Source organism: Hemiscyllium ocellatum, chromosome 41, assembly GCF_020745735.1.
Source record: "Hemiscyllium ocellatum isolate sHemOce1 chromosome 41, sHemOce1.pat.X.cur, whole genome shotgun sequence".
Lineage (NCBI taxonomy): Eukaryota > Metazoa > Chordata > Chondrichthyes > Orectolobiformes > Hemiscylliidae > Hemiscyllium > Hemiscyllium ocellatum.
Window position 1 is genome coordinate 6,847,672 of NC_083441.1, and position 72,089 is coordinate 6,919,760.

Consider the following 72,089-nt stretch of genomic DNA (forward strand, 5'->3'; position numbering starts at 1 on the left):
ATTTCAAATTTGGGTGGTTTCTGTTTCCTTCCAAACTTTCCAGCAGCAGCTTGTAGAAGTCCATTATAAATTTCTAATCACAGAGAGAAAAAAAATCATCTTTTCAAAGGACCATGCACAGCTTTCCCAATTTTACCAACACAAAATTCGGAATTCTTGTCTATCAATCGAGCCAGCTCTGCAACATTATCCCAAAGATCAAGACAACCTTCCCATTCATTGCAACGTTAGCATAGAATTCTTATAGACTGGAAGCACACCATTCGGCCCATTGTTTCCACACCGATCCTCCCAAACACACACTACATTTACCATGGCTAATCCATCGAGCCTGCCCCTGGGCACGATGGGACAAATTAGCATGGCCAACACACTCAAATCTGCACACCCCTGGACACTGTGAGACAATTTTCCATGGCCAATCCACCCTAACCTTTACACCCCTGGACACCAAGGGGAAATTTCCCAAAGCCAGCACACCTTAACCTGCACATCGCTGGACACCATGGGACAATTTAGCAATGCTAATCCACCCTGACCCTAATCCACCCTGGACAGGTCAGGACAATTTCGCACAGCCAATCCAACCCTAATTTGCATATCCCTGGACACTGTGGGAGAATGTAGCATGGTCAATCTACCCTAAACTGCACATCACTGGACACTATGGAACAATTTAGCATGTCCAATCCACCCTGACCTGCACATCCCTGGACAGTACAGGACAATTTAGCATGGCTAATCCACCCTAACCTGCGCATCTCTGTACGCTACGTGACAATTTAACACGGCCAACCCACCCTAACCTGCAAATCATTCGACACTGCAGGATAGTTTAGCACGTCCAATCCATCCTAACCTGCACATCCCTGGACACTACAGGTCAAATTAACACGGCCAATCCACCCTAAGCTGCACATCCTTGGACATTATGGAAACTTTAGTACAGAGAATTCACCCTATTCTGCTTATCCCTGAACACAACAGGGCAATTTAGCATGGCCAATCTAACATAACCTCCGCATCCCTGGACAATACAGGACGATTGAGCGTGCCTAATCCATGGGAGTTAGCCAGAGCACCTGAAGGAAACCAGTGCAGACATGAGGTTGGCTCAGTGGTTGACATTACTGCCTCACAGCGCCATTACAGGCTCAGTGCGACAATCTGTGGGAGTCTGCACATCCTCCCCGCATCTGCGTGAATTTCCTCCAGGTACTCTGGTTTCCTCCCACTGTCCAAAGTTTTGCATACTCTGTGAATTGGCCATGCTAAATTGCCCATAATGTTCAGGGATGTCTGGGTTAGGTGCATTAGTCAGGGGAAATATAGGGTAATAGGGAATGAGCCGAAGCAGGATACACTTCGGAGGGTCAGAGTAGATGTTTGGGCCAAATGGCCTGTCTCCACACTTTAGGGAGTCTATAATGAATATGCAAAATCCAAACAGCCATTCGGCCAAGGATCAAATCGAATCCGGTCCCTGATGCTTTGAGGCAGCAATTTTGACCACAGTTCCGCCCACTGGACCCAGTCCACTTCTCATTTATTCCCACTGTGCACAGTCGTCACCACCCCCATTCACTCCAACATTATCCAATCCTAATAGACCCACTTTACTCCTGTTGTACACGATCCAAATTGACTCAAACCACTTCCTGTTCACTCCCACGCTACAATATTGCAATGTACGCAAAAACATTCATGTTCAATCCCATTGGACCCAGGCCCTATGCCTCTCGCTCCTTCTGTGCAAAAGCCCAATGGATACAAAGCCTTTGTATTCCCTCCCGCTCTATATAATTTAAATGCAACCAAAGTTCTTCCAATTCACTTGCTCTCCGTACACACTCAATGTTCTCAAAGTGTTTTCTATTCCAACCAACTCTGCATCTTCTCAGAAGCGCTCTTTGCCTGAAACGTTGATTCTCCTGCTCCTCGGATGCTGCCTGACCTGTTGTGGATTCCCAGAACCGCCCTGTCGTCTCTAATCTCCAGCATCTGCAGCCCTTACTCTTGCCAAAAATGTTCCCGTACAATTCACACTCGACACTGTTGCAATGGACTCAAACACCTTCCCATTCACTCCTACTCTATACAACCCAATGGATACAGACTCCTTCCCATTCACTCCCAACTCCACAATCTCAACGGACCCAAACAACATTCCATTTACTCTCACTTTACACAATTCCAATGAACTCAACCTCAATCCCATTTACTCCCACTCCATGCAATGCGAATAGACCCAAGCCCTTTCCCATTCAACCCCACACCACACAATCCAAATGGATTCAGCTGCTTCCTATTAATTCCCACCCTACATTGTCCAAATGGATCCAATCCCCTTGTGATTCCCTTTGGGTCTCAACAATCCCAGTGGACCCAAACCTCTCCCTGCCCATTCTAATCCACACCATCCCAATGAATTCATCTGCTTTCCATTCATCCCGACTGTACAAAATCCCAATCTGCCCAAACCCCTTCCCATTGTCTCCCACGCCACGCAATCACGATGGATCCAAACCCCTTCCCAGTCAATCTCACATCACACAATTCCAATGGTTTCAAACACCTTCCCATTCACTACCACTCTACACAGTCCCAATAGACCCAATATCCCATGCTCATCACTTCCACTCGTTACAATCACATTGTACCTAAACCCCTCCCCAGCCAATTCCACTCTACAGAATCCTCATGAATGCAAAGACCTTCCTGATCACTCCCACTCCACACAATCCTAATGGACCCAAATCCTTACACAGTCACTCCTACTCTACCAATTCCCAATGGCTCCAATCCGCGTCATGTTCATTCCCACTTTACACGACACCACTTGGGCACCAAATCTCCTCCTGTTCTATGTCACTCTCAAAAATTCCAACGATTTCAACCTCCTTCCCGTTCACTCTCACTTGACAGAATCCCAATCCACACCAAACCCCAGTCACTCCCACTCTACACAATCCAAATGTTCCCAACCCTCTTCCCATTCGCTCCAACTCTACACAATCCCAAGGGACACAAACCCTTCCTCATCACTCGCATTCTGCAGAATGCCAATGGACACCAATGCTTTCCCGTTCACTCCCAAACTGCACTATCTCAATGGACACAAAACATTTTCCCATTCATTCCCACTCTATATGATTCGAATGGAACCAAATCTCTTCCAGTTCACTCCCACTCTTCACAATCCAAATGGAATCAATTCCCGCTCCATTCACATCCAATTCTGCCCAATTCCAATGAACAGAAACCCCTTCCTGTTCGCTCCCACTTTGCACAAACGGACCCACCAGACATTTATTTCCCTCCTCAACCCTATCTACATTCCATAGCAAACATTCCCTCTGCGACTCTCTTGTCAGGTCCACGCGCCTCACCAACCCACCCTTCCCTCCTGGCACCTTCCCCTGCCACTGCAAGAATTACATAACCTGTGCGCACACTCCCACCCCCTCCCCTCCGCCCAAGGCACCAATGGAGCCTCGCACATCCATGAGCGATTTAGTTGCAGGTCCACACATGTCATCTGCTGTATCCGTTGCTCCTGATGAGGTCTCCACTACATTGGGGAGACAGGATGCCTACTTGCAGAACGCTTCAGAATGCATCTCTGGGACATGCGCTTCCACAAACCCCCACCACCCCGAGGCCGAACACTTTAACTCCCCCTCCCACTCCACCAAGGACATGCAAGCCCTGAGCCTCATCCATCGCCAAACACTGACCACCCAATACCTGGAGGAAAAAAAGCCTCATCTTCCAACTTGGGACCCTCCAACCACACGGGATTAACGTGGATTTCAACAATTTCCTGTTTTCGCCTCCACACAATTTATCCCAGATCCAATCTACCTCCGTGTCACCGCCCTCATGTTCTGCCTACCTGTCCATCTTCCTTCCCACCTATCCACCCCCCAATCCTATCATCATTTTCCCCCACCTTCATCTACCTATCACATTGTCAGCTACCTTCAGCACAGCCTCGCCCTCCACCCCACCCCCCACCCTCCCATTTTTCTCTCAGCCCCTGGGCAACCAGCTTCATTCCTGATGAAGGGCATTTGCCCGAAACGTCGAATTTTCAGCTCCACAGATGCTGCCTGACCAGCTGTTCTTTTCCAGCAATGAACTCTGGATACAAATCCAATGGACCCTGACCCCCTTTGTTACGAAGGGAAAAATGTCTTGTCCCTCTGATAATTCAACTGACACACCAGCCCCAAACTGTTAAGAAGCAGGTAAAGACTGATAGTTAAACCGGAAATGCACAGAAAAGCTCACCTGACACCTTGTAATCTGTTAAAGGTGTGGTTATACGGAAGGAATCTCTGATTTGTAACAAGTAAAAATGTTTTTATTCATCTCCAACAGGGAACAAATTAACAGAACCAGTAATAACCGTGTAATATCTCTCTAACTGCCCATTCCCGAATAAAACAAGATTCCAATACAATGCTGTTGGAATAAATAAAACCCCCACTTATTAACCAACTCAATATATCAAAACCTAATCTCTCAGTGTTGACACTGGATGGGTCATCTGAAATATTACTCTGACCACTCCAGCCGTTCCCCTTTGTCTCTCCTGCGGTCAGGGATGTTTCTCTGGAATGTCTCCTGTTCTGAACGCCTCTCTCTCTCTGCCGAAGTCTGATATCTGGGATGTTAGCTGAATGTGCTGTGTGTGTGCATATGGATGGGAGGATGGATGGTGCTTTCATCTCAGAGATCGCAGGGATTTCTTGAGAGAGCAAGGTCATTATTTCTCTTCAGATGACAATTGGCTCTTTCTTGTCAAACATCAGTGTTTTGATAATCCAAATGGGTCTGAGTTGTCAAAACAGCCAAACTTAAATTTATTTGGTTTTTTTTTAGTCTCCAAGTGCCATTTTAAACTAACGAACTGAATTTAAACTGTCACATAATCTTTAATTGGGATTTGGCCCAACAAGTTCACTCCAACCCGTCAAAAAGTAACCCATCCAGACCCATTCCCACACCAGTTTCAGCTACATTTATTCCTGACAAATGCACCTAACCTGCAAATTACTGGGTGCAATGGGTCAATTTTCCACGGCCAATCTACCCTAACCTGTACATTCCTGGGCACTACAGGACAATTTCCTACGGCCAATCCACCCTAACCTGCACATCCCTGGACACTACGCGACAATTTTGCACCGACAATCCACCCGATCCTGGATATCCCTGGACACCGCGGGGCAATTTACAACGGCCAATCCGTCAAAACTTGCACATCCTGGGACACTGGGGGACAATTTAGCACCCTCACCTGCACATCCCGGAATACTGCGGGCAATTTAGCACGACCAGTTCCCCTATCTCGCACGATCTTGGATTGTGGGAGGAAACCGGAGCACTCGGAGGAAACCCATTCAGATACGGGGAGAATGTGCAAACTCCACATAGACAGTCTCCCTGAGGCTGGAATCGAACCTGGGTCCCTAACGCTGTGTGTCACCAGGCCGCCCTGTGAAGTTCATGAAGTTGCCGTTTGGCTGTTTGATGCAAAATGTTTTAAATTGGGCAACTGAAACCTGCCACCCACACAGCTTTTAAAAAAAAACTCTCAGCTTAAAAAAAAGCACTTCTTAATGGGACCACGCATTGCTCTTCAATTCATAAGGTTTGTCCACAACTTCGCAACACTTGCCCATTCGCTCCCACTCTACGTCATCCCAATGGAATAAAGCCCCTTTCCAATACACTCCTACTCTGCTCAAACCCAATGGCTACATGCCCTGACCATTCGTTGCAAGTCATCTAAATACCAGACCGGCTGCGCTTTTCCAGCGCCACCCTCTTCCACTCTGATCTCCAGCAGGCCTCATTCTACCCCAGAATTCTGAGGGGGTTCACTTGGCTGCTGCTTGCTGTTAGCACTCACAAGGTCGTAGGGTCAAGCCGCCATGGCAGAACGTTTTGGAAAGTGCTGAGGTTTGTGTCTTTCTCGAAGTTCTGATGTGGATCAGCCACGATGAGATTGAATGGCTGGAAGGGCTGAGCGGCCTCCTATTCTCCCTGTACAGTGAGGGTATTCTACCCTTGTTTGTGGATGATACTGCCGGGACCCAGCAGCCATGACCACTTTACCCAGCATCCCCCACTCCTTCAGGAGAACAAGGGAGGGACATCAGCTCTGAACTGGGGAGCATGAGATGGAGGTCAGGAAGGAGAACCTCCCTATCTCTGAGAAAGACCTCCAGTGACAATGAGATTAAAACTGTCTACACCTCTGACTTTTTGATAGTGGGACAGTGGAGCGACAGCTTTACTCTGTATCTAACCCCGTGCTGTCCCTGTCCTGGGAGTGTTTGATGGGGGGACAGGGTAGAGGGAGCTTTAATCTGTATCTAACCCCGTGCTGTCCCTGTCCTGGGAGTGTTTGATGGGGGGAAAGGGTAGAGGGAGCTTTACTCTGTATCTAACCCCATGCTGTCCCTGTCCCTGGGAGTGTTTGATGGGGGGACAGTGTAGTGGGAGCTTTACTCTGTATCTAACTCCATGCTCTCCCTGTCCTAGGATGGGGACAGTGTAGAGTGAGCTAGACACTGTATCTAACCCTATGCTGCCCCTGTCCTGGAGGCATTTGATGGGGTGCAGTGATGTCTCTGTCATGGAATGGGAGCACAGTGCAGAGTGGGATTTGTTCTGTATTTAACCCTGTGTGTTTCCTATCCTGAAAGTGTCTGATGGAGGGGACAGTGTAGAGGGAGGTTGAATCCCACGTTCAAAGCTTCTACACCCCATCCCTATCACTGTTCCCCCTCCAGACCCTACACTCCTTCCCTATCTCTAACCCCATCCCGCCCCTACACCGCCCATCTTTATAACCCTCTCCAGCTCCTGCACCACCTCACTATCTCTGTAACCACCACCAGCCCCGACATCCTTCCATATCTCTGCAACCCTCTCTGTCCCCAAAACCCCCTCCCTATCTCTATAAACCCCTCCATCCCCAAAACCACCTTCCTAGCTCTGAAACCTCTTCGGCCCATGCACCCCGCTCTATATCTGTAACACACTCCAGCGCCTACACCCCCTCCCTATTTCTGTAATCTCCATGGTGAGGGGGTGAGGTTTCTCACTGTGACTGAGACAGCAGCCAGAATAGAAACAAGCCAGTGACAGCTCTGAGTGTGTGTGAGAGAAATGTGAACTGACAGTTGAAATTGACACCTCTCGTTGGAAACTTTTCAACGCAATGCTATCAGCAACAACATTAACTGGAGTGTTAAAGAACATTTCAGAGAAAGAAACATGGTCACAGTACACACACTCTCTCTCTCAGTGAGATATCTGTACACTGACTGGTGTCTCTCTTTCCTCTCTCTCTCTCTCTCTCTCTCTCTCTCTCGGAGATAACTGTTCACTGACTGGTGCCATTCAGTTCTCTCTCTCTTTCGCTTTCTGTTCCTCTCTCTCTTTCACTTTCTCTTCCTCGCTCTCTCTCGCTCTCTTTCTCTCTTACTGAGATATATGCACACTGTCTCGTGTTACACAGTCTGTCTTTCTCTTTCTCTCTCCAGGAGATATCTGTACACTGGCTGGTGTCACTCAGTCCCCTCTCTCTCTCAGGGAGATATCTGTACACTGACTGGTGTCTCTCAGTCCCCTCTCTCTCTCTCTCAGGGCGATATCTGTACACTGACTGGTGTCTCTCAGTTGCCTCTCTCTATCCCTCTGGGAAATATTTGTGCACAGATTGCTGTCTCTTATTCCCCTTTATCGACATCTCTCAAACAGAGGTCCGTGCATTGACTGGTGTAACTCAGTCACCTCTGTCTCAATCTCGGGAGATTTCTGCATACTGACGGGTGTCTCCCAGCTCCTCCATCCACCCTCAACCCCCGCCTCTCTCTGGGAGATATCTGTACACTGAATGGTGTCTCTCAGTCCCCTCTCTCTCTCTCTCAGGGAGGTATCTGTACACTGACTGGTGTCTCTCAGTCCCCTCTCTCTCTCTCTCAGGGCGATATCTGTACACTGACTGGTGTCTCTCAGTCCCCTCTCTCTATCCCTCTGGGAAATATTTGTGCACAGATTGCTGTCTCTTATTCCCCTTTATCGACATCTCTCAAACAGAGGTCCGTGCATTGACTGGTGTAACTCAGTCACCTCTGTCTCAATCTCGGGAGATTTCTGCATACTGACGGGTGTCTCCCAGCTCCTCCATCCACCCTCAACCCCCGCCTCTCTCTGGGAGATATCTGTACACTGAATGGTGTCTCTCAGTCCCCTCTCTCTCTCTCTCAGGGAGGTATCTGTACACTGACTGGTGTCTCTCAGTCCCCTCTCACTCTCTCTCAGGGAGTTATCTGTACAATGACTGGTGTCTCTCCGCCCCGTCTCTCTCTCTTACCCTGTCAGATAACACGACACAGAATCCTGTCTCTCATTCAACACTTACCTCTCTCCTTTTCTGTTCCCAATTCCCTCAAAAATCCCTTGATCCCTGATCAATCGATCGATCTGTATGGAATATTCCCAGTGTCCTTCATACCCCAACCATCTGTGGGAGTGAATTCTCAGACCGACCACCCTCTGAGTGAAGAAATGTCTCCTTATTTCAGTCCAACCTCATCTCCGGAGAGTACGTCCACCCCAGGGTCTTGGCTCGCATTAAAACAGGGGAAACGTTCTCCCTGCGTCCAATCTGGCCCATCCATTACAATCATGTCCATTTGAATCAGGTCCCCCCCTCTCATCCTGCTGAACAGCCCCAGGTGAACCAACCCCTCCCCATGGGACCAACTTGTCCTGGCACCAGCCTGGTGAATCCCTGCTGGACGCTGTCTGTGGGAATGAGATCCTGTCTCAGGTAGGGATATCAAAATCTCACACACTACTCCAGGAATAGTCTCACCAAGGCCCTGCGTTGCGACAATTAGATATCCTTGCTTCTGAACTCAAGTTTGCTTCCAATGAGGAAACACCAGTCAGGTTATTGATATTTTCCAGAGAGAGAGAGAGAGAGAGAGAGAAAGAGAGAGAGGGACAGAGAGAGAGGATTGAGACACATCAGTCACTGTATAGATATATCCTCGAACGAGAGAGGGTCGAGGGGAATCTGCCTGACCTTCTCAGAGTGTGGGGACAGAACATTTGACACAGGCAATTCATGCTGACACCAGATTCCCAACGTAACTCTGTCGCAACATTCCCGACTTGGCACATATCCCCCCAACCTTGCATATTCAAGCACTTATATTTAGGTGCTCTAAAAATAACACTGAGCTCACACACGAACCTAAAGCTATACAAACAAAACGCCTTATCTTATTTTGAAATCTTTATCCTCTCAACTCTAAACCATACCCCCAAGGGGATAATCTCCCCCCATGCAGGGGAAAGAAAACAAGTCAATGTACAGGTATCTCCCTGACAGAGGGGGGTGGGGTGGATTGAGAGACACCAGTCAGTGTACAGATATCTCCCTGAGAGAGGGGGGGGACTGAGAGACACCAGTCAGTGTACAGATATCTCCCTGAGAGAGTGAGAGAGGGGACTGAGAGACACCAGTCAGTGTACAGATATCTCACTGAGAGAGACAGGGGATTGAGAGACACCAGTCAGTGTACAGATATCTCCCTGAGGGGGGTTTGGGGGGACTGAGAGACACCAGTCAGTGTACAGATATCTCCCTGACAGAGTGAGAGAGGGGACTGAGAGACACCAGTCATTGTACAGGTATCTCCCTGAGAGAGAGAGGGGGGCCTGAGAGACCCCAGTCAGTGTACAGATATCTCCCTGAGAGGGAGAGAGGGGACTGAGAGACACCAGTCAGTGCACAGATATCGCCCTGAGACAGAGAGAGGGGACTGAGAGACACCAGTCAGTGTAGAGATGTTTCCCTGAGAGAGGGGGAGGGGGGTCTGAGAGACACCAGTCAGTGCACAGATATCTCCCTGAGAGTGAGAGGGGACTGAGAGACACCAGTCAGTGTACAGATATCTCCCTGAGGCGGGGGGGTGGGGGGGGGTGGGGTGGTCTGAGAGACACTAGTCAGTGTACAGATATCTCCCTGAGAGAGAGGGGTCCCTGAGAGACACCAGTCAGTGTACAGATATCTCCCTGACAGAGTGAGAGAGGGGACTGAGAGACACCAGTCATTGTACAGATATCACCCTGAGAGAGAGAGGGGGGCCTGAGAGACACCAGTCAGTGCACAGATATCGCCCTGAGGGAGGGTTGGGGGGGGGGGGCACTGAGAGATACCAGTCAGTGTACAGATATCTCCATGAGAGAGAGAGAGAGAGAGAGGGAGGGGGGGGAACTGAGAGACACCAGTCAGTGTACAGATATCGCCCTGAGACAGAGAGAGGGAACTGAGAGAAACCAGCCAGTGTAGAGATATTTCCCTGAGAGAGAGAGAGGGGACTGAGAGACACCAGTCAGTGCACAGATATCTCGCAGAGAGTGAGAGGGGACTGAGAGACACCAGTCAGTGCACAAATATCTCCCTGAGGGGGAAATGGGGGGGGTACTGAGAGTCACCAGTCAGTGTACAGATATCTCCCTGAGATAAAGAGAGGGGACTGAGAGACACCAGTCAGTGTACAGATATCTCCCTGAGAGGGAGAGAGGGGACTGAGAGACACCAGTCAGTGCAGAGATGTTTCCCTGAGAGTGAGGGCGGGGGGGTGACTGAGAGACACCAGTCAGTGCACAGATATCTCCCTTAGGTGGGGGAATGGGGGGGGGACACTGAGAGACACCAGTCAGTGTACAGATATCTCCCTGAGATAGAGGAAGGGGACTGAGAGACACCAGTCAGTGTACAGATATCTCCCTGAGTGAGAGAGGGGACTGAGAGACACCAGTCATTGTACAGATATCTCCCTGAGACAGAGAGGGGGGCCTGAGAGACCCCAGTCAGTGTACAGATATCTCCCTGAGAGGGAGAGAGGGGACTGAGAGACACCAGTCAGTGCAGAGATGTTTCCCTGAGAGTGAGGGCGGGGGGGTGACTGAGAGACACCAGTCAGTGCACAGATATCTCCCTTAGGTGGGGGAATGGGGGGGGGGACACTGAGAGACACCAGTCAGTGTACAGATATCTCCCTGAGATAGAGGAAGGGGACTGAGAGACACCAGTCAGTGTACAGATATCTCCCTGAGTGAGACAGGGGATTGTGAGACACCAGTCAGTGTACAGATATCTCCCTGAGAGAGAGGGGGGGGATTGTGAGACACCAGTCAGTGTACAGATATCTCCCTGACAGAGTGAGAGAGGGGACTGAGAGACACCAGTCAGTGTGCAGATATCTCCCTGAGAGGGAGAGAGGGGACTGAGAGACACCAGTCAGTGTACAGATATTTGCCTGAGAGAGAGAGGGGGGACTGAGAGACAACAAACAGTGTACAGATGTCTCCCTGAGGGAGAGAGAGGGTACTGAGAGACACCAATCAGTGTACAGATATCTCCCTGAGAGAGAGAGGACTGAGAGATCCCAGTCAGTGTACAGATATCGCCCTGAGGGAGAGAGAGGGGACTGAGAAACACCTGTCAGTGTACAGATATCTCCCTGAGGGAGAGAGAGCGGACTGAGAGACATCAGCCAGTTTATACATATATCTCAGTGAGACGGGGTATTTTAAGAATCTTCTTCAGTGTTCCGTGGGCATTTTTTTTTAAATTTTGAGATGTGCAGCAGCTTATCTTGTGGTTGGTGTTTTGTTTCAGCGAATTCGAGACCTCTGTGCGATGCTTCAGTGCAGCTCTGATGTTTCTTTGTACTTCAATTTATCAGTGCTTTATGAATTTGACGTGCAACACTCCCACAGTCAGAGCCCTGTGGTGTATACCTTCTTGCTATCCAGAGCTAATGGCAATTTTCAAATTGTGTGGCATCACATCCCATTCCTCCTCCCCCCCCCCCACCCCAACTCAGCAGCAGCTGGGTGTACCGTCTGCAAGACTCACTGCGAAAACTCAATAGAGATCCATAGACAACACCTTCCAAACTCCACGGCTACTTCCGTCTGGAAGGACAAGGGGCATCAGATACATGCGAATTCCAGCACCCCTGCAAATTCCACCTCCCAGCCCCTCACCGTCCCCCACTCAGAAATATATCGGCCGTTCCCTCAGTGTCGCTGGGTCAGAATCCTGGGATTCCCCTCCCTCAGGGGCATTGTGGGTCTTCCCCACAACACGAAGCCTGTTGCAATTCAAGATGGTGGCTCAAGTGGGGCAACTAGGGATGGCGCAATAAATGCTGGACTCAGACAGCGACACCCACACAACAACACAATTAAACTCCACCTGTATGTCTTGATTGGTAGTTGGGGTTTGAGTCCATTGGATCAGCATAGAGAGGGAGTGAATGGGAAGGGCTTTGAGTCCATTGGGATGGTGCAGAATGGGAGTGAATGGGAGGGGGCTAGGGTTCATGAGGATGGTGAAGATTGGAGGTGAATTGGAAGGTGTTAGGAATCCATTGGGATCGAGTAGATCAGCAGTGAATGGACAGCAGTTTCGATCAATTGGGATATGTAAAACGGGAGTGAATGAGAAGGGGCTCTGTTCCATTGGGATGGTGTAGAGTGGGTGTGAATGGGAAGGGTTTTGGGTCCATTGGGGCAAAGTAGAGTGGGAATGAACAGGAAGGGGTTTGGTGTCCATTGGGACCGTGTAGAGCATGAAACAATGGGAAGGAGATTTGGTCCGTTGCAATTGCACAGAGTGGGAGTGGGAAAGGGGGATTTGGGTGCATTGGGATGGTGTAACGTGGGAGTGATTGGGAACTGGCCCATTTTGGAATCAATCGTGTGGTAGTGAATGGGAATGACTTTGGGTTCATTTGGATAGTGTAGAGAGGAATTAACTGAGAAGGCATTGGGATGACATAGAGCGGGAGTGAACAGGAAGGGTTTTGTATCCATTGGGATGGTGTAGAGTGGGAATGAACGGGAAGGGGTCAGTGTCCATTGGGACAGTGTAGAGCGTGAGTCAACGGGAAGGAGTTTATGTCCATTGCAATTGCATAGAGTGGGAGTGGGAAAGGAGGGGTTTGGGTGCATTGGGATGGTGTAAAGTGGGAGTGATTTGGAACTGACCCATTTTGGAATCTGTCATGTGGTAGTGAATGGGAAGGAGTCTGGGTTCATTTGGACAGTGTAGAGCCGAAGTAAATGAGAAGGGTTTTGGGGAACATTGGGATGACGGAGCGTAGGAGTGAATGGGAAGTCTTTTGGATCCATTGGGATCATTTTTTTTTCCAACTGAGACAACAATCCTTCCCATCCTCACAATTCTAGTGAGCTCTTCCTTGTCTCCCCACACACCTCTGCCCCCTATTGTTAGCAGACGGCAGTACAAGCCAGTGGGCACAGTTTGGGAGATGAAAGGCGCGAGGCAGCTAGATTAAATATCGCAGGAGGGTTGCACAAGCCTTGTGCTGGACAGTGTGCTGGGAGTCAGTGACACTCTGTCGTCTGGCAGACCTCGTTCTGTTGAGAAATGACACTTACTGTCACACCAGGCCAAAGTGAAAGCACTCCGGCATATGGTTTAGGCTGGGGCCCAGTGGGCCGTGTCAGAAAATATAAAACACAGTCCTCCCTGTCCTTTGCAGTCTCTCAGACACGGCTGGTGTGAGTTCGGAGGGTATCAACAGAAAACACTGCACTGAGGTACGTGCAAACAAAGCACTGAACAAAGGGATACAAAACTGAGGGCAAAAGTACCCGCAGCTCAGGACAGGTTTCAAGTTACAGAGAGAGAAAGCTGAGTATTTGGGATGGTTCTAAACAGGAGCACAGATACCCAGTACTGAGTTACAGACTGGAATCGATTTTAACGGTTTGCAATAGTTTATGCATATGAAACAACAAAAACATCGGAGTGGGTTACAGATTGGTATCTAATCAAAATGTTCAGGATGATTTATATACAGAATAACAGAAACCCGAGAGGGATGTACAGACTGGACTCTAATCGAGGGATTCAGGGACGTTTCTGTACAGAATAATGTACCCGGGAGGCAGTTACAGACTGGAATCTAATCGAGGGGTTCAGGATGGCATATATAAAGAATAATATACCCAGGAGGGAGTTACAGACTGGAATCTAATCGAGGGGTTCAGGGTGCTTTATATACAGAACAACAGATACCTGGGAGGGAGTTACAGACTGGAATCTAATCGAGGGTTTCAGGTTGGTTTATAGACAGAATAGCAGATACCCGGGAGGGAGTTACAGACTGGAATCTAATCGAGGGGTTCAGGGTAGTTTATATACAGAATAACAGATATCCGGCAGTGAGTTACAGATTGGAATCTAATCGAGGGGTTCCGGGTGGTTTATATACAGAATAACAGATACCTGGGAGGGAGTTACAGACTGGAATCTAATCATGGGGTTCGGGGTGGTTTATATACAGAATAACAGATACCCCAGGAGGGAGTTACAGACTGGAATCTAATCGAGGGGCTCAGGGTAGTTTATATACAGAATAACAGATACCTGGGAGGGAGTTACAAACTGGAACCTAATCGACGGCTGCAAGGGTTTTTTTTTCAAATGCAGATGAACACATACACAGGTTGGGTTACAGACTATAATCTAATCGAAGTGTTTAGTGCGGTTAATGGAAAGATTAACAGACAGCTGGGAATTACTTACAGCCTGGAATCTATTCGAAGGATTCAGGGTGGTTTTCCTGTAGAACAATATATACCCGGGTGTGAGTTACAAACTGGAATGTAATTCAGGGGTCCAAGGTGTTAGAATAAGAGATACCCAGTTATGAGTTACAGACTGAAATCCATTCGAGGGGTTCAGGGTGGATTGCATACAGAATAATGCATATCTGGGAATGAATTACTGACTGGAATCAAGTCCCGAATTTCCAGGGGGACTTATAGAATAATATGGAACCAGTACTGAGCTACAGACCAGACCATAATTGAGTGTTCGGGGTTTTGGATTCCTGGGAGTGAAGTACAGGCTGGAAGCAAATCGAGAGTTTAAATTGGTTTGTATAAAGTATATGAGATACCTAGGCGTGAGGTACAGGCTGGAAGCTAATAGAGGATTTCGATGGTTTATATAAAGTATATGAGATGGCTGGGAGTGATGTGCAGACCCAGAATATAGTCAAAGGTATTGTGGTGGTTTCTACGTATAATAAGAGATACCTGGGAGTGAGTTACAGATGGGATTTAATTGAGGCTTTCAGGTAGATTAAACATGGAATGACAGATACCCAGAAGTGATTTACAGACTGGCAGCTAATCCAGGGATTTGTGGTGTTTTATATATGGAATAACAGATACCCAAGTGTGAGTTACAGACTGGAATCTAATTGAGGAATTTGGTTTGGTATATATACAGAAAAATAGATAACCAGTAGTAATTCAGGAAATGCAATCTCATCGAGGATTCCAGGGTAGTTTTAACATGGAATAACAGGTATATGGGAATACTCCACAGACTGCAAATCAAACCAAGGATTTGAGCTCTGTTATATCTTGAATAACAGATACCCGAGAGTGGGTGACAGATTGGAATCCAGATGAAGGGTTCATGGTGGCTTATATTAAAAAAAAGTAGATACCCAGGAGGGAGTAACAGCCTGGAATCTAATCGAGAGCTTCAGAGTGGTTTTTATATACAATACAATTACCCAGGATTGAGATGCAGACTTCAATCCGTTTCAAGTTTTCTGGATGGTTTTTGGAAAGAAGGAGAGGGATCCAGGAGGGAGTTACAGACTGGAATTTAATCGAGGGGCTCAGGTTAGTTTATGTACAGAATAACACATATGTGAGAGTGAGTTAACCACTGGAATCGAGTCAAGAGTTTCTGGGCGGTTAAAATATCGTAAGAAGAGGGGTCTGTGAGTGAGTTACAGACTTGAAACCAGTCGAGGGGTTCAGGGTGGTTTATGTGGAGAATTACAGGTACCCGGGAGGGAGTTACAGATTGGAATCTATTCGAAGGGTTTAATGTGGTTTATAGAAAGAATAGCGGACAGCCAGGATTTAGTTGCAGCCAGGACTCGAATCGAAGGACGCAGGGTGTTTATGTATAGAACAACCTATTCCCGGGCGTGGGTTACAGACGGGAATGTAATCAAGGGAACCAAGATGGCTCCGAAATCGCATAAGAGATCTCCAGAACTGAGGTACAGGCTGAAATCCTTTCGAGGTGTTCAGGGCGGTTTATGTACAGAATAACACATGTCTGGGAATGAATTACTGACTGGAATCGAGTCACAGGCTGCCGGTGACTTTACACATAAAAATTAAGAGAGTAACGGGAGCGAACTGCCGACTAGAATCGAATTAAGGGTTCAGGGTGGGAGTGTGGTAGAGCCTGGAATCTAATCGAGGGTTTCAGATGGTTTATATAAAGCATATGAGACACCTGGGAGTGCTGTGCAAACCCAGAACACAATTGAAGTTTTGTGGTGGTTTATATGTAAAGTAAGAGAGTGAGTTACAGACTGAAATATACAATCGAGGTGTTCAGAGTCGTTTATTTATCGAGTAAAAGATTGTTGAGAGTTAGTTACAGACTGGAATCTAATCAAGGGGGTCAGGGTAGCTTGTAGAGAGAATAAGATCTCCACGGGAATGAGTTACAGGCTGAAATTTAAATGAGGCTTTCAGGGTAGTTTTAACATGAAATAACAGATACCTGGCAGTGAGCTACAGATTGGAATCTAGTTGAGGAGTTTGGTTTGGTTTATACACAGAATAACAAATAACCGGTAGTGATCTTGAACCATGAATGTAATCGAGGGATTGAAGGTAGCATACATATATAAAATTACACACACCCAGAAGTGCCTTACAGACTGGAATCCAAGTGAGGGGTTCCAGGGTAATGTTAACTTGGAATAACAGATATCTGGGAATGCTTCACAGACTGGAAGTCAATCCAGGGATTTGTGTTGTATTACATATAGAATAACAAATACCTGGGAGGGAGTTACAAATTGAAATCTAATTGAGGGCTTCGGGTGGTTTATATATAGAATAACAAATGTCCAGGAGTGATTTACAGATGTAAATCCAATTCCGGTTTTCAGGATGTTTTTTTGAATGGAAGAGCAGATTTCCAGGAGTGAGGTACAGACTGGAATTTAATCCAGTGGTTCAGGTTGGTTTAAACATAAAATCACGCATACCTGGGAGGGATTTACAGACTAACGTTATTGAGGGATTCAGTGCAGTTTAAAAATGGAATAACACATATCTGGGAGTGATTTACAGACTGGAATCTAATCGAGGGTAGTTTAGGAATGGAATAACAGGTTCCTGGTACTGAGTTACAGCCTGGAATCGAATCGAAGGTTTTAGTGTGGCTTATGGAAAGTATAACAGACAGACAGGACTTAGTTACAGCCTGGACTCGAATCGAAGGATTCAGGGTGGTTTATCTATTGAACAACATATACCCGGATGTGTATTTCAGACTGAAATGTAATCACGGGGTCAAATGTAGCTTTGGTATCTAATAAGATATGTCCAGAATTTAGTTACAGATTGAAGTCCATTCGAGAATTTCAGGATGTGTTAGGTACAGAATAACACATATGTGGGTATGACGTACTGACTGGAATTGAGTTCGGTGCTTCCGGAGCAGTTTATATGTAGAGAATAAAAGGGAACTGGGAGTGAGCTACAGACTGGAATGTAATTGAGGGTTCGAGGTGGTATTTCCTGAGTGTGTGGTGCAGACTGGAGTCTAATCGAGAGTTTCAGATGATTTATCTCAAGACTATGAGATACCTGGGAGTGAAGTGCAGACCCGGAATACAATCGATGGTGTTATGGTGGTTTATATGCAGAATGAGAGATACCCATGAGTGAGTTACAGACTGGAATCCAGTCAAGATGTTCAAGGTCTTTATTCACAGAATAATAGCTGAGAGTTAGTTACTGCCTGGATTCTCATTAAGGGGTTCAGGGTGGTTGAGAGAGAAAATAACAGATACCCAGTATTGATTTGCAGACTGAAATTTAATCCAGGGATTTGAGGTGTTTTGTTTATAGAATTTCAGATACCCGGGAGTGAGTTTTAGACTAGTACCGAATTGAAGGGTTTGGTTGGCACATTATACATAGATATAAAATTACACACAACCAGGAATGCCTTCTATACTGGAATCTAATAGAGGGGTTTAGGACAGTTTTGACATGAAATAACAGGCATCGAGGATTGCTTCACAGCCTAGAAATCAGTCCAGGGATTTGTGCAGTATTATACCTCTAAAAAAAGATACCTAGGATTGAGTTACAGACTGAAATCTAATCGAGGGAATTGGGGTGGTTTATATATAGAATAACAGTTGCCCAGGAGTGAGTTACAGACGTCAATCCAATTCAAGTTTTCAGGATTTTGTTTTTGGAGGGAAGAACAGGTATCGAGTTACAGACTGGAATTTAATCGAGGGGTTCAAGTTGGTGTTTGTACAGAATAACATAAATGTAGGAGTGTGTTACCCAGTGGAATGGATCAAGAGTTTCAGGGTGGTTTATGTGTCGAACAATAAGGGTCTGGGAGTGGGTTACAGACTGGAATCAAATCGTGGGTTTCAGTGTGGTTGTAACATAAAATCACACGTACCTGGGAGTGATTTACAGACTAATCCAATCGAGGAATTCAGGACAGTTAAAAAAAAAACTAATAACAGATATATGGGAATGATTTACAGAGCGGAATCTAATCCAGGGGTTTGTGGTGTTTATATATAGTATAACAGACACCTTGGAGTGAGTTACAGACTGAAATCTAATTCAAAGTATTAGTGTGATCTATGTACAGAATAGCAGTTAGCCAGGATTTAGCTACAATCTGGAAATTAATCGAGGGGTTCAGGAGGGTTTATGTATAGAATAACAGGTACCTGGGAGTGAGTTTCCAACTAGAATTTAATCGAGGGGTTCAGTTGTGTTTATGTATTGGATAACAGATACCCGGGAGTGAGTTACAAATTGGAAACTCATCGACAGGTTCAGGGTGGTTCATGCACAGAATAACAGATACCCGGGAGTGAGTTACAGACTGGAATCTAATCGAAAGTGTTAGTGTGATTTATGTCCAGAATAGCAGAGAGCCAAGATTAAGTTGCAGCCTGGAATTGAATCGAGGTGTGCAGAAGGGTTTATGTACCTGGGAGTGAGTTACAAACTGGAATCTAATTGAGGGTTTCAGGGTGGTTCATGTCCAGAATAACAGAACACCAGGATTTAGTTACAACCAGGAATCAAACCGAAGAATTCAGGGTGGATTATATATGGAATAAAAGATGCCCGGGAGACAGTTCCAGACTTAACTCTAGTCGAGGTGTACAGCGTGGTTTATATGTAGAACAACAGGTGAAAGGACGTGAGTTACAGACAGGAATTTAATCTAGACTTTCGTCGTGTTTGATATATAGAGAAAACACATACCTGGGAGTAAATTACAAACTGGAATCTAATTCAGGGATTCAAAATGATTTATACAAAGAATAACAGGAACCCAGCAATGAGTTACAGAATGGAATTTAATTGAAACATTCAGGACTGTACAGAAATGGAATAACAGATATCTGGGAGTGATTTACAGACTGGAGTCTAATCCAGGGATTTATGATGATTTCTGTATTCAACAAAGGATACCTCGGAATGAGTTACCGACTGGAATACAATGAAGGTTATGGGATAAATTATATATCGGATAAGAGAGAAATGCTATTGAGTTACAGTTTGGAATCTAATGGGGGATTTCAGAGTAATTTTATACAGAGAGTAATGCATAACCAGGAGGGAGTTACAGACTGGAATTTAGTTTAGCGTTTCAGGATGATTTGAATATAGAATAACAGATCCCCAGGAATGATGGAGAGACTGGATTTAAGTCAAGTGGTTCAGGGTGTATTATATACAGAATAACAGATACCTGGGAGTGAGTTATAGACTGGAATCTTATCGAGGTGTTCAGGGTGGTTTATATACAGAATAACTGATACCCGGGAGGGAGTTACAGTCTGGAATCTAATCGACGGGTTCAGGGTGGTTTATATACAAAATAACTGATACCCGGGAGGGAGTTACAGTCTGGAATCTAATCGACGGGTTCGGGGTGGGTTTATATACAGAATAACAGATACACGGGAGGGAGTTACAGACTGGAATCAAATCGAGGGGTTCGGGGTGTTTATATACAGAATAACAGATACACGGCAGGGATTTACAGACTGGAATCTAATCGAGGAGTTCAGGGTGGTTCATATACAGAATAACAGCTCCCCGGAGGGAGTTACAGACTGGAATCTAATCGAGGAGTTCAGGATGGTTCATATACAGAATAACAGATACATGGGAGGGAGTTACAGCCTGGAATCTAATCGAGGGGTTCAGGATGGTTTATATACAGAATAACAGCTCCCCGGGAGGGAGTTACAGACTGGAATCTAATCGAGGGGTTCAAGGTATTTTCTCTGGAGAATAACAGATATCCAGGAGGGAGTTACAGACTGGAATCTGATCGGTGGGTTCAGGGTGGTTTATATACAGAATAACAGATACACGGGAGGGAGTTACAGACTGGAATCTAATCGAGGTTTCGGGGTGGTTTATATACAGATTAACAGATACCTGGGAGTGAGTCACTGACTGGAATCTAATCGAGGGGTTCAGGTTGTTTTATATGGAGAATAACAGATACCCAGGAGGGAGTTACAGACTGGAATGTATTCGAGGGGTTCAGGGTGGTTTATATACAGAATAACAGATATCTGGGAGGGAGTTACAGTCTGGAATCTAATCGAGGGGTTCAGGGTGGTTTATATACAAAATAATAGATACCCGGTAGGGAGTTACAGACTGGAATCTAATGGAGGGGTTCGGGGTGGTTTATATACAGAATAACAGATACACGGGAGGGAATTACAGACTGGAATCTAATCGAGGGGTTCAAGGTATTTTCTCTGGAGAATAACAGATATCCAGGAGAGAGTTACAGACTGGAATCTAATCGGTGGGTTCAGGGTGGTTTATATACTGAATAACAGATACACGGGAGGGAGTTACAGACTGGAATCTAATCGAGGTTTCGGGGTGGTATACATACAGAATAACAGATACCTGGGAGTGAGTCACTGACTGGAATCTAATCGAGGGGTTCAGGTTGTTTTATATGGAGAATAACAGATACCCAGGAGGGAGTTACAGACTGGAATGTATTCGAGGGGTTCAGGGTGGTTTATATACAGAATAACAGATATCTGGGAGGGAGTTACAGTCTGGAATCTAATCGAGGGGTTCAGGGTGGTTTATATACAGAATATTAGCTCCCCGGTAGGGATTTACAGACTGGAATCTAATCGAGGATTTCAGGGTGGTTTATATACTGAATAACAGATACCTGGGAGTGAGTCACTGACTGGAATCTAATCGAGGGGTTCAGGTTGTTTTATATGGAGAATAACAGATACCTGGGAGGGATTTACAGACTGGAATCTAATTGAGGAGTTCAGGGTGGTTTATATACAGAATAATAGCTCCCCGGGTGGGCGTTACAGACAGGAATCTATTCGAGGGGTTCAGGGTGGTTTATATACAGAATAACAGATACCCAGGAGGGAGTTACAGACTGGAATCTGATCGGTGGGTTCAGGGTGGTTTATATACTGAATAACAGATATCTGGGAGGGAGTTACAGTCTGGAATCTAATCGAGGGGTTCAGGGTGGTTTATATACAGAATAACCGATACCCGGGAGGGAGTTACAGACTGGAATCTAATCGAGGGGTTCAGGGTGGTTTATATACAGAATAACAGATACCCAGGAGGGAGTTACAAACTGGAATCTAATCGAGGGGTTCAGGATGGTTTATATACAGAATAACAGATACCCAGGAGGGAGTTACAAACTGGAATCTCATCGAGGGGTTCAGGTTGTTTTCTATGGAGAATAACAGATACCCGGGAGGGAGTTACAGATTGGAATCTAATCGAGGGGTTCAGGTTGTTTTCTATGGAGAATAACAGATACCCGGGATTGGTAACATATTGAGCCTCCAATTGACTGGTTCAGGTTTGTTTATGCACAGAATAACTGAGACCAAGGAATGAGTTTCAAAACTTGGATCCAATCGAAGTGATCAGGTTTGCTCATATATAGAATAAACAATACCTGGGTGGGAGTTAAAGACTGAAGTCCAATCGAGCGGTTCGGGGTATTTCATATATAAATTAACACATACATGGGAGTGAGTTACGAACTGGAATCTAACTGAGGCTATCAAGATGATATCTTACAAAATAACAGATACCCAAGAATGTGTTACAGACTAGAAACTAATTGACGTATTCACAAGAGGTTAAAATGGGATAACAGATGCCTGGGAGATTGTATTTTAATGATTGGAATCTAATGCTGGGATATATGGTGATTTCCTTATTGAATAATAGATACCTGGGAGTGAGCTACAGACTGGGATTACAACCGAGGGTTCTTGCGGTGGTTTCGAATCGGAATAACAGCTCCCTAGGAGTGATGTACAGACTGGAATCTCATTTGGGGATTTGGTATGGTTTATATATAGAATAACATGTACCTGGGAGTGAGTTACAGACTGGAATCTAATCGAGGGATTTGGCAGGATTTTCTGCAGAGTAAGAGGTGCCTAGGAGTGAGTTACAGACTGGAATCTAATTGAGGTGTTCGGTGTAGTTCCAGTGTATCATGAGATAATGGAGGCCTGGGAACGACTTCCAGACTGGAATCTGACCCAGGGGTTTGTGGTGTTTTAGCTATAGAATGACAGATATCCGGGACTAAGTCACAGATTGAAAGCTATTCGAGGGTTTAAGTGCGGTTTATATACTGAATAGCAGTTACATAGTTTTTAGTTATAGCTTGGAATCTTATCGGGTGAGTCAGGGTCGTTTCCACATGGAATAACAGATAGGCGGGACTGAGTGAAGTAACTAGAATATGTTCGTGCTGTTCAGGGTGGTTGATATACAGAATAACAGATGTCTGAGAGAGAGTCGGAGACTGGAATCTAATCGAGGGGTAGAAGGTGTTTGATATATAAAATAACAGACTGATTTACAGACTGGAGTCTAATTTTGAGGGGTTTGGAGCGGTTTGTAAACACAATAGCGGATACCCGGGTTGGGGAGAGGGGGAGTGTTGAGTTACAGACTGTTATCTAGTCAAGGTTTTCAAGGTGGTTTATGTACTGAAAAACAGATTCTTGGGAATGAGGTACAGACTGGAATCAAATGAAGGGTTGCAGGATCGTTTATAAAGAGAATGCCTGATACCCTGAAGTGGATTACATAACAGAGTTATTGGAGGCGTTCAGGGTGTTTTCTAAGCAGAGTAACAGGTAACCCACAGTAGGTTACAGACTCGAATCCAATTGAGGTGTTTAAGATGGTTTGTGTGTCGAATAACAGATACTCAGGAGTAAGTTACTTTCTGGAAACTATTCGAGGTGCTCAGCGTGGTTTATATGTAGAATACCAGATACATCGGAGTGAGATACAAATTGGAAATTAATCCTGTGAAGTGTAATAATTTATATATCTAACAACATACTTGGGACTGAGTTGCAGACTGGAATATAAACAATAGCTTTGTAGTGGTTTATATAGAGAATACTAAATATCTGGGAGTGGTTGCAGAATGAAATCAAATCGAGGTGTTCAAGGTGGTTTATACATAGAATAACAGGGACCTAGGAGTGAGTTAGGGACTGGAATCTAGACGAGGGGCTCAATTTGTTTTTATGAATAGAATAACAGATACCTGAAATGAGTTACAAAGTGGAATTTAATTTACACTCTCGGGGTCGTTTAAACTTGGAATAACAAATACATGGGAATACGCTACAGGGTGGAATCTAATCCAGGAGTCTGTAGTGTTCTATATATGGGTACCAAGGAGTGATTCATAGACTGGAATCGAATTGAGGGATTCTGTGTGCCTTATACTGAGGAGAACAGATACCGGGGAGTGAGTTATAGCCTGGCATCAATTGCAGGGTTTCACATATTTATATGTACATAATAACAGATGACCAGCAATGAGTTGCAGGCTGGAAGCTAATCGAGATGTATAGGCCTGGTGTTTAAGTCGAGAATCACTGGTGTCCAGAAGTGAATTACAGACTGGAATCTGATTGTGGTTTGCAGGGTGGTTTATGTACAGAATAACAGATGTCTGGGAGTGAGTTACCCAATGGAATCTTGTCAAGAGGTTCAGGGTGGTTTGTACACAGAATAACAGGTACCCAGGACTGTGTTGCAGACTCGAATCTAATCAAGTGGTTTGCGATGATTTGAGTGTGGAATAACAGATACCTCGAATTGGTTTACAGGCTGGAATTTAATTGAGGCGCTCAGGCGTTTTTACCCATGGAATAACAGATACCTGGGAATGATGTACAGATTAGAAACTGATCCAAGGGTTTGTGGTGTTTTATATGTACAGAATAACAGATATCTTCTAATTTGTTATAGGCTAGAATCTAATCGAGGAGATCAGGGTGATTTATGTACAACATATAAAGATAACTTTGAGTAAGTTACAGACTGTAATTATTTCGGCAGTTCAGTGTGATTTACAAACAGAATAACATATCCTGAGGATTTAGTTATGGCCTTGAATCTGATTGAAAGGTGCAAGGGTGCTTGTACATCTAATAACAGGGACCTGTGAGTGAGTTGCAGACTGGAATCTACTCGAGGGCTTTGGGATGGTTTAAAAGTTTTAACAACAGATTCCTGAGATTTGCTTACAGATTGGAATCTAATCATGGGATTTATGATGATTCTTAGATAGAATAACAGTTGGCTGGGAGTGAGTTACCGATGGGAATGTAATTGAGCGGTTCAACGTGATGTCAGAGTCACAGATAAGTCCTGAAAGAGTTATAGACTGCAACCCATTTGAGGTGTTGAGGGTGATTAATATATCGAATAAAAGATACACAATAGTGAGTTATGGAGACGAACGTAATCGAGGAATTCAAATCAAATTAAATGAATTGTCCATCAACACTAAATTAAAGTTAACATTCTGTCCATAATAGTATGAGATTTAGCAAACAGGTCTTCAAGTGACACTTAAAATTTCATAAAGCTTTGAACAGCTCATAAATCTGTCAAATTAAGCAATTTGGCTTTCAACACCAAGTATGGCTCATGGAGCCATAGACATCTACAGCACAGAAACAGACCCTCTGCCCAACTTGCCCGCGCTGACCAGATATCCTAAATTAATCTAGTCTGAATTCCCAATGTTTGGTCCCTCCAAACCCTTGCTATTCGAATAGCCATCCAGATGCATTTTACATGTTGTAATTATACCAGCCCCCACCACTTCCTCATTCCAGGCACGCAGGTATCCACTGCGTGTAAAAAGTTGTGCCTCAGGTACCTTTTAATTCTCCCTTTCTCACCTTAAACGTATGCTCCTCTAGTTCTGGACTCCCACACCTCAGGGAAAAGAACTTGTCTACTTATTCTATTCATGCCCCTCATGACTTTATCAACCTTTGAGGTCGCCTCTCAGCCATCTGATGCTCCACGAGAAGTAACGCTGGCCTATTCACCCTCTCCCTCTCGTTTAAGGACTACACTCCCCTGCAAAGCTCATACATCTGTTATGGTTCGCACAAACATCATTAACACTCACTCAGGTTCGGGTAATGCTCTTAAAAGAGTCGAGTGAATCATTCCTGAGGAAGGGTTTCTGCCCGTAACGTCGATTCGCCTGCTCCTCAGATCCTGCCTGACCTGCTGTGTTTTTCCAGCACCACACCCTCAGCTCTGATCTCCAGCAGCTGCAGTCCTCACTTTCTCCTAATGCTCTTAACAGCCGATTAATTTGTCATATTAAGCAAACGTATCTGCTCCGCCCATTTAAAATGCCACACTGACATTGAACGTCCACGCTCGAGATGGTCAATAATGAGTGACCAGCCAGTGCTGCTGACATCCCATGAGTGAATTGACTAATTTTGGATGGCACTTTCTGGTGACCCCGTGTGGGCGGCACGGCGGCACAGTGGTTAGCAATTCCCGCCTCGGGCAACTCTCTGTGGAGTTTGCACGTTCTCCCCGTGTCAGCTTTGGTTTCCTCTGGGTGCTCCGGTTTCCTCCCACTGTCCAAAGATGTGCAGGTTAGGTGAATTGGCCATGCTACATTGTCCGTAGTGTTAGGTGAAGGGATAAATGCAGGAGAATGGGTCTGGGTGGGTTATGCTTCGGCGGTTCGGTGTGGACTTGTTGGGCCGAAGGGCCTGTTTCCACACTGTAAGTAATCTAATCTAATCTAAAAAACTTTCAGATCTAGTGCGCAGGTCTTCACCAACAATTCAAAAGAATATTCTGCTGTGAAGTCTTACAAATTCGTCCAATTAAGCAAATTAAAAACCTATTTAAGAAGCTCACTATCATTCGTTATGGATAGCACACACACATCTTCAATCCCCATTTCGAGTCGGAGAATGCACTTTCACAGCTCATAAAATGGCATAATAAGCAATAATAATAAGCAAATGTCATAATTACTAGTTACCTAAAATAGCAAAGAAGACTTTCAATCACACAGAACATGGCATAATACCTATCTTGGCTCATAAATATGTGAAATTAAGTGAACAGATGGTGAATCTATCAAATTAAAAAGACAGATGCCCATCACCCACTTAAGAGATCAAACTTCTTGAACAGTTCATAAATCTGTCAAGCTGAGCAAGGGGAAAGTCAAAACTCACTCGAGATTGGAGACTGATTTCAAGTTCTTGTAAATCTGTTGAATTTCACAAGCAGAAATTTACTGCCCACTAAAATTAGCACACAGATCTTGAAATCTCAAAAATTGTCAAATTAAGCAACCAGAATTTCAACAGCCGTTTATGATTCCACCCCGCTTTCAATAGCTCTAACATATGTGAAATGAAGTGGCCAGTCTATCAATACGCTTGTAAGATGGTTTTCTCATCATATCAATTTACCCACGTTTCAGATTTAGCAACAAAAAAGGCTGACTCACTTAAAATACCATTTTTTTGACAGCTCATACGTCTGTCACATTAAGTAAATATGAACATCAAATTCCACTTAAGAAGCATACAATTACTCAGCTCACGCAACCATCATGTTTAGCGCTCATCTATGCTCAAACTCCATTCAAGACAGAATAATGCACTTATCAGGTCATCAATCAGTAGTTCATCATACACTTAATAGAAAACAAAAATCTCTTAACAGCTCATAAATATGCTGAAAATGTGCATAAGCCCTTCATCTGTTCACTTAATTTATGCCCCGAAACGTCGAATTTCCTGTTCCTTGCATGCTGCCTGACCTGCTGTGCTTTTCCAGCAACACATTTTCAGCTCTGATCTCCAGCATCTGCAGACTTCACTTTCTCCTCCAGCTCATACATATGCCAAATTAAGCCAGCAGAACTTCGACACCCATACAAAATATCACACCTGTCTCAATAGTCACTTAAATATGTCAAATAAAGAAAACAGATTTTCAAAATTTACATACTGCAGCATATTACAACACTTAATATTGTTCACAAATGTGTCACGTTAACAAACAGATCTTCAACAACCACTGAAGGAATCGTGCTGCTCATAAATCTGTCAAATTAAGACGTTCACTGTTTCTCTTGTAGATTTGCTGTTGGACCCACCAGTGGAGCAAAATGCGACATTGGAATTCACAACTGGGCACTCTTCTCTTTCTCTGTCTGTTCTTCCGGGGTGCGCTGAGCGCCTGCACCATAAGTATCACCAAGGAGTGCCGCAATGCTGGTTTTGTGCCGGGGGCGCAGGTGGCGGGGCAGGGCTACGACGTGGTGACCCTGCAGCCCAAGGGGGCCTTCGTCATCGACGTGAACACGTGGCGCACGGCCAACGGGAGCTGCACCCTCTGTGACAATGACCTGCTCAGCGACGTGCGCCAGCGGCTGCCCGTCTCTCTGGTGGACTGGCGCACTCTGAGTTCCTGCCGGCGCTCGGTCTCCAGCCGGCTTTACCGATCGGCCGCCAAGCTGGCAGAGTCCGCCACCTCCTCCATCACCAACAACTGGCACGCGGACCTTTCTGTGCGAACGCCCGATGTCAGTGCCAACGTGGTGCTGGCTGGATCCCATTCCAAGATGGTGGAATTTGGCACCAGCCGCTCCCCGAGTGATCACTACAGTTTCGCCAGTCACCAGTTCCAATGCCTCTACTACCAGTATCGGGTGAAGGAAAAACCGCTCCTGTCTCCCGATTTCCAACACTCTCTCTCCAAACTCTCAATCAGCTCTGTTGGTCACTACAAGGCCCCCTATCAGAATCTGGTGGCTACCTACGGTACCCACTACCTCAAGTCAGTGGAGCTGGGCGGGCGCTACAAGGACGTGACGGCTATTCGGACGTGTGAGGCAGCATCTGAGGGCTATACCATCGAGGAGGTGGAGGACTGCCTGTCGGTGGAGGCCAGTGTCACGGTGGGCCTGACCACCACAGTTTCACCGGGCTACAAGCGATGCCAGGAGAAGGCACGTTCCATGAAACACCATGACAACTTCCACGAGGCATTCAGCGACCGGGAGACGGAGGTGATGGGAGGCCGGGCCCGGCAAGGGGCCGACCTCTTGTTCTCCGGGGACGGCATGGCCTTCGCCCGCTGGATTGACAGCTTGCTCGCCTCCCCGGGCCTTGTGCGCTACGCCCTGGCGCCGCTCCACCACCTGCTGCCTGCTGGCGACCTCAGGCAGAAGAAACTCCGGCGCTACATCAGCGAATACATCATGGACAACGCCCTCTCCCAGAAATGCGGGGCGGGCCACCGGTGCCCTCACGGGTCCTACCGTGATCCGCACCAACTCTGCTCCTGCCTGTGTCACGAGGACAGCCATGTGGACCGGAACTGCTGCTCCAAGATGAAGGGACTGGGCCACCTAGTGGTCACTGTCTGGGAGGGCCGGGATCTCTGGGGGGACATCTTCTCAGCCACCGATGGCTACGTGGTGGTCAAGTACGGCCAGGCAGAGGCCAGGACCACAGAGATCTCAGACAACAACAACCCCACATGGAACGCCAAGCTGGACCTTGGCCAGGTCAAGGAAGAGAGCGGGCACAACCTGACGATCGAAGTCTGGGACCAGGACAACATCAGCAACAATGACCTCCTGGGAGAGTGCCAGGTCAGACTGACTTCCAGCAACCACTCCGAGGTCTGCTACCTCAAGTACGGCAAGGTGACCTACGCCTACGCTTTCACCTGCGGCCCCCACCTGGGCGGTGCCACCTGCCAGGATTACACGCCCGGTCCTGGCAGTATGCCCTTCACCTCTGCCCTGGGTGGAACCAACCGTACCCTCCTTCTCAAAACACACGTCCGCAACACCCGCTCCAAATCGCCATTCCCCGTGATCTAATTCCCCTTACCTTTACCTCTGACAGTTTCTTTCCTGAACTGTATTCCCGCTATTACCCTTGCAGCATTGTAAGCCCTGTACAACATGGGAAGCTCTATGCTATTACTTCGAAACGCTTTGAAGGCGTTTTCCAACCGTGCACGCAGCTCAGTGCACAAGAAGATGCATTTGTATAATCTTACACTTTCTCAATAAATCTAACTCTGTGCATTTAGCCTGTTCCATGTGATCTGTCTGCACGGGCACACTCGGTCAGCGAGCTTGTGGAGTGTTGTGGGGCTGTACCATAACGGGCATGGGGGGGTGGGGGGAGGGTAGGGTCAAAGAAAAGGTGTCCTGGCACAATTACACTTAAAAGAAAAGGCAACTGCAAGACATTGGTTACAACGGAGGAATTTGAGCACAGGACAAATTAAGCTGTGATATATTGGTGCAGCGGCTGGTCAAGGATCAGCTTAACTTCCTCACGAACATAATAATATCCAGGAAAAAGATACATTGGGGAAAATGGGCAGATACTTGCATGCATAGTGATTGCATAGAGTGGGAGTGAAAGGGAAGGTGTTTCAGTGCATCACATTAACAAAGAGAAGGAGCAAGCCGGGAGGGGATTTGCTCCCTTGGCTTTGTGTGGGATGGGGGTGAACATGAACGGATATGGGTCCATTTGGAATTGGTAGACTGGGGTTGGTAGGGGAGTGGCTTCAGACCATGAGGTTTCAGAAGTGTGGGAGTACAATGGCAGCTGTTGGAATCCTTTAGGATTAGTGCAGCGTAGGCGTGAATGGGAAGGGGTTTGAATTCGTTGGGATTGCGTAGACCAACAGCAAAGAGGAAGGGGATTGGGTCTATTGGGATTGTGTAGAATAAGAATGCACAGGAAGGAGTTTGGGTTAATTGCGATGATGTAGAATTGGAGTGAGCAGGAAGTGGTTTGGGTCCATTGGAATTACGTAGAATTGGAATGATCAGGAATGGATTTGGGTCGATTGGAATTGTGCAGAGTGAATGAGAACGGGAACGGAACAACAGCCAAGGTTGCTGGAATAGCTCAGCAGATCTGGCAGCATATGTAAGAAGACATCAGAGTTAACATTTTGGGTCTCACGATCCTTCCTCAGAACTGGAAGTCGTTTGTGTCCATTGGGTAGGAGTGAACGGGAAGGAGTTTTGGTCAGATGGGATTGTATAAAGTGGGTGTGAGTGGGAAGTGCTTCGGGTCCTTGGTGATTATGTAGACTGGGTGTGAATTGAAAGGGGATTGGGTGCATCGGTGTTGAGCATGATGGGAGAGAATTTGAGCGTAACCTCCACTACTTTGGCTTGTGGGACGAAACTGGAGCGCCCGGAGGAAACCCACACCGACACGGAGAGAGTGTGCGATCTCCATACAGACAGTCGCCCAAGACTGGAACCGAACCTGGGTTCCTGTTGCTGTGAGGCAGCCGTGCTAACCACTGAGTCTACGTCGTGTAGAAAGGCCCCATTTCGCTGTACTTGGTCCATACCCTTCTCAACCTTTCCTGGCCTTTTATTTGTCCAAATGCCTTTTAAGTAGTATTGATGAACCCATCTCAACCACTTCCGCTGGCAGCACCTGTGTTAAACAAAAATGCCCCTCGGGCTCCCTTTTACTCCTCCCTCTCTAACTTTAAACTGATGCCCACACGTCCTCGAATCCCCAACCCCCCGGGGGAAAAGACGGAGTACATTCACCCTACCCATACCTCTCATGATACTATATACTTAGATCAGATTCTCGCTTAGTGTCTTGTGCTCGAAAGAACAAATAAAGTCCTAGGTGTCCCATCCTCTCTCGATAAAAGTCCTGGCAACATCCTTGTAAATTTCTTCGGCATTCTTTCCAGTTTAATAAGACCCCTCCTACAGCAAGGTGAACAAACCTGAACACAATATTCCAAGAGCTGCCTCACCAACCTCCCATACAATTGGAAGATAACTTCCCAACTCGGCACTGAATGTCCTGACTGAAAACGGCCAATGTGCCAAAAGCCTTATTCAATGCCCTGTCTATCAATGAATCCACCTTCAGAAAACCGTGCACCTGAACTTAAACGTCCCTCTGTTCCACGACACTACGCAAGGCCCTGCCATGCACCACGAAGCTCCGAGCTTGATTTGACTTTCCAAAATGCAAGACCTCACAACTTATCGAAATTAAATTACATTTGCCATTGCTCGGCCCACTTCCCCAGCTGATCGGGATCCTGATGGAATTTCTGATAACATTCCTCACTGCCCATGTGACCGCCTATTTTCATGTCATCTGCAAAGTTCCTAATCATACCTCGTACATTCTCCTGCCAATAACTGACAGCGATAACAAAACAGCAATGGGCCCCAGCACTGACCCCTGAGGCAATCCACTGGTCGCAGGGCTCCAATGTGACAAGCATCCATCCACTATTCCCATCTGCTTCCTACCATCAAGCCAATTATGTGTCCAATTTGCCAACTCCACCTGGCTTCTCTGCAATCTAACCTTCCAGAGCAGCCTACCATGTGGAGACTTTTCAGAGCTATTACTGAAATCCGGATGGGCTACTTCTACTTGTTTCTACTATTTAAATTGTCAAGAACACTTAAAGTGCCTGTAACAAGCTAAGCTAACACCAAGAGGCGTCATTACCAACTTTTCACCACAGTCAATTTGAGTGCCCGTGACAATTAAGGCTATTCTGAATGACTGTTTCAAATATCTTGTATCAGCATTTTGTTTTAAAACCTGCAGGAAAGCATCTGTGAGACAATTTTTGTGACCCGCACCTTGTGCAATTTAGAACATAGAACATTACAGCACAGTTCAGGCCCTTCATCCCTCGATGTCCTGTCGATCTGGCAGACCAGTCTGAAGCCCATCTCACTTCCACTGTCCCATTTTCATCCGAATGTCGATCGAATGCTGTTAATGTTGACGACTTGACTATTGTTGCAGGCAGACCGTTCCAGGTCACTACTATTGTCTGAGTAAATTAACTACCTTTGACATCTGTCCTATATCTATCACCCCTCAATTTAAAGCTATGTCCCCTCGTACAAGCCGTCACCATCTGAGGGAAAACGCTCTCACTTTACACGCTATCTAATCCTTTGATTATCTCATACGTCTCAATGGTCACCTCTCAACCTTCTTCTCTCGAATGAAAGCAACCTCAAGTCCCTCAGCCTTTGCTCTTAAGACCTTCACTCCATACCAGACAACATCCCAATAAATCTCCTCTGGACCCTTTCCAAAACTTCCACATATTTCCCAAAATGCAGTGACCAGGAGTGCATGCAATACTCCAACTGTGGCCGCACCAGAGTTTTGTACAACTGCAGCATAACATTATGGCTCCGAAACATTATCCCTCTACTCATAAAAACTAACCCACTGTATGTCGTTTTCACAACCCTGTCCACCAGGGTGGCAAATTGCAGGGATTCATGCACACAGACACCGAGATCTCTCTGCTCACCCAAACCACCAAGGATCTTACCACGAGCCCAGTCTTCTGCATTCGTGTTACTCCATCCCGTTTGTAATTTAAACTTCTTGTTTGAGAAGCAAGTTTGCTCTCTGAATGGAAAGTTACATTTTCAGACGGTTCATCACCATACTAGGTAACCTCATCAGTGAGCCTCCGGTGAGGTATCACGAGTATCCTGACGTACAGATGAGGAAGGACACCACGTCGATTGGGACAACACATCGATCCTCGGACAAGCCAAACAGAGACAAGTGTGAGAATTCCTAGAAGCATGGCATTCCAACCGGAACTCTATCAGCAAACACATCGACTCGGACCCTGTTTACCACAGCACTGGGAAACAGAGCAGGAAATGACTTCGCTACAGGAACCGTGATCACCATAGGAAATTACATCACCAACCGAAGGATATCTAAACACGTAAATAGGAAGTGGATCATAAAACCAGTGCTTCATCTGATGAACGTTATCTCGTATGGTGACAGAATGTTGGAAAATGAACCTTGCAGCTCAACGAGCAAACGTACATCCAGATCTTCAGATCTTTCAGCGTCCCCAGCACCTCCTCCTCAGTGAACACCACGACATTCACCTCAGCCCCTCCCCCCGTTTCTCTGGAAATTCTGGTGGGCTGCTACCACTCTGAAGATTGGTGCAAAGTACCTGTGCACTTCCTCTGCTATTTCTTTGTTCCCTATTGCTACTTCTACAGCCTCATCTTTCAGTGGTCCAATTTTGACCTTTCAGTGTCGAGTTAAAACCCTTGCATTCTTCTGAAATCTTCCGAGCTAGCTTATCCTCTGAGTTAATTTGCTCTCCCCTTATTTCCTTCTTCAGTTATCCAATGCCAATCTCTGAAGTCTTCCCAACCTCCGGCCCCCTCCTAATCTTTATCACAGTGTATGCTTTTGCCTTTTGTTTTTGATGATGTCCCTGACTTCCCCTGGCAGCGATGGTTGCCTCATCCTTCCCTTTGTATGCTTCATCTTCCTCGGGATGAATTTTTCTTGTGCCTCCTGGCATACTACCAGGATTCCCTGCCATTTGACCTTCACCATCTTCAAGTCCATTTTCGCCAGAACCTCTCTCACTTGGTTCCAGGCTCTCCCTCTCAAGCTTCAGGGTGAATTCTATCATCTTATGGTCACTGCTTCCTACATTTGGAAAGCTCCAGGACCATAAGACCATAAGGCAGCATCCCTGCTCCTCCCTGCAACAATGATTGACTCTTGCCAACTTAATGTGCATTTGATGGTCATTGGATAGTTATATGGTTATATGATAGTAAAATGAAAGTGTGTGGATTAGATGGGTTTCCATCAGTCAATGCAACAACGAGGGCCAAAGGGCCTATGTCGCACTGTAATGTTCTATGTTCTTTGTTCTAACCTCGTTCAGTGCCGTAAGGGAGAGAGTTCCAGGATGTTGACCCCGGAAAGCCTGTATGATGTCATACCAAGTCAGAATGGTCTTGTTGAGGAATGGGATGGAGCATGGTTCTCCGGGAAGATCTTGCAGGGAGTGGTGCTCCCTCTCTTGTATCTGCTTTCCCTCGTCCTCCTAAGGTGTAAGAAGACTCGCGTTTCGAAGGTGTTGACATTTGAAGGAGCCATGGCGTGTTGTGTAGATGGTACTTACTGCAGCCACTGTACATTTGGTGCTGGGCAGAGCAAGTGTTGAAAGTGGGGCTCAACGTGTCAATCGAGTGGAGGGTATGGTGCCGGCTTTGTTCTGGTGACACAGAGGTTCTCGAGTGTGTAGAAGCTGATTGAAGAGGTTATCACCTCTTCAAGATATTGCTCCTTCATCTTCAGTCGTGACACATTCATTGCTAATGCAATGAAAAACATTCCGGGCATTTCATTGAGAGAGTATCTCGCCATCGCACACATGACGGTCATTGGTATTCCCAACACAGACTCTGCCACTATCAACATCCTGGGGGTTATCATTGGGAGAGAATCCAAACATCACCACTTAATGTTGAATGGTATCACCATCTCTGAACCACACCACTATTAAAAACCTGAATGCGACCATACATGACTCCATGGGTACTGTCACATAGGCATGCATATGCAACTGGGCCTTGACACGATATACATGCTTTGGCTCACAATTGACAAATGTTCTGGGGAGTGTTGCTGCCCAAGGAGACATGGAGTGTGCTTCATTATTCTTTGACAGTGGCATCGAAAGGCCAGGATAGTGAAGAAGGGTTTGCCATGATTTCCTTTATTGATTGGAGCATTGATCATAAGAGTTGGGAGGTCATGCTGCAGCTGTACATAACAATGGTTAGGCCGCATTTAGATTATTGAATGCAGCTCTGATTTTCCCCCTATAGGAAGGATGTTGTGAATGTTGAAATGGTCGGAAAAGGTTTCAAACGATGTTGGTAGGATTTGAGAGGTTGAGCTATATGGGGTGAATGAATATGCTGCAGCTGTATTCCCCGGTGCGCCGTTGACTGAGGGGTGACCTCCGAAAGGTTGATAAAATAATGAGGGGAATGGATAAGTTAAGTAGATAAGCTCTGTTCACTGGGGTAGGGGAGTCCAGTACGAGAGGGCGAAGGTTTCGGTTGAAAGGGGAAAGATTTAAATGGGATAAAAGGGGTAACATTTTGATTGAAAGTATAGTGCGTGCATGGAATGAGCTGCCACAGGAAGTGGTGGAGGCTGGTGCAGGGCATCTCTTTGGGCATATGAAGAGAAGGGTTTAGAGGGATATCGGCCAAGTGCTGGCAAGCGGGACCCATTCACACAACAGAGAAACAAATAAACAAATACATTTGATGACGGCGAATTTTGTTAAAATCTCACCATTTGTAAAATATTCTTGACGAGAATTTATTGAGTGTGTAGACGAGCTGATACATTATTCAATGAGGCGAAGAAGAGGTTATACCTGGTCGGTACGAATTCTCTACCAAGTCTGGAATCGTTCTGTAGAATGGAGAGAGAAAGGAGATTGGACCACTGTCAAAGTCTCTGTCTCAGTCTCTGTGCCTCAGTCTGTCTCTGTCTCCATCCGTCTTTGATTTTCTCTTTCCTTTCTCGATCTCCCCATCTCTACTTTTTTCTCCCTGACTTAATGACACTGTCTCGCATCTCTCTCTCTCTCTCTAGCTTGCTCACGCACTCTGTCTCTCTCTCTCACACACACACACACACACACTCTCACTCACTCTCTGTCTTTATCTCTCTCTTTCTCTCTCTCACTCACATACACACGCACTCACTGTCTCTCTGTCTTTATCTGTCTCTCTCTCACACACACACACTCACTCTCTCTCTGTCTTATCTCTCTCCTCTCTCTCTCATACACACACACTCACACTCTCTCTGTCTTTATCTCTCTCTCCCACACACACACATACACACTCGTACTCTATCTCTCTGTCTCTTTCTCTCTCACACACACACTCACACACTCTCTGTCTCTCTCTCTCTCTCACACACACACACATACACACAAACACACTGGCTCTACCTCTGTCTTTATCTCTCTCTTTCACTCCCTCTCTCTTTCAGCTCCTCCCGCCCCCGCTCTTCCCTCTGCCACTCTCATTCTGCTTCTCTATCTCTGTCTCTCTCCATGTCTCCCGTTCTGTCTCTGTCCCACCTGCCTGCATCTCTCCCATTCTTTCTTCATGCCTCTGTCTTCTTCTGAATCCTTTCCTCTCTCTCTTCCGCATTTCTGTCTCTCTCTCCCCATATCACCTTCGGACTATCTTTCTCTGCATGCCTCTCTGTCTCTCTTTGCCTCTCTCGCTCTCTCCTGGTCACAATCCCAGGCCCCACCATGTCTCTTCCTTTGGCTATCTCTCGCTCTCTGACGATCTGTCTGCCTTCCTCACTGTACCTGTCATTCTGTGTCCCTCTCGTTTCCTGCAGGCCCACACACTTTCACCAAGGAACAGTCTGTAATGAGTGTCGATCATTCATCCGGGGGTGGTGTATTGATTTACTGAGAAAGATTGACTCCTGTTTCATTGCTAATCTTCGGTTGTATTAATCGATGAATTATTTCACGGTGCATACCTATGGGATATCTCATTGCAGTTATAAACCTCTTTCACAACCTTAAGAGCCATTTCCCTCACTTTTGATCTAACCAATCATGAGTAACCACAATTAATCAAACTACAGTTCATTTAAAGATCCAGGACACTAATTGACAAGTGCTTAGTACCCCAAATCTATTCAAATCGCAGATTGAATCTGTTCAACGTTTCCAAATCACGGACCTGAGACTCCAGAGTGTTACAACATGGGGGTGAACTCTCTGTTAATTATGCCAAACACCCAGAAAAAGCTCACATCACCTCGTAATCTGTTAAAGTATGAGGGACAGATAATTCCGAAATTCCACTGTTGAAAGTAAATACCATCAATTTATTCTTTAACTCTCAAAGTGAACATTAAACAACAACTATTCACAACTCTAAGCCCCCCTTTCTCTGAATAGCTTACTATCTGCTGACAACTCTACAACAATATACTGTCCCAATAAAAGCATTCATTTAAATTGCATCAGCTTGACTTCAAAACCATCCAGCAGATGTTGTCTCGATGTCTTTCTGGGGAGAGCGTATAGCAGTTGGAAGAGGTTCCGGGGGTGGTTGTAGGGGCTAGATGGGGTTATGGAGATAGGGAGGGGTTGTAGGGGCAAGAGTAGAATTCAGAGATAGGGAGGGGGTGTAGGGGCTGGAGGGGATTACAGAGATAAGGAGAGGTGCAAGGGCTAGAGGGGGTTATGGAGAAAGGGAGGGGTGCAGGGGCTAGAGGAGTGTATGGAGATAGGGAGGGACTGTAGGGGCTGGAGGGGTTACAGAGATAGGGAGAGGATGTAGGGGCTGGAGAAGGTTACAGAGATAGAGAGGAGGTGTAGGAGCGAGAAGGGATTGCAGAGATAGGGAAGGGGTGTCGGGGAATACAATGATAGGGATGGGGTGTAGGGGCCGGAGGGGGATGCAGAGATAGGGAGAGGGTGTAGGGACTGGAGAAGGTTACAGAGCTAGGGAGGGTGTTTAGGGGCTGCAGTGGATTACAGAGCCATGGATGGGATGGAGTCTGGAGGAGTTTATCGGGGCAGGTAGGAGTTGTAGTGACTGGAGGACATTACAGAGATAGAGGAGGGTGGAGTGATTGGAGGAGGTTACAGGGTGGTTGTAGGGGCTGGGGAGGGGTACAGAGATAGGGAGGGGCGCAGGGGCCAGAGTGGGATATAGAGATAGGGAGGGGGTGCAGGGGCTGCAGAAGGTAACAGAGATAGGGAGGGGGGTGTCGGGGCTGGAAGGGATTACAGAGCCATGGAGGGGGTGGAGTCTGGAGGAGTTTATAGTGATAGGGAGGGGTTGTAGTGGCTGGAGGACATTACAGAGATAGAGAGGGCTGGGGATTGGAGGAAGCTACATAGATCAGGAGAGGTGTGATTACTGAAGGAGGCAACAGAATTAGGGAAGGTGTGTAGGAGCTGGAGGGGATTGAGTGATAGGGAAAGTGTAGGGAGTTCCAGAGTCAGGGAGGGTGTAAGGGCCAGAGGGGTAACACTGATAGGGAGTGGGTGTAGGGGCTCGAGGAGGTGTCTGAGTTGGGGGAAGGTGCTGTTGGGGGTTTCAAAGATAGGGAGGGCGTGTGGGGGCTGGAGGGGTTTATGAGATAGTGAATGTATGTAACATCAGGTGGAAGTGACAGTAACAGTGACAGGGTGGGATTGTTGGGGCTGGAGGAGGCGGCCAAGTTAGGCAATATGTGTCAGGCTGGTGGAGGCTACAGAGATAGGGAGGGGTTGTCGTGTCTGGAAGGGGTTACCATGTTAGGGAGAGAATATAGGTGTGGAGGAGATTACAGAGATAGAGCAGGGTTATAGGGGCTTGTGGATGTGAAGGGATAGGGAGGGGATGTAGGGGCTGGAGGATGTGACAGAGATAGGGAGGGGATGTAGGGGCTGGAGGAGGTAATAGAGATAAGGAGGGGGTGTTGAAGCTGGAGGGAGTTACAGAGATAAGGAGGAGTTGTAGTGGCTGGTGGATGACAGAGATAGGGAGGGAATGTCAGTGGCAGAGGATGTTTCCGGGATAGGGGATGGATGTAGCGTTTGCCAGAGGTGACAGTGATAGGGAGGGACTGTAGGGGCTGGAGGGACTTTTCTCCTGGAGGTCGGGCCTTTAGGAGTGTGGTGGAACAGAGAGATCTTGGAGTTCACGTTGACAATTTCCTGAAAGCGGAGTCACAGGTAGACAGGGCAGTGAAGAAGGCGTTTGGCATATTGTCCTTCATCAGTCAGGACATTAAGTATAGAGGTTGGGAAGCAGTCTAGCAATTATACTGACATTGATGAGTATGCACTTAGCAGTATTGTGCTCTGTTTTTGTCACCTTGCTATAGGAAGGATATTACTAAACCTTTTATATCTTACTATTCAAGACAGACTATCTCCCACATCTCTCAATATTTTACCTTTGCTTCCTACTTCCTCTATTCTACCCGAGTAAACCTAAGCCACACAGGTGAGGTCTTTGGAACGGTCAGACGCTATCTCACTCTCCCGCTCCTGAAGAGGCAGTGCACTCTCCTGCAGCTCCTCCAGTTACTCTGAGATTTATTTCACTACCGTAACTAATCCCCTGATGAAGGACTTGTGCCCGAAACGTCGAATTTCCTGTTCCTTGGATGCTGCCTGACCTGCTGCGCTTTAACCAGCAACACATTTTCAATTCTTCTGGTTAGCCAATTTCTCCAAGGAAATGAGAAATGCTTCCACATCGTTTTCACTGAATTTTTGTAAATGTGTGGACATATTTGTAAATATCCCACCAGGCCTTTGGCTATGACGTGTTGACTCATCATCACTATCCTTCTCACTAAACCTGCCTTATTTCTTCCTCTCCATCCTGTCGTATCAACTTTCCTGTCTAATTGCCAACTTCTGGAGTTCAAACTCTCTCTCTCATTCTCCCATTCTTCACTTTTTGATTTGATTCCTCTGCTAAGAATCTTCGTTTCATTTCCTTTTTTCTGTTGCTTTTAACAATAATTCAAAGCTTTTCAGTCTCGTTTCTATTCTCTTCCTTTCCCTTTCAGGTTCACTTTCTAACTCTGAATGTCTTATTCAGAATGTAATTTCTATTCTAACTCCACCACACTCGACTGTTTCTCTAGTATACCTAATTGATGGGTTAACTCCATTACCATTAGAAATTTCTTGTCATCCCTCGTCAAACCCAATTTTAACCTGTGTGCCAATTCGACAAGTGTCACATTTTTCTGCCTTTCTGAACTTTCTTGGCAAATTTGGGAAGCATCTTCATGCCCAGACCCTCTTCAGCAATGTGAAGAAACATTTCCCCAACTCTTAATTTATCCAACAATACCCAACCGAAATTGAACAGATTTCCTATGCGATTTTTATTAATGACTTCAATGAGGAGGTGGAAGAGTGGGGTTGGTAAGCTTGCCAATGACGCAAAGGTTGGTGGAGTTGTGGACAGTGTGGAGGGCTGTTGCAGGTTGCAACTGGATGCAGAACTGGGCTGATAATTGGCAGATGGAGTTCAACCTGGAAAAGTGTGGATAGTGGAATTTGACTACAAATGAAAGGGTTAAAGTCAGGATTTTTGGTTGTGTGGAGGAATAGAGGGATCTTGGGGTCTATGTCCGTAGATCTCTCCCAAGCTGATCGGGTTGTTCAGAAGGTGTATGGTGTGTTGGCTTCCATTAGCAGGAAGATTGAGTTTATGCTGCGACTCGATAAAACCCAGGTTGGAGTACACTTGGAATGGTGTGTTCGGCTCTGGTTGCCTCACTATAGGAAGGATGAGAGGATGATGGAAGCTTTAGAGAGGATGCAGAGGAGATTTGTAAGGATGCTGCCTAGACTGGAGGGGATGTCTATTGAAGAAACGTTGAGGGAGATAAGACCTGTCTCATTGGAGTGAAGGATGAGAGTTGACTTGATAGAAGTATACAAGATTTTGAGAGGCATCAGTAGAGTGGATAGCCAGAGACGTTTCCCAATGGTGGGAATGTTTATCACAAGGGGGCAAAATTGGAGGAAATTTTAGAGGAGATGTCAGAGATAGGTTCTTTACTCAGAGAGAGGTGGGTGTGTGGAACTTACTGCTTCCAGTGGTAGTAGAGAAAGATACAATAGGGACATTTAACTGACTTTGAGGTAGGCATATGAAAGATAGTACAGTGAAGGGTATGTAGGTTAGTCTGACCTTAGAGTAGGATAGAAGGCTAGTACAACATCAGGGGCCGAAGGGGAACATTTGCTTAATGTTCCACTTCTTGCTTCAGTTTTACTTTAAGGTCTAGGACATTACTCTCCAAGTCTGTTTTCATCTGCTGGGACCTTTTGTACCCTACATTTCTTCAAATCTATCCAAACCCCAGTCCAAACTCTTGGAGCCCAGCCTCCAATCTGTTATTTAGCGGAGGTTGACTCCTCATCTCCACTCCCTCTGAGAATTAAAACCGAGACACCCAAGGAGGCAGACCTCTCCCTAGAACCTGTAAAAAGAGTCCATCAAGTCTTATGACCTGCTTTCAGTGACATCTAGTGGTTAAATAAAATAAATGCCTGACGAGATTTTATCATCAACACGTATAAATTTATTAGTCTAACTTAACTCAACTATCAACAAACCGAATAAACCATTCTCTCTACTAACGTTTTCACGAATAAAGCAAGATTCCCATGCTATGCTGTTGTAATAAATACAAGTCCCTGGCGTGCCCATTTGCCACCAGGCAGTGGGGATCCCCAGTGGAGGGCTCTCAACACGGGAGTCCTCCCCCTTTCTCTCGGGGATCTGGAGTGAAGGGTACTGCACGCAGCGGTCCCCTGCAACCGCAGATTGCGGTGGTTCACGGACTTCCAGCCTAACTGCTTAGTCTGTGGCGCTGTGGAGTCTGTGGACCATGTGTGTATTGGGTGTGGGCGTTTGCACTCCTTCTTTGATCTTCTTAAAAATCCTCCTCCTCTGCTTTAGGTTACACTTCAGTCCCACGCTCCTGATCTTCAGGCACCCGGTGCGGAGGAGGGAGTGCAGGTCTGAAGACCTCCTCGTGGGTCTGCTACTGGGCCTGGCCAAACTGGCCATAAACAGGTCCAGGCAGCGGGCTGTGGAGGGGGTCGTGAGAGCCGACTGCCTACCCCTCTTCCGCGGTTACGTTAAATCCCGGGTGTCCTTGGAGAAGGAGCACGCGGTGTCCACCAACGCCCTGGAGTTGTTCAGGGAGAGGTGGGCGCCGCAGGGAGTGGAGTGCATTATTTCCCCCTCCAACGCTATTTTGATTTAATCCCTGCCCTCCCCTTCACTGTTTGATCACTTTGCCTTTTGTGAAGGGCACTGCTTGTTACTGGCCACTCGGTGTTTTCCTTTCTTCCTGGTGGTGGAAATTGAATAAAGAATCGTACACTATTAAAAAAAATACAAGTCCAACTCAGATAAAGCAACGCATTTATTCTCTTGAAATAACAGTCAGGTTACACGTCTTCTGGAATGTTCTGTGCTTTCTCTGTGAGGAGTCTTCACCAGCTGTCTCATTGGCACCACTATTATTGAAACGATGTTTTCTATTCGACAGAGAGGAGTCTGTGAAAGCCAGCGATTCTCTCTGCAGAGCTGAGGGCCGTTGTCTCCAGGGGACGGCAACTAGGTATTCGGTCTCTGCACAACTGACCCCTTCTTTGTACATCCTTGATAATACCTCAATTTTTCTTACAATATGAATGGGCCCATGTTGTCAAAAAAACATCAGATTCAAATTTAGTAGATTTTGGGTATCGAAGGGCCCGGTTCAAACTGATTGGTTAAATCCAAAGGTCTGTTATCTTGGTAAAAATGGCGGCTTGTACCTGCTAGGCCTTTTGATGCAAACATTTCAATTTGAGTGGTTTCTGTTTCCTTGCAAGCTGCAGTTAGCAGAAGTCCATTGTAAATTTCTAAGGACAGAAAATAGCACCAGCTTTTAAAAGAACCACGCAGTCCTTTCACCATTTTCGGCCTCCTAATCTAGCCAGCTCTGCAGCGATATCCCATAGGGCAAGACGCCCTTCCCATTCATTGCAACGTTGTCATAGAATCCTTACAGTGTTGAAGCAGGCTATTCCGCCCACTGTCTCCACACTGATCCTCCCAGACCCACACCGTCCCTGTCACGCTTCATTTGTCACGGCTAATCCACCTGGCCTGCCCCTGGACACTGTGGGCAATTTAGCACGGCAAATCGACCCTAACCTGCACATCCATGGACACTACGGGACAATTTCCCATGGCCAATCCATCCTAACCTGCACATCCCTGGGCACTACGGGACAATTTCCCCACGGCCAATCCACCCTAACCTGCACATCCCTGGGCACTACGGGACAATTTCCCCACGGCCAATCCACCCTAACCTGCACATCCCTGGACACTACGTGACAGTTCCCCATGGCCAATCCAACCTAACCTGCACATCCCTGAACACCATGGGACAATTTTACATGGCTAATTCACCCTAACCTGCACACCACTGGGCACTACAGGACCATTTCGCTTGGCTAATCCATGCGAAACTGCACCTCACTGGACTCTAGGGGACAATTTAGCACGGCTAATTCTTCCTAACCAGCGCATCCCTGGGCACTACAGCACAATTTCCGACGGCCAATCTACCATAACCTGCACATCCCTGGACACGATTGGACAATTTAACATGTCTAATTCGCCCTAATATGCACACTCCTGGGCACTGCGGGACAATTTAGCACCGCTGATCCACGCTAAGCTGCACATGTCTGGGCACTACGAGACAATTTAGCGTGGCAAATCATCCTAACCATCACATCCCTGTGCAATACAAGACAGTTTAGCACGGCTAATCCACCCTAACCAGCACATCTTTGGACTGTGGGAGGTAGCCAGAGCACCCGGAAGAAACCCGTGCAGACGCGAAGGCAACACGGTAGATAGCGCTGCTGCCTCACTGCACCAGGAACCCGGGTTCAATTCCAGACTGTGACGGCTGTCTGTGTGGAGAGTGTTCATTTTCTCCGTGTCTGCGTGTGCTTCCTCTGGTTGCTCCGGATTCCTCCCACAGTCCGAAGGTGTATGTGCTTGGAGAATTGGCCATACGAAATTGCCCTGTCTGGGAATGGAGCATCACTCAGGGGAAGTATAGGGTAATAGGATAGGGGATTAAGCCTGAGTTGGATACTCTTCGGTGGGTCAGTGGCCTGTTTCCACTCTGTCGTTATTCTGTGTGAATGTGCAAGCTCTACACAGCCAGTCAGCCAATGGTGAAATCGTATCCAGGTCCCTGCCTTTGAGGCAACAGTGTTAGCAATGATAGCGCCCAATGCGCCCAATCCTCTTCTCATTGACTCCCACTGTACACAGTCCCAGTGGAAACGGAGCCTCTCCCATTCATTCCAACATTGTCCAATCCAAATGGACGCAATCCAGATCCAGTTCACTCCTGGTGCACCGGATCCGAATGAACTCAAACCACTTCCTGTTCACTCCCACACCACATTATCGAAATGGACGCAAAAGCCTTCGTGCTCACTCCTTCTGTCAACAAGCTCAATGGACACAAGCTATTTGTGCTCACTCCCACTGTATACGCCCAAATGCCTCCCTACACTCCATAAATCAATATGGATTAATATACATCCCTTTCGAACTCTCTCGACACAGTCGTAGTCGATCCTAGCACCTTCCTCTACATTGCTAGTCACCTCAGTTGCAATGGACACAGAGTTCCTCCCGTCTGCACAATTACAATGGATTCAGACCTCTTCCTGTTCAATCCAACTCTACGCAATCTTAATGGATCCAAATCACTTTCCATTCACTCCCACACTGCGCAATTTCAAACCGCCTTCACATATGCACTGACTCTATATGATCCCAATGAACTCCAAACCATTTCCCGTTCACTTCCACTCGATTCATTCCCAATGAACGCAAACCCCTTCCCGTTCACTCCCACTCTCTGCAATCCCTTTGGGCCCAAACCTCTTCCTGTTCACTCCCACTCTACAAACTCCTAACGGACCCAAACCTCCTCCCATTCACTCCAACTCTACACCTCCCTAATGGACCTCAAAGCCTTTCCAATTTACACAACCCATTTGCCACAGTCTCCGACTCACTCAATCCAATGGACCAAGACCATTTCCCATTTCCCCCACTATGTATTCCAAAAGGACACACGTCCCTTCCCTTTAGCTCTACACGATCCCTAATGGACGATTTCTTGGTCCCATATGCTGCCAGTCTACCAACACCCAATTGACCCAAACCACTTTCGACACACTTCGAATCTGCAGAATTCCTACAGAACCAGGTTTCTTTCTGTTCACTCCAACTCTACACAATCTCAATGGACCCAATCCCTTCCCATTCACTCCAACCCTACACATTCCCAATGGAATCGAATCCCTTCCCATTCACTCCCACTCTACACAATCCCAATGGAATCAAACCCCTTCCCATTCATTTCAATTCCACACAATCCCAATGGACCCAAACCCCTTCCCTTTCACTCCAACCCTACACAATCCCAATGGACCCAAGCCCCTTCCCATTCACTCCAACTCTACACAACCCCAATGGAATCAAACCCCTTCCCATTCACTCCAACCGTACACAATCCAAATGGACCGAAACCCCTTCCCATTCACTCCAACCCTACACAATCCCAATGGACCCAAACCCCTTCCCATTCACTCCAGCTCTACACAACTCCAATAGAATCAAACCCCTACCCATTCACTCCAACCCTACACAATCCCAAAGGAAGCAAACCCCTTCCCATTCACTCCAACCTTACACAATCCCAATGGTCCAAAACCCTTCCCATCACTCCAACCCTACACAATCCCAATGAACCCAAACCCTTCCCATTCACTCTAACTCTACACAATCCCAAAGGACCCAAACCACTTCCCATTCGCATTCACTCACATACTACATAATCCCAATTTACCCAAACCTAGATTAGATTACTTACAGTGTGAAAACAGGCCCTTCGGCCCAACAAGAACACACCGACCTGCCGAAGCGCAACCCACCCATGCCCCTACATATACCCCTTACCTAACACTACGGGCAATTTAGCACGGCCAATGCACCTGGCCCACACATCTTTGGACTGTGGGAGGAAACCCACGCAGACACGGGGAGAACGTGCAAACTCCACACAGTCAGTCGCCTGAGTCGGGAATTGAACCCAGGTCCCTGGCGCTGTGACGCAGCAGTGCTAACCACTGTGCCACCGTGCCGCCCTTCTCTCGTTATCTCCAACTATCCACAATCTTAGTTGAGCTGAACAGCTCCACCTTCACTCCCGTTCTAGACAGTCCCAATGGGCCACAGCCCCTTCCCATATTCGACTAATATATCATTTTCATGGATAATATTATCCTGCTCCTGAGCGGGCTCAGCTGCCCCCTGGGTACCTAGTATTCAGAACCTTGTTCTGGTGTACCATTATAACACTGCTGAATCTTTCCTGGGCTCAAATGCCCTCGCTGTGAGGCCTTTCTGACATTTGCCTCCAGTCCCGTTCATAATGGAATGATGATTCTGTCTTTCACCCTCTCCCCCACCCCACAGCACTCCTCACATACTGCCCCCCAACACTGCACAAGCCCACTCACTAAGTGTGCCCATGTAGACTGGTCACATGACGTAGGCTAAAAGCCATTGAGTTGGATTTATTACAAGTATATGAGATTATACAAATGTACATAGAAATCAGCTTAGTTGCACTTCTTGATGGGCTGCACTGCTAGCGTGGTTGGAAAAAGCTTTGGAATGGAGGGAGATGAATTGGGTCTAATGGGATTTTTTAGGGTAGCAGTGAACTGGAAAGGGTTTGGGTCTATTGTGATTGTGTAGAGTGGGAAAGAAGGATATGGAGTTATGTCGAGTCGAAGTGAAAGGGATTGGGTCCATTGGGATTGTTTAGTGTTGGAGTGAATGGAGAGTAGCTTGGGGGTCCATTGCGATTGTGTGGAGTAGGAATGAATGGAAAGATTTAACGGTGCACCCACACCGAAATGACAGCTACAATACTGCTGTAATGTAGCCTTGATACAGTCCGACAAAGGGGCTCCTAGGGAAAGGGTCAGGTGAAGTAGTCCGCTGGTGGTTCGGAGAGGGCGGGCCAAGAGCAGAGAAATGGCGTGAGCTTGGTTGGACATCGGAGTGAAGGTGGAGGTGTTCAGCTCGACTGAGATTGTGGATGGTTGCAGAGAATGAGGGCGGCACGGTGGCACCGTGGTTAGCACTGCTGCTTCACAGCACCAGAGACCTGGGTTCAATTCCCGCCTCAGGCGACTGACTGTGTGGAGTTTGCACGTTCTCCCCATGTCTGCGTGGGTTTCCTCCGGGTGCTCCGGTTTCCTCCCACAGCCCAAAGATGTGCGGGTCAGGTGAATTGGCCATGCTAAATTGCCCGTAGTGTTAGGTAAGGGGTAAATGTAGGGGTCTGGGTGGGTTGCGCTTCGGCGGGTCGGTGTGGACTTGTTGGGCCGAAGGGCCTGTTTCCACACTGTAAGTAATCTAATCTAATCAGTTTGGCATATTGGGCCAAAGGAGATGTCTCTGTGCTGAAGGACTCTCCGACTCTCTGCCTCTATGACACGGTGCGAGCAAGATGCTGCTGGGAAAGGGCGATGGAAAGGAGGTCACGGGAAATGGTAGCTCAGACAGGGTGGGCAGGAGTGTGCGTTTGGCAAGACCCTGTTAGGGGTGAAGTGTCACTCAGCAGGGCTGGGCATGTAATCCTGGCAGGTGGCGCCACCCAGGTGGGGACCACAGGTGAAGGTGTAGCCATAGGTCACCCTGCCGTACTTGAGGAAGCAGGTTTCACCGTGGGTGCCAGAGGTGAGTCGGACCTGACAGGTGCCAAGGAGGTCGTCGTGTTTGGCATCCTGGTCCCAGACCTCGATGGTCAGCTTGTGCCCACTCTCAGCCTTGACCTCGCCCAGGTACAACTCGGCGTTCCACTGGGGGTGCTTGTTGTTTGAGATCATGGAAGTCCTGGCCGTCGCCTCTCTGTACTTGACCACCACGTAGCCATCGGTTTTGGAGAAAGCGTCCCCCCTGAGGTCCCGGCCCTCCCAGACGGTGACCACCAGGCGACCCAGCCCCTTCCCCTTGGAGCAGCAGTTCCGGTCCACGTGACTCTCTCCGCGGCACAAGCACGAGCAGGGATGGCGTGGATCGTGGTAGGAGCCGTGGGGGCACCGAGTGCACTGCAGGGAGAGGGCACCGCCCGCGATGTAGTCGCTGATGTAGCGCCGCAGGATCGCACGCCTGGGGTCACTGTTGGGAAGCAGGTGGTGGAGAGGTTCCAGGGCATAGCGCCCTATGCCCGGGTGAGTGGACAGGCTCTCCATCCAGCTGGTGAAGGCCGAGGTATCCCCGGAGAGGAAGAGGTCTGTCCGCTGCCGGACCCTTCCCCCCCTCAACTCTGTCTCCCGGTCACCGAAGGCCTGGTAGACTTTGTTGTGCTTCATGGCACGTGCTATCTCCTTGCACCTCTGGTAACCCACTGAGGACTTTGTGGTCAACTGCAGCGTGACATGGGCATCTAAAGACAGGCAGTCCTTCACCTCCTCGGCGCTGTAGCCCTCGGACGCTGCCTCACATGTCCGAATAGCTGTCACGGACTTGTAGCGTCCACCCAGCTCCACCGACTTGAGGTAGTGGGTACCGTAGGTGGCCACCAGCTTCTTGTATTGGTATTTGGCGTCGTCATTCATGACGGTGGGGAGGCGGGAAAGGGAGCGGGTGAACTCGGGTGCCAGGAGCGGCTGGGCCTTCACCCGAAACTGGTAATAGATGCACTGGAACTGGTGACTGGCGAAACTGTAGCGGTCGCTCTTGGAGCGGGTGGTTCCGAACTCCACCAGCTTGGACTTGGAGCCAGCCAGCACCAGGTTGGCGCCGGTGCCCGGTTTGGGTGGAAGGAGCAGGTCCGCCCACCAGTCGTTGGTGACGTCCGAGGTGGCAGACTGCGACAGCTCAGCGGCCGAGTGGTCGAGCCCACTGGAGAGGGAGCGGTGGCAGGAACTCAGGGTGCGCCAGTCCACCAGCGAGGTGGGCAGCCGCTGGCGCACGTTACCGAGATGCTCATTGCGGCAGAGGGTGCAGCTCCCGTTGGCCGAGTGCCAGGTGCTCACGTCGATCACAGAGGCCCCCTTGGGCTGCAGGGTCACCACGTCATAGCCCAACCCTGCCAATCTGGCCCCTGGCACAACGTTAGTATCACGGCACTCGCTGGCACTTCCGATGGTGCAGATGCTCAGGGCATCCTGGAAGAGTAGGTACAGGAAGAGGAAACAGCCTGGTTTCAAATGCGCAGCTGACATCTCGGCACCGGCGGTCTGCAGATCTGCAAGGCAAAAACATGCTCATTTATTTGACAGATTTATGAGTTTTTGACAGCAATTTGCTTCTTTGAGTGTGCTTTCTTTAAGTTCCCTTTGCCTATTTTGACATATTTGTGAGTTGTTCAGATGTGCAAGCTGCTTTGAATGGGTGAAAGTGAGGAGGACAGATGCTGGGGATCAGAGTCGAGAGTGTGGTGCTGGCAAAGCACAGCCGGTCAGGCAGCATCCGAGGAGCAGGGGAATCAACATTTCGAGCATAAGCCCTTCTTCAGGAATGCTCCTTGAATGGGCTTTGCAAGACTGTTTGCTCATTTAAGAGCTATTCAGAGCAGTACTTTATGTAAATGTTGAATAACTGCTGACTTAATGTGGCATTATTATAAGCGCCGAAGAGATTTACAATAACCGAGGTGAGTGCTGATGAAGTAAGTTCTAAAGCTGCCAAGTTTATGAGGTATTAGTGCAGTAGGCTTCAGAAGTGGCAGTTGAAGGTTTGTTTGAGATATGAATTCCCTCATCTCAATGATTAGCATTGAGGCCAGGAGAAATATTTTGCACGCGTTGAGTTAACTGATTCGCTTCCAGACTGTAATTGGCTCCTGGATTCTGTTAATCAACCACCCCAAATCGATTCTCTAACACGTTCTGAGGTATTTGATATTCTCCACATAAACCTCCCCAAATCCCTCAATCAGCATTCAGTCTGTAACAGCTCCCGGTTATCTGTTCCTTTATGCTGAAACAATCAGTTAGATTCCAGTCTGTAGCCCAAGTATCTCTTACTCAGCATATAAATCACCCTGATCTGCTCGATTTCATTCAGCTCTGCGCCTCACTCCATTCTTTCATTATTCTAGACATAGATTACATTCACTGCAGTGTGGAAACAGGCCGTAGGGTCCAACAGGTCCATACCGATCCTCCGCAGAGTAGCCCATCCAGACCCGTTTCTCTCTGACCAATGCACCTGATACTATAGACAATTTAGCATGGCCAAATCACCTGACCTGCCCATTTTTGGGCTGTGGGAGGAAACCAGAGCAACCAGAGGAAGCCCACGAAGATTATGTGCAAACTCCACGCAGACAGTCACCCGAGGCTGGGATCAAACTCAAGTCCCTGGCACTGTGAGGCAACAGTGCTAACCACTGCGCCACCATGTAATCGCCTGTGCGCTCACTCAAATAGATTCCAGTCTCTAACACTCCCAGGAATCTGCACGTGGCTGCAGAGCTGGTAAAGGAGGGAGGGCTTCAGATATATGGATCATTATGACACCTCTTGGGGAAGGTGGGACCCGTTCAATGAGGACTGGTTGCATTGGACTGGACTGGAGTGACACCAATATCATGGAAGATTCACTGGAGTTCTTTGGGAAGGTTGAAACTAGATTGGAGGGGGGGGGATGCAGAAACCGGAGCTACAGATCAGACGATGGGGTAGGTGGTGAACAGGCAGATCCAGTGTGTAGAGAGTCTGTGAGATAGGGCAGACACTTGATACGGCGAAGATGCAGTCAGTGTGATGGTTTAAAGTGTGTATTTTAACGCGAAAAGTGTCAGGAATAAGGGTGATGAAAAATTACAGCACAGAAACAGGCCTTTCGGCCCCTCCAAGCCAGCGCTGGTCCAGATGCACCATCTAACCCTGTCATCTATTTTCTAAGAATCTGTATCCCTCTGCTCCCTTCCCATTCCTGCATCTGTCAAGGTACATCTTAAATGGCACGATCATGCCCACCTCTCCCATCTCTGCTGGCAACGTGTTCCAGGCACCCACCACCCTCTCCATAAAGAACTTTCCACACATATCTCCCTTAAACCTTTCCCCTCTCACCTTGAACTCGTGACCCCCAGAAACTGAGTCCCTCAGTTGCTATCCACCCTGTCTACACCTCTCATGGTTTTGTAGGTCTCATTCAGGCCTTCCCTTAACTTGCTTCTTTCCAATGAAAATAATCCTAACCTACTCAATCTCTCTTCCCTAAATACCAGCAAGATCCTTGTGAATCTCCTCTGCACCCTCTCCAAAGCATCCACGCCCTTTTGTTAATGTGGTGACCAGGACTGTACGGAGTGCTCCAATTGTGGCCGAACCAAAGCCCTATACAACTGTAACATGACCTGCCAACTCTTGTGCTCAATATCCATTCCAATGAAGGAAAGCATGCTGTATGCCCCTTTGACCACTCTATCGAGGTAAAATGGACCTGTACACCCAGATCACTCTGGACATCAACTTTCCCCAGTACTTTTCCATTTATTGTATAGTACCCTCTTGAAGTGCACTTGCAAAAATGCATCACCTCGCACTTGCCGGGATTGAACCCCACCTGGTCTTTCTCAGCCCAACTCTCCAAGCTATCTATATTCTTCTGCATTCTCGAACAGTACCCTTCACTATCTACTACTCCATCGATCTTAGTGTCATCTGCAAACTTGCTCATCAGACCATCTATACCTTCTGCCAAATCATTTATGTATATTGCAAACAGCAGTGGTGCCAGCACGGATCCCTGGGCACAACATTGGCCACAGGGAACACCATTGGCCACAGGTCTCCATTCTGAGAAACACCTTTCCATTACTACTCTCTATCTCCTGTTGCCCAGTCAGTTCTCTATCTATCTATCTAGTACAACCTGGAGCCCATGAGACTTCACTTTTTTTTCCATCAGCCTACCATGGGGCACCTTATCAAATACCTTACTGAAATCTAAGTGTACAACATCTACAGCCCTTCCCTCATCAATCAACTTTGTCACCTCCTTAAAGAATTTTATTAAGTTGGTGAGACACGACCTTACCTGAACAAAAGCATGCTGCCTATCATTGATAAGCCATTTTATTCCAAATGGGAATAGATCCTATCTCTTAGCATCTTCCCCAGCAGCTTCCCTATCACTGATGGCATGCTGACCGGTCTGTAATTACCTGGATTATCCCAGCTACCAGTCTTAAACAAGGGGACAACGTTAGCAATTCTCCAGTCCTCCAGGACTTCACCCATGTTCAAGGATGCTGCAAAGATATCTGTTACGGCCCCAGCTATTTCCTCTCTCGCTTCCCTCAGTAACTTGGGATAGATCCCATCTGGGCCTGGGGACTTGTCGACCTCAATGCCTTTTAGAATACCCAACACTTCATCCCTCCTTATGCTGACTTGACCTGGAGTAGTCAAACATTTATCCCTAACCTCTACATCCGCCATGTCCATCGCCTCAGTGAATACCGATGGAAAGTACACATTAAGAATCTTAGCTGTTTTCTCTGACTCCACGCATAACTTGCCCCTTTGTCCTTGAGTGGGTCAACCCTTTCTCTAGATACCCTCTTGCTCCTTATATATGAATAAAAGGATTTGGAATTTTCCTTAACCCTGTTTCGTCTCTTTTCAGTCATCTCAACCTTATGCACGCTTCCTTTTCCTAGTCTCACAATTTCTCCTGTCATCCATCGTTCCCTCATCTTGCCATTTCTATCCCTCGAGTATATGACATCAGCATGGATCAAGACTTGGTTCTGCGATGTTGTGGCCATTACAGAGACTTGGATATCACAGGGGCAGGAATGTCGCGGAGGTTGGAAGGTTCGAAAGGAACAGGGAGAGAGGTAAAAAGAGGTGAGGGAGTGGCATTGTTAGTCAGGGATAATATCAAAGCGGCAGAAATGGAGGCCATTAAGGAAACTTTGCCTTCTAAGAGATTATGAGTTGAAGTCAGAAACAGGAAGGAAGCAGTCACTTCATTAGGAGTTTCCTATAGACCTCCAATAGTAACAGACAAACTGAGAAGCAAATTGGGAGGCAGGTTTCGGAAAGGTGCAGAAGTAACAGGGTTGTTGCCATGGGTGACTTCATCCTCCCGGATATTGATTGGAACCTCCTTAGCACAAATAGTTCGGATGGAGCAGATTTTGTCAGCTGTGTCTGGAAAGGAGTCCTGACTCAATATGTAGATAGGCCGCCTAGAGGGGAGGCCATATTGGATTTGGTGCTTGGCAACCAATCAAGTCAGGTGCCACATCTCTCGGTGGGAGAGCATTTTGGTGATAGTGATCACAACTCTCCAACCTTTAGTATACTTATGGAGAGGGTTAGGAGTAGGCAGTATGAGGAATTATTTAATTTGGAGAGGGGGGAATTACAATGCCATTATGCAGGAACTGTGCAGTATACATTGTGAACAGATATTCTCAGGCAACTGCATAACAGAAATGCGGGGTTGTTTACAGAGAACTTGCTGCGAGTGCTGGATAGGTTTGTCACACTGAGGCAAGGAAAGGCTGGTAGGGTGATAAGAGATGTGGAACATCTAGTCAAGACGAAGAAGGAAGCTTGTTAAAGTTGAGGAAGCAAGGATCAGACAGGCCTCTAGAGGGTTACAAGGTAGCCAGGAAAGAACTGACGAATGGGCTGAGGAGAGCTAGAGAGGGGCACGGAAAAGCCTACAGCGTTCTATATTTATGTGAGGAACAAGAGGGAGGGGATAGTGGAGGGAACTGGGGCCTGGAGTCGGAGGTGGTAGGGAGTAGGTAGCATTCCTTAATGCATACTTTTCTTCAGTATTCCTTCGTGAGAGCTACCTTGTCATTTGTGAGGACGGTGTGAAATAGGCTGATACGTTGGAACAGATTGCTATTAAGAAGGAGGCTGTGCTGGAAATTTTGAAAAACTTGAGGATAGATAAATCCCCTAGGCCAGACTGGAGTGTACCACTGGAAAAAGACCAGCTGGCTGGAGGTTGGCAAATATCATGCCCCTGCTCGCGAAACGGAATAGGGATAATCCTGGGTTGTACAGACCATCAGTGGTGGGCCAATTGTTGGTGAATTTCAGAAAGACAGGCTTTATGATTACTTGGAAAAACGTAGTTTGGTGCGAGATGGTCAGCATGGCCTTGTGACGGGCAGGTCAGGCCTCACAAGCCTTATTGAGTTCTTTGAGGATGTGAAAAAAAAACCCAGTTTCAAACGTAGTGCAGTGGGTACGGTGCACATGGACTTTAGCAAGGCGTTTGGCAAGTTTCCTCATGCTAGGCTCATTGAGAAAGTAAGGAGGCATGGGATACAGCGAAATCTGGCTGTCTGGACACCGAATTGGCTGGCCTATAAAAGACAGTGGCTGGTAGCAGATGAAAAAGTATTCAGCTTGCACCTTGGTGGCCAGTGGTATTCCATAGGGATCTGTTCTGGGAGCTCTGCCTTTCCTGATTTTTTTTTATAAATGGCTTCGATGAGGAAATAGAAGGACGGGTTCATAAGTTTGCCAATGACATGAAGTTTGGTGGAGCTGTCGATAGAGTGGGTGGGCTGTTGTCAATTGCAACGGGACATTGATAGGACGCAGAGCTGGGCTGATAAATGGAAGATGGACTTCAACCTGTAAAACTGCGAAGTGATTAATTTAGAAGGTCGAATTACAATGTAGATTACAGGGTTAAAGGCAGGATTCTTGGCAGTGTGGAGAAACAGAGCGATCTTGGGTCCCACACCCATAGATCCCTCAAAGTTGTCACCAAGTTGATAAGCTTGTTAAGAAGGCACATGGTGGGTTGGCTTTCATGAGCAGGGGGATTGAGTTTAAGAGCGATGAGGTTATGCAGCAACTCTGTGGAGCACTGGTTGGAATATTGTGTTCAGTTCTGGTCGCCTCATTATAGGAAGACTGTGGAAGCTTCAGAGTGCGTGCAGAGGAGATTTACCAGGATGCTGCCTGGACTGGAGGGCATGGCTTATGAAGAAAGGTTGAGGGAGGATGGGTTTATCTCACTGGAGTGCAGAAGGATGAGAGATGACTGGATAGAGGTGGACTAGATGATGAGAATAACAGATAAAGAGGGTAGCCAGAGGCTTTTTTCCCCAAAGCAGAAATGGCTATCATGAGGGGGCATGGTGGTTCAGTGGTTAGCACTGCTGCCTTACAGCATCAGGTTCCCCGGTTCAATTCCAGCCTGGGGCAGACTGTCTGTGTGGAGTTTGCACATACTCCCCGTGTCTGCGTGGGTTTCCTCCAGGTGCTCCGGTTTCCTCCCACAGTCCAAAGATGTCCAGATCAGGTGAATTGGCCATGCCCAATTGCCCATAGTGTTAGGTGCATTAGTCAGAGGGAAATGGGTCTGGATGGGTTACTCTTCAGTATGGACTTGTTAGGCCGAAGGGCCTGTTTCCACACTGTAGGGAATCTAATCTAATCATAATTTTAAGATGACTGGAGGAAGGTTTGGGGGAGATGTCAGAGGTAGGTTCTTTAAACAGAGAGTGGTGGGTTCGTGGAATACACTGTCAGCGGTGATAGTAGAACCAGGTATATTAAAGACATTTAAAGGAGTCTTGGATAGGCGCATGGGTGATAGTGAAATGTTGGGCAGCCAGGTTAAATTAATCTTAGGTTGAGATAAAAGGTCAGCACGACATTGTGCTGTACTGTTCTATGTTCTCTGTTCGATATAGAAACCACCCCAACCCCATCGATAGATTCCAGTCAATAACGCATTCCCCATTTTCTCTGATTCTAAATATAAACCACCCCTGAATTGCTCAATCAGATCCCAGACTGTAATGCACTCCCGATTATCTGCTATTCTCTATTTACAGAATGCTATGAAACTACTCAATTAACTTCCATTCTGTTACTCATTCCCAGGGGTCTGAAATGCTGTATATGAACCATCCCGAACCCTTCAATTAGATTCCAGTCTGTAACTCCCTCCTGGGGATCTGTTATTCTGTATATAAACCACCCGGAACCCCTCGGTTAGATTCCAGTCTGTAACTCCCTCCCGGTATCTGTTATTCTGTATATAAACCACTCCGAACCACTCGATTAGATTCCAGTCTGTAACTCACTGTTGGGTATCTGTTATTCTGTATATACACCACCCCGAACCCCACGATCAGATTCCAGTCTGTAACTCCCTTCCGGGGATCTGTTATTCTGTATATAAACCACCCTAAATCCCTCGATTAGATTCCAGTCTGTAACTCACTCTTGTGTATCTGTTATTCTATACATAAACCTTGAAGAACCCCTCAACCAACTTCCAATGTGTAACACTGTCCCAGGTATCTGAAAACCTGTACAGAATACACACCGAAACCCGCAATAAGATTGTGATCCATGAGTGACTCCTGAGTATGTGTCCTTCTGAATATAAACCACCCCTAACCCTTCGATTAGATTCCAGTCTGTAACTACCTCCTGGGGGAGCTGTTATTCTGCATATAAACCACCCCTAACCCCTTCATTAGATTCCACTCTGTAACTCCCTCCCTGAGGAGCTGTTATTCTGTATATAAATCACCCTGAACCTCTCGATTAGATTCCAGTCTGTAACTCACTCCTGGGTATCTGTTATTTGAGACATGAGTCTTTATACAATTCCTCAACTAACTTCTAGTCTGTAATACTGTCCGAGGTATCTGAAATTCTCTATTGAAAACACACTGAGCCCCTCGATAAGATTCTGATCCATGAGTCACACCTAAATAGTTTTTTTTTGTATATAAACCACCTTGAACCTCTGGATTAGATTCCAGCCTGTAACTCACTCCTGGGTGTATGTTATTCTGTGTATAAACCACCCAGAACTCTACGAATAGATTCCAGTCTGTAACTCCCTCCCGGGGTATCTGTTATTCTACACATAAACAACACTTCACCGTTCGATCAGATGCTTATTTGCAACTGTGGTCACTGTGTGCCCAGCAACAGAGAGAGTTCTGAGCTACAATTGAGCATGATGGGAATTTTCGTCAAGGTAGTTAAAACTCTTACCTCGGTTAAAACTGCAGTCAGGACATGCCAGGCCCTTTCCCTTAAGCTGTGATACTCGGTTTCCTGAGTTGTCCAAGTAAGGAATGTGTCATGGCGGTCTGTTGGTCAGACTGGGCCAAAGCTAATACTTATATGGACATTGGTATGTGGCTGTTTTGACATTTGGGAGTTGGTAACGAGGGAAATTCCTTTGGCTGCCGCCCAATAATGGGATCACGGTTCAGGCTTTTCATTGGCTGAGCACCAGAAGTGTTTCCGGAGACTGCCAGCACGATGGTACAATAGTCATCAGAAAAAGTCTTTGAAGGAGGTGCCCTCAAGGTGAATATTTGAGATGCAGGAGGGAAAGGCTTGAATACTCCTTTCGGTAACCTTCCTGGGTATCTGTTATTCTATTTCTAATCCACTCTAAATCCCTCGGTTAGATTGCATTCCATCACTCACTCCCAGGGACCTGTTGTACAATGCATAATCCACCCTGAAACCCTCGATTAGATTCCAGTCTGTAACTCCCTCCCGGGTATCTGTTATTCTGTATATAAACCACCCCAAAACCCTCGATTAGATTCCAGTCTGTAACTCCCTCCTGGGGAGCTGTTATTCTGTATATAAACCACACTGAACCCCTCGATTAGATTCCAGTCTGTAACTCCCTCCCAGGTATCTGTTATTCTGTATATAAACCACCCCAAAACCCTCGATTAGATTCCAGTCTGTAACTCCCTCCTGGGGAGCTGTTATTCTGTATATAAACCATCCCGAACCCTCGATTAGATTCCAGTCTATAACTCCCTCCCGAGTCTCAGTTATTCTGTATATAAACCACCTCGAACCCCTCGATCAGATTCCAGTCTGTAACTCCCTCCCAGGTATCTGTTATTCTGTATTCAAACCAACGAGTAAAAAGTGAGGTCTGCAGATGCTGGAGATCAGAGCTGAAAATGTGTTGCTGGTTAAAGCACAGCAGGTCAGGCAGCATCCAAGGAACAGGAAATTCGACGTTTCGGGCTAAAGCCCTTCATCAGGAATGAGGAAAGTGTGTCCAGCAGGCTAAGATAAAAGGTAGGGAGGAGGGACTTGGGGGAGGGGCGATGGAGATGTGATAGGTGGAAGGAGGTCAAGGTGAGGGTGATAGGCTGGAGTGGGGATGGGGGCGGAGGTCAGGAAGAAGATTGCAGGTTAGGAAGGTGGTGCTGACTTCGAGGGAATCGACTGAGACAAGGTGGGGGGAGGGGAAATGAGGAAACTGGAGAAATCTGAGTTCATCCCTTGCGGTTGGAGGGTTCCCAGGCGGAAGATGAGGCGCTCTTCCTCCAGCCGTTGTGTTGTTATGTTCTGGCGATGGAGGAGTCCAAGGACCTGCATATCCTTGGTGGAGTGGGAGGGAGAGTTAAAGTGTTGAGCCACGGGGTGGTTGGGTTGGTTGGTCCGGTTGGTCCCAGAGGTGTTCCCCGAAGCGTTCCGCAAGTAGGCGGCCCATCTCCCCAACATAGAGGAGGCCACATCGGGTGCAGCGAATGTAATAGATGATGTGTGTGGAGGTGCAGGTGAATTTGTGGCGGATATGGAAGGATCCCTTGGGGCCTTGGAGAGAGGTAAGGGAGGAGGTGTGGGCGCAAAGTTTTGCATTTCCTGCGGTTGCAGGGGAAGGTGCCGGGAGTGGAGGTTGGGTTGGTGGGGGGTGTGGACCTGACGAGGGAGTCACGAAGGGAGTGGTCTTTGTGGAACGCTGATAGGGGAGGGGAGGGGAGGGAAATATATTCCTGGTGGTGGGGTCCGTTTGGAGGTGGCGGAAATGACGGTGGATGATACGCTGTATATGGAGGTTGCTGGGGTGGTAGGTGAGAACCAGTGGGGTTCTGTCCTGGTGGCGGTTGGAGGGGCGGGGCTCAAGGGCAGAGGAGCGGGAAGTGGAGGAGATGCGGTGGAGGGCATCGTCGATCACGTCTGGGGGGAATCTGCGGTCCTTGAAGAAGGAGGCTATCTGGGCTGTACAGTATTGGAACTGATCCTCCTGGGAGCAGATGCGGCGGAGACGAAGGAATTGGGAATATGGGATGGCGTTTTTACCGGGGCAGGGTGGGAGGAGGTGTAGTCCAGGTAGCTGTGAGAGTCAGTCAGTTTATAGTAGATGTCTGTGTTGATTCGGTCGCCCGAGATAGAAATGGAAAGGTCTAGGAAGGGGAGGGAGGAGTCTGAGACAGTCCAGGTGAATTTGAGGTCGGGATGGAAGGTGTTGGTAAAGTTGATGAACTGTTCAACCTCCTCGTGGGAGCACGAGGCAGCGCCGATATCGTCATCGATGTAGCGGAGGAAAAGGTGGGGGGTGGTGCCAGTGTAGTTGTGGAAGATGGACTGTCCCACATATCCTACGAAGAGGCAGGCATAGCTGGGGCCCATGCGGGTGCCCATGGCAACTCCTTTAGTTTGGAGGAAGTGAGAGGATTGGAAAGAGAAGTTGTTCAGGGTGAGGACCAGTTCAGTCAGTCGAAGGAGGGTGTCAGTGGAAGGGTACTGGTTGGTGCAGCGGGAAAGGAAGAAGCGGAGGGCTTTGAGTCCTTCGTGATGGGAGATGGAGGTGTACAGGGACTGGATGTCCATCGTGAAGATAAGGCATTGGGGATCGGGGAAGCAAAAATCATGGAGGAGGTGGAGAGCGTGGGTGGTGTCCCCAACGTAGGTGGGGAGATCTTGGACTAAGGGGGACAGGACCGTGTTGAGGTACGCGGAGATGAGTTGGGTGGGGCAGGAGCAGGCTGAGACAATGGGTCGGCCGGGGCAGGCAGGTTTGTGGATTTTGGGCAGGAGGTAGAAACGGGCGGTGCGGGGTTGTGGGACTGTGAGGTTGGAGGCGGTGGATGGGAGATCCCCTGAGGTGATGAGGTTATGGATGGTCTGAGAGATGATAGTTTGGGAGGTGGGGTCATGGTCAAGGGGGCAATAGGAGGAGGTGTCCGCGAACTGGCGTTTGGCCTCAGCGGTGGGACGCCTCCTCCTATTGCCCACTTGACCATGACCCCACCTCCCACCACCAAACCTCATCATCCATAGGTTTCTACCTCCTGCCCAAAATCCACAAACCTGACTGCCCCGGCTGACCCATTGTCTCAGCCTGCTCCTGCCCCATCGAACTCATTTCCGCATACCTCGACACGGTTCTGTCCCCCTTAGTCCACCTGTATATCTGGTTATTGTACACCCGTATATCTGGTTATTGTATTTATAAACCACCCCAATTCACTCAATCCTACATATATCCTGGCTCTTAAAACACAGATAGATTGCTAACTTGACCAAACAACAAGGGGTGCTGGGTACAGTGGCCAAGCAACACTCTGACGTCACAAAACCCACCCACCAGACACAGGGCGAACACAGCGGCACGTGAGATTGGCATCATGGAAAAAGGCAGCAGTTATCCTGTTCAGACACGCTCCTAGCCTACATACTTCTAAACAATTTTTATTCATCAACTTATCCAAATGTCTTTCAAACATTGTAACTATCGAACATACAACATAGATCATAGAACACAGTGCAGACCCTTCGACCCTCGATGTTTCACCAACCTGTGGAACCAATCTGAAGTCCATCTAACTTACACTATTTCATTCTCGTCCATATACCTCTCCAATGACCACTTAAATGCCCTTAAAGTTGGCAAATCTAGTACTCTTGCAGGCAGTGCATTCTACGTCCCTACTTCTCTCTGACTGAAGAAACTACCTCTGACATCTGTCCTGTATCTATCACTCCCTGCAATTTAAAGCTACCTGCCCTCGTGCTCGCCATCACCATCCGAGGAAAAGCTTTGCACTGTGCACCCTACCTAACACTCTGATTATCTCGAATATCTCCATAAAGTTGCCTCTCAACCTTCTTTGCTCTAATGAAAACAGCCGCAGGTCTCTGAGCCGTTCCTCGTAAGACCTACCCTCCATAACAGGCAACATCCTAGTAAATTTCCTCTGAACCATTCCCAAAGCTCCCATGACCTTCCTATAACGCGGTGACTAGAACTGTATGCAATACTCCAAATGCGGCTGCACCAGAGTTTTGTGCAGCTGTCGCATGATCTCACAGTTCTGAACTGCAATCCTTCCACAAATAAAAGCTGACAGACCGAAAGTCTTCTTAACAACCATATCAACCGGGGCGGCAACTTTCAAGGGTCTATGTACTTGGACACTGCGATCTCTCTGCTCATCTTCACTACCAAGAATCTTACCATTAGCCTACCATTCTGCATTCCTGTTACTCCTTGCAAAAGGAGTATCTGTATCTATCACTTCCTCTGGAAGTGCATTCCACGCGCGAGCCACCCCTCTTTGTAACACAAATCGCCCCTCATGTCTTTTCAAAATCTCTCTCCTCTCACCTTAAAAACCTTGAAGTCCCACACCTGAGGGAAAAGACATCGACCATTACCCCTTCTTAATCTTGATTCTCTCAAAACCCTTCCACTTTACTCCCAATGTACCCAACTTCCTTCCCATTCATTGCAAATGTCCAAAATCCCAAAGGATCCAAACCCAAGGCTCATTCAACCCCAATCTACACATTCCAAATGGTTTTTAAACCGGCTTCATATGCAATTCTGCTGCACACAACCCAATGGACCCAAACCCCTTCCCATTCATTCTCACACTACTCAATGCTAATTGACCCAATCTTCCTCCCATTTTATCCCACTCTATATGGCTCTAATAAACACACAAGTCTTCCTATTCACTATCACTCTACAGAATCGCAAACAACGCAATGCCTTTTAATTCACTCCAACACTTCATGAATGCGACATCTTCAACACTCCTTCCTGTTCACTCCCACTCTACACAATCCCAATGGGACCCAAACCCCTTCCCGTTCACTCCAAATTGGCACATTCCCAAAGGACACCCAGCCCATTCTGTTCACTCGCACTCAACACAAGCCCAATTGTCCCGGACAAGTTCCTATTCACTCTAACTCTGCACAATCCCATTGGACACCAAACTCATTCTGTTCACTCCCACTCGACAATCCCAGTCTTCCCAAACCCCTTCCTGATCACTCCCATTCTACACTATCCCAAAGAAAACCGAACTCCTTCCTATTCACTCCCACATTGGACTATCCCACTGGACACCAAATCCACTCCTGTTCACTCTCATTCTCAAAAATTACAATGGGCCCAAACCCCTTCCCGTTCACTTCCACTTGGCAGAATCCCAATCGACAGAAAACTCCACCCCATTCATTCCCTGTCCACAAAATCCCAATGGTCGCAAGCACCCTCCCGTTCCATCCTACTCTAGGCAATCCCAGTGGACACCAAACCCCTTGACGTACACTCTCGTTCTATGCAATCCCAAATGGACCCCGACCCTTTCCCATTCACACCTAAACTGCAGTATCTCAATGGACACGAAACCCTTTCCCATTCACTCTGCACAATCCCAATGGACCCAAACCCCTTCTCAATCACTCCCCCACTACACAATCCCAAAGGAGCCAAACCCCTTCTAGATCACTCCCACGCTGCACAATCCAAATGGACACAAACGCCTTCCAGTTCACTCCCACTCTGCACAATCCAACTGGACCCAAACCCTTTCCCGTTCACTCCCACTTTGCACAATCCTAATGGACACAAATGCCTTCCAGTTCACTCCCATTCTGCACAATCCAACTGGACCCAAACCCTTTCCAGTTCACTCCTACTCTGCACAATCCAAATGGACCCAAGTCGCTTCCAGTTCACTCCTACTCTGCACAATCCCAATGGACCCAAATCCCTTCCAGTTCACTCCTACTCTGCACAATCCCAATGGACCCAAAACCCTTCCAGTTCACTCCTACTCTGCACAATCCAACTGGACCCAAACCCCTTCCAGTTCACTCCTACGCTGCACAATCCAAATGGACCCAAGTCGCTTCCAGTTCACTCCTACTCTGCACAATCCCAATGGACCCAAATCCCTTCCAGTTCACTCCTACTCTGCACAATACCAATGGACCTAAAACCCTTCCAGTTCAATCCCACTCTGCACAATTACAATGGACCCAAACCCTTTCCCGTTCACTCCCACTCTGCACAATCCAACTGGACCCAAACCCTTTCCCGTTCACTTCCACTTTGCACAATCCAAATGGACCCAAATCCCTTCCCGTTCACTCCTACTCTGCACAATCCCAATGGATCCAAGTCCCTTCCAGTTCACTCCTACTCTGCACAATCCCAATGGACCCAAACCCCTTTCAGTTCACTCCTACACTGCACAATCCAAATGGACCCAAGTCGCTTCCAGTTCACTCCTACTCTGCACAATCCCAATGAACCCAAATCCCTTCCAGTTCACTCCTACTCTGCAAAATCCCAATGGACCCAAGTCCCTTCCAGTTCACTCCTACTCTGCACAATCCCAATGGACCCAAATCCCTTCCCGTCCACTCCCACGCTGCACAATTCCAATGGACCCAAGTCCCTTCCAGTTCACTCTCACTCTGCACAATCCCAATGGACCCAACTCCCTTCCAGTTCACTCCCATTCATCACATTCCCAATGGACCCAAGTCCCTTCCAGTTCACTCCTACTCTGCACAATCCCAATGGACCCAAATCCCTTCCAGTTCACTCCTAATCTGCACAATCCAAATGGACCCAAACCCCTTCCCATTCACTCCCATTCATCAAAATCCCAATGGACCCAAATCCCTTCCAGTTCACTCCTACTCTGCACAATCCCAATGGACCCAAAACCCTTCCAGTTCACTCCTACTCTGCACAATCCAAATGGACCCAAACCCCTTCCAGTTCACTCCTACGCTGCACAATCCAAATGGACCCAAGTCCCTTCCAGTTCACTCCTACTCTGCACAATCCCAATGGACCCAAATCCCTTCCAGTTCACTCCTACTCTGCACAATACCAATGGACCTAAAACCCTTCCAGTTCAATCCCACTCTGCACAATTCCAATGGACCCAAACCCCTTCCCGTTCACTCCCACTCTGCACAATCCAACAGGACCCAAACCCTTTCCCGTTCACTTCCACTTTGCACAATCCAAATGGACCCAAATCCCTTCCCGTTCACTCCTACTCTGCACAATCCCAATGGATCCAAGTCCCTTCCAGTTCACTCCTACTCTGCACAATCCCAATGGACCCAAACCCCTTTCAGTTCACTCCTACTCTGCACAATCCAAATGGACCCAAGTCGCTTCCAGTTCACTCCTACTCTGCACAATCCCAATGAACCCAAATCCCTTCCAGTTCACTCCTACTCTGCACAATCCCAATGGACCCAACTCCCTTCCAGTTCACTCCCATTCATCACATTCCCAATGGACCCAAGTCCCTTCCAGTTCACTCCTACTCTGCACAATCCCAATGGACCCAAATCCCTTCCAGTTCACTCCTAATCTGCACAATCCAAATGGACCCAAACCCCTTCCCATTCACTCCCATTCATCAAAATCCCAATGGACCCAAATCCCTTCCCGTTCACTCCTACTCTGCACAATCCCAATGGACCCAAAACCCTTCCAGTTCACTCCTACTCTGCACAATCCCAATGGACCCAAATTCCTTCCAGTTCACTCCTACTCTGCACAATCCCAATGGACCCAAACCCCTTCCAGTTTACTCCTACTCTGCATAATCCCAATGGACCCAAATCCCTTCCAGTTCACTCCCACGCTGCGCAATCCCAATGGACCCAACTCCCTTCCCGATCACTCCCATTCATCACATTCCCAATGGACCCAAATCCCTTCCAGTTCACTCCTACTCTGCACAATCCAAATGGACCCAAGTCCCTTCCAGTTCACTCCTACTCTGCACAAACCCATTGGACCCAACCCCCTTCCCATTCACTCCCATTCATCACAATCCCAATGGACCCAAATCCCTTCCAGTTCACTCCTACTCTGCACAATCCCAATGGACCCAAACCCCTTCCAATTCACTCCCATTCATCACAATTCCAATGGACCCAAATCCCTTCCAGTTCACTCCTACTCTGCACAATTCCAATGGACCCAAATCCCTTCCAGTTCACTCCTACTCTGCACAATCCCAATGGACCCAAACCCTTTCCCATTCACTCCCATTCATCACAATCCCAATGGACCCAAATCCTTTCCAGTTCACTCCTACTCTGCACAATCCCAATGGACCCAAGTCCCTTCCAGTTCACTCCTAGTCTGCACAATCCCAATGGACCCAAATCCCTTCCAGTTCACTCCTACTCTGCACTATCCCAATGGACCCAAGTCCCTTCCAGTTCACTCCCACGCTGCACAATCTCAAAGAACACAAACCCTTTCCTATTCACTCCCATTCTGCACAATCCCAATGGACCCAAATCCCATTGTTACGAACGGGTAAAGACTATGTGCCTCTGATAATTAAACAAAAACACAGCCCCAACCTGTTAAATAGGGAGTCGAGGTTTCCTTCTAAAAACTAAACATGAAACACCCAGAAAAGCTCGCCCGACCCATTGTAATCTGTTGTAAGTGACGTTATATGCCAGGAATCCCTGATACTCACTTTATTAATACCAAGTCAAAATTTATTTATCTAACTCCAACAGGGAACACATTTCCTTCCTATCGGAAAGCTGTTGTGAAACTTGAAAGTGTTCAGAAAAGATTTGCAAGGATGTTGCCAGGGTTGGAGGGTTTGAGCTACAGGGAGAGGCTGAATAGGCTGGGGCTGTTTTCCCTGGAGCGTCGTAGGCTGAGGGGGTGACCTTACAGAGGTTTATAACATCATGAGGGGGCATGGATAGGGTAAATGTACAGAGTATTTTCCCTGGGATGGGGGAGTCCAGAACTAGAGGGGCATAGGTTTAGGGTGAGGGGGGAAAGATATAAAAAAAAGACCTAAGGGGCAACTTTTTTTACAGAGGACGGTGCTTATGTGGAATGAGCTGCCAGAGGAAGTGGTGGATACAATTGCAACATTTAAAGGCATCTGGATGGGTATATGATTGGAAAGGTTTAGGGGATATGGGCCGGGTGCTGGCATGCAGGACTAGATTGGGTTGGGATATCTGGCCGGCATGGACGGGTTGGACCAAAGGGTCTGCTTCCGTGCTGTACATCTCTATGACTCTATTTATACACCTGTTGTCTTTCACTGTGTCTCACACCTGCATGCACACATCAATGGTGCTGGGTGGGGAGGGGGGGGGAGGTGGTGGAGGTGGAATAAGCACTACCGCAGTTAGGCAGTAGTGCAGGGGAGACTCCTCAGTTTAGGGGACTGACTCTGCGCTGGCTGGGCCACAGTCAGTGTGTTACTGCTGCTGTTGGGTTTTGCTAACAAAAGCAAAAAAAAAAGATCTTAATAGAATGCTTTTCGAAGAAACACAACTCCCACTTGTAAAACAACACAATACATCAAAACGTAACCTCTCAATGGTGACATTGTAAGTGTCTTCTGAAATGTTCTTCTGACCCCTCCAGCCTTTCCCCTCTGTCTCTCCTGCTGTCAGTGATGTTTCTCGGGAATTTTTCCTGTTGTGAACGCCTCTCTCTGCCGAGTGCTGGAATGTTAGCTGAACGTGCTGTGGTCGTGTTTATGGGTGGGTAGGTGGATGGTGCTTTCATCTCTGAGATCGTAGAGATTTCTTGTGAGAGCAACATGATTATTTCTCTTCAGATGGCAATTGGCGCTCCCCCCGATAATTTTTTTAAAAAGTTCCCTTGGGTATTTAACCCCTGTCACGCCTTAATGTTAGCGAGTTTTGAGAAGATTTGTAGCACAGTTTGAGGTTCTGGATGGAGGTTTGCTCGCCGAGCTGAAAGGTTCATTTCCAGACGTTCCGTCGCCCTACTAGGTAACATCATCACTGGGCCTCCGGGTGAAGCATTGCTGATGATTTCTGCTTTCCATTTGTATGTTTGGGTTTCTTTGGGTTGGTTACTAGCCACCAGGATACATGAATAGCCACAAAACGACATGACCCTCTCTCACTAGTATCCTGGCATATAGATAAGGAATGACACCATTTCGGCTGGGACAACACAACCCTCCTGGGACAAGCCGAATGGAGACACGCACGAGAATTCCTGGAAGCATAGCATTCCAACCAGAACTCTATCAACAATGGAGTTAGACACCACCTACCACCCCCTGAGAAAAAGAACGGGAAATGACATCGCCACAGGAAATGACATCACCAATCCTAAGAAACGCAAACATATAAATAGGAAGCTGCAATCATCAGCATTGCTTCGCCTGGAGGCCCACTGAAGATGTTACCTAAGAGGGTGACGAAACGTCTGGAAATGAACCTTCCAGCTCAGCGAGCAAGCCTACATCCACACATTAATGTCTTCACAAACAGATTGGGACTGAGTTGTCCAAACCAGCCAACTTTAGCTTTAATTGGCTTCATCTCCAAGTGCCTTTTCAAATTAATTGGCTGAAGTTATTCTGTTGGCTGGTCAAAATGTTGCTTGGCTGTTTGATACAAAATATTTCAAAGCAGGCAGCAGTTTGCACACACATTCATCTTTTTCTAAAAACTACAAGTTTTGAAAAGCACTTTATCTCTTAAAGGTACCACGCACTGCTTTTCAAAGCATGAGTATTCTGCCCAACCTCACAACACCTTCCCGTTCACTCCTACTCTACAATGGATCCAAACCCCTTCCAACACGCTCCAACTCTGCACAACCACAATGGAGAAAAGCCCTGACCATTCATGCCAACTCATCTGAATCTCAACGGAGATAAATCCTGCCACGTTGACTCCGATTTATCACAATACAGATGCACCCAAAAGCCTTCACCTTCACTCCCACGCTGCACAATCCTAATGGATTCCAACCTGCATGCGGTTTACTCCCCTCTGCGCCATCCCAACTGACATCAACCCCTTAATATTCATATTAAGGATAACTGGTCGTGTCATTTCTGGGCAAGTTGGTGTTCATAGATACGGATTGTTACTTGTCTTCCTTAGCTATCCTTTGTAGCTACGCACGTGGATGACAAGCAACATGAGTTCGACTGGGGCAACACTACTATTATAGGACAAGCCAAACAGAGAGCAGCCAGGGAATTCCTAGAGGCATGGCACTCATCCACAGATTCTATCAACAAACACATCGACCTGGACCCAATATACCGGCCACTGCAGCGGACAGCTGGAACTGACAACTGGAAGCGGCAGAGACAAACCACTATAAATGCCAGAGGAAACATCACAGAAGCGATTCACAGGAGGCTCCCAAACACTGACGATGTCACCAATACAGGAGACGAAACGTCTGCAATACAAATTCCCAGCTCGGCGAACAGAACCACAACAACGAGCACCCGAGCTACAAATCTTCCCACAAACTTTGAATTTCTTCTTTATGGACTTATCCAATGTCTTTGGAACGTTGTAACTCTGTCCACGTCCACCACTTCCTCGCGAAGTTCATTCCACACTCGAAACCCCGTCTGTTTAAAAGAAAGTTGTCCCTCATATATTTTTAAAAACTCCCCTCACCTCCTGCCCCTCAGTGCAATTCCCCATCCTAGGGGGGAAAACACCTCACTTTAAACTTCAACTTGATTCACTCAAAACCCTTTCACTTTATTCCCAAAGGAACCAAACTCTTGCCCATTCATTGCAATTATGTAGAGTCCCAAAGGACCCAATCGTAATTCCCATTCAATCCTAATTTGCACATTCCAAATGGACAATAAACCTGCTTCGTATTGAGTCCCAAGGACACAACCGAATGGGTTCAAACACCCTCCCATTCATTCCCACAATGCCAATTGAACCACTTCTCCTCCCATATTCTCCCACTCTACAGAGTGCCAATGGACACACAGCCTTCCCCAGGCACAGATGCTCCCGAAAATCTCAAAGGGCCCAAGCCTTTCTCATTCACTCACTGCACTACGTCATCACCAACTCATTCAAACACCTTCCCATTTACACCAACCTGACACAATCCCAATAGCACCAAGCATTTGCCCCTTCACTCCCCATCTGCACCATCCCATTGGTCACAAAAGCTCAGCCATTCACTCGAACCCCAAAGGAAACAAATTCTGTCCTATCCATTCCCACTCTTGACAATCCCAATGGACACAAATCACTTCCTTTTCACACCAATCCATACCTTCCCAATGGACCCAAACCCCTTCCCATTCACTCCCACACTTCACCATCCCAGTAATTGCTGAACTCTTCCCTTGCAATCCCATTTTAAGCAATCCCAAATTAAACAATGCTTCCTACCCAATTCCATTTCACACACTATTAGTGGGGTCGAAATCCAGCTCCCTCACTTTCAATCTACAAAATTTCAAAGAATCCAAAACTCTTCCTATTAATTTCACTCCTTCAAGTCCCAATAAATCCATACCCCCTCCCGACCACTCATATTCTTCGGACTTAAGCCATTTTGGAATCTATACTATATAGCTGAGCTTCTTCCCAAACTAAGCTGTTTCAAAACAATTCTGAATTAGTGACAGATCAGAAAATGAAACAAGATTCTCTGATATGCGGATAGCCTCGTTTAATTACAATGTTTATAATGAGATGCATAGTTTAAAGAACAAGTTTTAGATGACATTTGAAGTTTAAACAGTGATGGTTTGACCTTTGGCGGCGTGGTGGCTCAGTGGTTAGCACTGCTGCCTCGCATCACCAGGGTCCCAGGTCCGATTCCAGTCTTGGGTGACTGTCTGTGTGGAGTTTGCATTTGCTCCCCATGTCTGCGTGGGTTTCCTCCAACAGTCCAAAGATGTGTAGGTTAGGTGAATTGGACATGCTACCTTGCACATAATGTTAGGTGCATTAGTCAGAGGGAAATGTGTCGGGGTGGGTTACTCTTTGAAGGGCTTATTTTTCACGCTGTAGGGAATTTAATATAATCAAATCCCAATGGTCCCAAAACACTTCCCATTCACTTGCTCTTAATGCAATCACAATGGACACAAACCCCTTCCCATTCACTCCCACCCTGCACAAATGTCATGGATCCCAACCCCTTCCCGTTCACTCCCATTTCACACAATCCCAATGGACTGTTCACATCCACTCTACGCAATCCCAGAGACCCCAACACCTTCCCATTCTCTCCCACTCTCCACAATTCCAATGGGCCTAACCCCCTTCCCATTCTCTCCCGCACTACATGATCCCGATCGACACAAATCCCGCCCAGTTCATTTGCACTCTGCACAATCCCAATGGAACCAAATCCCTTCCCATTGACTCCAAGAACTCACAGTCCCAATGAATGCCGTTCACTTCCTATGTACTCCCACTCTACACAATCCAAATGGGGTATGAAACAGTTTCTTATTTGGTCACTGTCCCCACAATCTTGACGGGCATAAATACCTCCCGTTTGCCACTCTATATCACCCTGAAGGACGCTAAAACCCTTGCCCCTTTAATCCAACCCTTCACATTCATTCCACTCTATTCAATCCAATGACAACTGTAAAATGCCTTGAAATTCTATAAAGCTATCTTTACTGTCTTTAAAAGAAACGTACGTACGCAGGACAATCATGGTTAATTGCTTGTTGATATATGTTTGCTATATTGGCAGATTTCTGATCTGATATGGGAAGAAACAGTGTGATGTAAGTTCACCTCTTTTTCTGAACACTTTGAAAATCAAATAAGTCCATCCATCTCCGTTTTAATGTTAAGTCTGATAGGGTCGTGGAAATCTGTGCATAAATCCATAATGGATGCCTGAATTACATTTGAGGCAGTGCTAATGAGAATCTCATAAACCGTATCAGGTCTTAACACCACCACCCCCCCCCCCCACCCCCCCAGCTCTCCTGCTCGGGTGGCATCGTGGCTCAGAGGTTAGCACTGCTGCCTCACAGTGCTAGAGGCCCAGGTTCGACCCCAGCCTTGGGTGACTGTCTGTGTTGGTTTCTTCCCTCAATCCAAACAAGATTGGCCCATGATGATAGGTGCACGAGTAGGGAAGTTGGTTTTATCTTTGTAGGGAATCAATTCGAACTATAGAAAGGTCTTTTGAACCTCACAAAAATGCTGGTTTGCGGGTGCAGCAGGTAGTTAAGAAGGCAAATGATGTTGTCCTCCATTCGTAAAGAGATGCAGTTGGAACAAGGAAGCTGCCTAGTGTGCTGGACATGCCACACCTTGGGTCCTGTGTACAGTTTTGGTCTCCCTTACTTGAGAAAGGATGTACTTGCAATGGAGGGGGTGCAGAGAAGGTTCATTACGTTAGTTCCATAGTTGAACGGGTTGGCTTATGAGGAGAGATTGAGTCGACTGGGATTTCACTCTTCGGAATTCAGGTGAATGAGGGGGTTCGTATAGATACATAGAAAATTATGAAGGGAACAAATCAATTCACTGGCGCGGCTACTCCAAGGCACAGTGCGACCCTTCCAGCGCTGTTTCATGCGTGTTTAGTTTGTTGTAATGATCGCATCCATTTCTTACATTCTTATGTAATTCTTACAGTAGTCAGCAACGCGATTATTACAAGTCAACCTCTCTGACATCACTTACTGTTATTAGTATAGAGTCCAGTTCCCTCAGACAGTGAAGTGTTGAGACTTTTTTTTTAAAAATCCCATTTCTCAACGAATAAAAACATTTACTCTTACAGTGCATCTCCGCCTCGCACTCCATCAAAATCTCTCTACCCCTCTTTAGCTCCCTTCTGCACTCATGGCATTGAACGAATTCCCTTTATCTCGTCCACTTTCTCCGCCCTTCTATTGGATATTTTACAATCAGTGAGATCACCTTTTTTTTAAAAAACAAACCTTGTTGCTGTTGACTGACCTCTCGTTTCCTTTGCTGTGCTGTCAACATAATGGTCAGAAATGTCGTAAGGTGAGATTTTTTTTGAATCTGACAGTTACAATTGCTGGAAGAAAACGCTAGTGTGGCCACACTTGGGAATATTGTGTCCAGTTCTGGTCACCCCATTACAGGAAGGATATGGAAGCATTGGAAAAGGTGCAGAG

The 72,089-nt window shown here is 47.2% G+C and overlaps 2 protein-coding genes across 3 annotated transcripts; one reads left to right on the forward strand and one right to left on the reverse strand.

Annotated features, from left to right (window-relative positions):
• Positions 1–13,642: 13,642 nt before the first annotated feature.
• LOC132834624 (perforin-1-like) lies at positions 13,643–29,623 on the forward strand. 2 transcript variants are annotated; one of them, XM_060853521.1, is made up of 2 exons: positions 13,643–13,671; positions 27,686–29,623. In XM_060853521.1, the coding sequence occupies exon 2, from the start codon at positions 27,716–27,718 to the stop codon at positions 29,438–29,440; it is 1,725 nt and encodes a 574-aa protein (XP_060709504.1). In that variant the 5' UTR covers positions 13,643–13,671; positions 27,686–27,715; the 3' UTR covers positions 29,441–29,623. The 2 variants fall into 2 exon arrangements, with proteins under 2 accessions (XP_060709504.1, XP_060709503.1); XM_060853520.1 differs by lacking the exon at positions 13,643–13,671 and adding an exon at positions 16,094–16,166.
• A 17,015-nt stretch (positions 29,624–46,638) lies between these two features.
• Positions 46,639–57,179, reverse strand: LOC132834614 (perforin-1-like). The gene is made up of 2 exons (XM_060853511.1): positions 57,112–57,179; positions 46,639–49,340 (listed from the first exon to the last, which is right to left on the reverse strand). The coding sequence occupies exon 2, from the start codon at positions 49,315–49,317 to the stop codon at positions 47,701–47,703; it is 1,617 nt and encodes a 538-aa protein (XP_060709494.1). The 5' UTR covers positions 49,318–49,340; positions 57,112–57,179; the 3' UTR covers positions 46,639–47,700.
• Between the last annotated feature and the right edge of the window lie 14,910 nt (positions 57,180–72,089).

What these genes read in the sequence shown, in the direction of transcription:
- LOC132834624 (XM_060853521.1), top strand. Translation starts at nt 27,716, where the DNA reads ATGCGACATTGGAATTCACAACTGGGCACTCTTCTCTTTCTCTGTCTG.
- LOC132834614 (XM_060853511.1), bottom strand. Translation starts at nt 49,317, where the DNA reads ATGTCAGCTGCGCATTTGAAACCAGGCTGTTTCCTCTTCCTGTACCTA.